At 42.8% G+C, this 72,089-nt stretch overlaps 1 protein-coding gene across 1 annotated transcript; it reads left to right on the forward strand.

The window, feature by feature from the left end:
- The first annotated feature begins 3,445 nt into the window (after window positions 1-3,445).
- PAH (phenylalanine hydroxylase) lies at window positions 3,446-50,738 on the forward strand. The gene is given in 14 exon segments (XM_037515178.2): window positions 3,446-3,463; window positions 3,713-3,784; window positions 3,786-3,821; window positions 11,851-12,034; window positions 27,753-27,841; window positions 34,138-34,205; window positions 38,753-38,949; window positions 40,909-41,044; window positions 41,962-42,031; window positions 43,225-43,281; window positions 44,972-45,067; window positions 45,874-46,007; window positions 47,677-47,792; window positions 49,946-50,738. Coding segments are annotated over 14 exon segments (1,317 nt in total). The 3' UTR covers window positions 49,990-50,738.
- The last annotated feature ends 21,351 nt before the right edge of the window (window positions 50,739-72,089 follow it).

A 72,089-nucleotide genomic window follows, 5' to 3' on the forward strand; every position in this document is an offset into this window, starting at 1 on the left:
AGCAGTGCCAACATCAGAAGCCACTGAAGGCTACATCATTTCACAAATGTCCATGAGCTTCCTTTCATTTAAAGACCCTCACTAAAAAATAAAAATAAAAATAAAAGATTAAAAAAATGGAGTGTCAGACTTTGAAAGGTGAAACTATTGTCCTTGCTTTGGGTTTGTCACTCAGAGACAGAATAGGACTTTGGATCACGGTTCAGTTCTAGGTTCTTGTGCTCACTGCTTCAGTGTCCTTGGAGAAGCTACTTATTTTGCTGAGTCCATTTTCTCGCTTGCAAAACAGTAGCCCCCACCTCAAGGGACGTTAGTGAGGACTACATGAGCTTAGAACAATACTAATTACTGCCAATGATGATGTCTACTAACTGTTAAAAGTCACAAGTGTGACTCCTGGTACCTATGGGTACTCGATCAATGGCAGGCCTTATTATTAATAGTAATAACAATAAAGAGTAGTGACACATGTGGTAGATATGAATTTGCAGATACATTTGTGAAAAGTCATTATTAAAAATTATTCTGTGTTTTTATCAGTGGTTTTAAACTGTCCATGGTTAAGAATTATCTGGGATGCTTTGGAAAATACAGATTCTAAAATAAAGATTTCTGGGCCTCCCTGGTGGCGCAGCAGTTGAGCGCTGGGCTGCGGAGCTGCCCTCAGCCTCTGCAGTGCCGGTTCAATTCCTGGCCACTGGCGAGGGTCCCACATGGCAGGCAGACCTCTCCTGCAGCACCCGCTGCTCCCCTTAGCAGTGTATTTCATCAGTCTGTCTATTCTGCTCCCTGCTCTGGCTCTGGTGTGAATTCTCTCACCCTCCTGCATTTCTGACTGTACCCAGTGCTTGTATAAATAAATAATGAATCTTTTAAAAAAATAAAATAAATATTTTATTTTTATTCATATTTCTAAGAATATCTGAAAAATATCAGGGACTCTGATTTTATAGGTTTGGGTGGGTCCAGGAATCTCCAGATAATTTTGGAGTGGAGATCCAAGGAACACTTATTGAGAAACCCTGATTTAGAAAGTGTATGAGGGAATGCAGAGAGTGAAATGAGCCAGGCATGGTCCCTTAAGATGAAGGCTTTTAGGAGTGGTAATGAGTATGGTGATTGGACAGGAATGCAGCCCCTGGTGTGCAAGAAAGAGACATCTTAGTCTTAATATGGACATGATATGCATAGTGGAGAGAATCATATTGAATGTTTGATCTGTAGGAGTTGGGGTTCTTGACCTTCCACTCACCTGTGTCATCTCAGGTGCGTCACACTTTCTCTCTTTGGTCCATAGTTTTTCCATTTGCAACATGAGGGGGTTGAGCTAGATGAATTCTGAAGACAACTCTAGCTCTGCATCAACTGTTATCAACCCCATGAATCCAAATGGAATGCACAGATGGAGGAGGGGGATTGCTCACCTTGGCAGAGGATGGGTTGCTCACCTTGGCTGAGGAGTACAGAGTTTTTCTGCGCTGAGACCCAAGAGGGCTTTTAATGTAGGATGAGATATTTGGAAGTGGGGAAAGCAAAGCATTTACCCTAATGAAGAAAGGACAAGGAGAAAACTAGTTTGCTGGAGGGGAGGTTCCTGTGGGTGGAAGTACCACCGAGACTCTTGATGTAAGAAAGCTATTTTATCCTACTGGTCAAGTGAACCTCTGAAAAATTTTGAGTAGAAGGAAACTAGCAGCAATCTCTCCAGGTTAGAACAATGCAGATCACTAAGAACAATTTTAGCAAGCTGGCAGTGGGAGCAAAGAAGGCCTAACTCCACAAGTCAGATTGATTTCGTGATCAACTGGAGGTCAGATTGGTTTTGTGATCAACTGGACAGGCACAGAAGTGGGAAGGAGATGACATGGAGGGTGTCAAGTCTAAATTTCCCTGGCCTTTGGAGACATTGGTTCAGGCAGATCGAGGATATTTTTCTTGGAGGCCAGCAGAAAGGAAGCTTGCCAAGTGTATTAGAAATGGGAATCTTGTGTCATTTTAAGGAAACCAAAAAGGACTAAGAGTTCAGTTTTCTCTGGTAGAAAGAAGACTGACATCTCTAACAGGGTTTAGAAGAGGGACACAGTTGGGTAGAATCTCTGGACGTTGTGATCCATAAACAGTATGCTTGGACCCAACAGCATGGCTGATGCTGACCACAGTGCTCACTGTGGAATTTATGGCATCTTACTATGCTAAGTCTTAGTTTTGTTATCAATAATAGGGGGCACTTGGAATAAAAAAAGAAATAAAAACCTACCTTCCTGATTGTTATAAAAATTAAGTGGAATAATCCAAATAAAATGCTTTTTAGAATGCATGGGACATTACAGGTTGTTAATAAATGGTAGATGGAAATTTTTAGAAAGATAACATCATGGTCCTTAGATGTGGCTACATCAGTTCAAAAGGATTAAGATCCCTCTTAGTCATACATGCTGATAATTTTGCTTCTGCTCCAACACCGTTGTTTCCAGTGAGGTTCTGAGCAAACCTGGATTCTCTGAATTAAAAGAATTTTATCTTTAGGGTCATAGTATTTTGCAGAGCTTATTATGTTGAGTCTCTAGGAAAGTCTGCCCAACATGACCTAACTCAGATGATGTAATGTCCATTCCACTGATTTCATTAACTTGCTTACAAAAGAGAAATAGCTCTGCATATTTGTTCTGTCTCAGTCTTAGGTACATTCTGTTTACTTATGGGCAATGGAACTTTGTATTTTTTTTCATAGAAGTTAATTTAAAATTTTATTTACAAATTTATGTGTTTTGGCAAACATTTTTCTGGAATGCCCACCCTCATCCCACTTCGGTTTGCTCTCATACGCATGTAGAAAATACTAGATCCTTGACATTCTTTGCTGATTTGTTTAAGACATCCACCTTCCCATAGGTTATTTGTATACTTTTAAGTATTTTGTAATTCTTTTTCAACAATTGAGTATCTCAGATTCCAGCATGTGTGCATAAATTAATCCTTCCCTGAGGTCTTTGCCTGAGGCCAAGAAGTTATTCTTGTGTATTTTTATTTATAAAATTCCCACCATTTGTATAGACTCTCTTAATATTCTATTTAAACTATTTTATCCTTTTTGCTTTTATTGTCTGAATACTGTTTGCCAGGGCTTGATCTTACAGATGAGGAAACTAAGTAGGCTAAAGGATTTGCACAAAGTGCTTCCTGTTAAATCGAAAAGAATATTCCAGCCCTGGTTTTTGGAAACCAAGACCTGTGTGTGTTCTATTCTTAGCACTTTCCTGTATTTCTCAGTGTTTTGACACTTTTGAATCAAATTAGAAGACTTCTAAGGACCTTTCTTTTCGTTATTTGGCTTGTTGCGTATGTATTTAGTAAGGCAGATTTTGAAGAACTGAAGGGTGGGACATTAGAATGCATGGGACAAATGCATGCATTTGTATCTCTCAGAGACTTAATTGTACCTGGCATGGTAGGTACTGAAAAGGTATTGAAAAGGTATTGAATTTATACAGTGGCTGGTGACATCAGTGAATAATCAAAGCTTCCCAAACTGAAATTCGACCTAGGAGCATCATTGAAAGTATCACTGTCCTTGACTTATCTGCAGAATAGCTCATTGTATTCCAAGACTTAACTGAAAGAGAGTTTATGCCTGCCTCTTCCTTAGAGGTTTCACCATAATAAGTTACTCAACGGTGGAAAACATTTTAACTGAGTACATTTAATCCTCTAGGAGACAAGCTACATCGAAGACAACTCCAATCAAAATGGTGCTGTATCCTTGATCTTTTCTCTCAAAGAAGAAAGTTGGTGCCCTGGCCAAAGTCTTGCGCTTATTTGAGGTAAATGTTTTATTCATTTCTGAGTTGAATAATGGCATAGTGGACTACTGTGCATTTTCTAGTTGGCTACAGTAAAAAAACAGGACCAGGATCTGGAATTGGGAAGAATTGATTTTAGCTCAGCTTCGCAGGAGAATTCCAAATAATCTATCAAGCAGGAGAATTCCAAATAATGTAAGTAGAGACTTTGCATTTGAAGAGGGAGAGTGTAACTAATTGCCTGCTCTTTGAGTAAAGTCCATGCAGTGACTTTTTTCCAAATAGGACTTTTTTCCAAATGGAGGGAGACTAACTTTTCAGTGGAGAAACCAATAAATGGTAGTTCAGCCAAGGGATCAAACCCCAGTGTAACTATAAGAAAAATATCCAATCTCAATGAAGGGGCATTGTACAAAATACCTGATCTGTACTTCTCAAAACTGTCAAGGTATTAAAAAGAAGGAATATGTGAGAAATTGGGATACCAGTATAGAAATAAGACATTAAGTGTAAACTAAAAAAAATTCAACTAAAGTGTGATCGTTAGTTTATGATAACATGCCAAGCTGACTCAATTATTCTAACACATATTCCACACTAATATGTTAATAACAGGGAAGACTGGTGGTGACTCTATGGGGACTCACTATCTTATCCTCTTAATTTTTCTATAAATCTAAAATTGATGGGAAAAAAGTATATTAAAAAAATTAACCTTGGCTATCCAAAGTGGGAAGGGATGCTGAGTAGAGCAAGTAATGTAGAGAAGAGAGGTAGAGTAGAGTACTTCTGAATGATAAACTGTTTGCGAGAAAGAATATATCCATAAAATTCTCCTGTGTAATATTTTAGCCTGGTATGATATAGTTAATCATTTCCCCCCTGACAGGTCAGGCTTTAGTCAGAGTTAATAAATTAAATAGTAGTTAATTAACAGTGTGTTTTCAACCTAATAAATGAACCACAAGTAACTAAATTACCAGAACTGGATGAAATGTACCCAAGATGTGTGTGTATGTTTGTGCACATGTATGTATCTGGATTTACTTTAAAAGGCATTATCCAAAATATCAATTTTCCTGATCAATCAGTGGTGCTATTATAACCATCGTTTTCAGAGAAGGAAACTTATCATTTACTGGGTGATTGATGAAGTGTGTTGTCTGTGCAGCAGTGAACACTCAATTTCTACACCATATAAAATAAATCTAAGGTTAAAAATGGAAAAACAAAGGAAAGAATCTCAACTATAATTTAGGGCGTGTTTGACTAAACAATACTCTACCAAATTCAACATGTTAGTTGGGGTTTTATTAGACAACGTTTCCTAGCATAAATATGTCTGGGATTTAGATTTTAGAAAGTCATATTAAAGACTGTGATATGTGTGGAATATATACACAATGGAAAAAACATGAAATCTTCCTGTTTGCAACATCATGAATGGAACTTGAGGTGATTATGCTGGGCAAATAAGTTAAAAAAAGAGAAAAATACCATATTATTTCATTAATATATGAAATATGAAGTAATGAAGCTCATGATGAAACAAAACAATGAAAGCACCCTTAGATGCTGACAATAAAATGGGGGCCACCAGAGGGGGGTGGGGAGGGGTGGAGGGTTGGAGAGAGAGGGGGCTGGATGTTGCCAGGTAGAGCATATTAGAAATCTGGTGTCAGGTGTGGTGTGTTATCGCACATTTGAAAAGGTAAGAAGTTGCACTGTAGCTTATATGATATTGCAAACCAGTGCTACCTCAATAAAATTAAATTAAAAGACATAAAGACTATAGGGTGTCTGGAGAGAGGAAGCAAATACAGTGTTTCCTCCCTTACCATTTTGTAGACATATTTGCATCGTCCAATCAAGACCCATTAATATATATTTTTTAAAGATTTATTTATTTATGCATACAAGAGCTGGGGTACAGGCCAGAGGTGTGTGGGGGGTGAGAGGATACACCAGAGACAGAGTGGGGAGCAGAACAGGCAGATTGACCAAAGTACACTGCTAAGGGGAGCAGTGGGCGAGTCAGGAGAAGTCTTGTGGGTTGCTTCCTGGCTGCCGGGGATTGAACTCGTGCTGCAGTGGCTGTGGACAGCTTCATATGTTGCGTCTTAACCCCTTGCACCAACAGGGAGCCCCCAAGACCCATTAATATCTTACAGATGCTAATATCCCACTAAACTTAGGCTGTTTTGCAGTTATGCGCGCTAGACTCTTGGTCATAATCTAGGTTTGGAGTTTTAAGGAGTAAAACAGCACTGGCCATACTGTCTAGAGCTAAACTCTTTGGGATAACCTGGGTGACCTTAAGAAAGTGCTTTAAGTTTTTGGTGGCTTGGTTTCCTCATTTTTAAAATGAAAGTAATAATAAACTTGTATTATTTAGAATGTTATGAAAATGAAGTGAATTAAAACATGTAAAGTACACAGGAACATTTGGCACATAGTAAGAATCCAATAAATGTTTGCTCTCAATATGGAAAGTACACAGGAACATCTGGTGCATAGTAAGAATTCAATAAATGTTTGCTCTCAATATATCTAGGCAGTGTATTTTCAGAGGGCCATGGAGAATCAGGGATCTTTAAGTTATTCTTGGCTGCATGATAAAGTTAAAGGATTAGGATTATCTGACTGGAAGAGAGATGGAGCGAGGAAGCAATGGTCTTATTCAAATATTTGAAGGTCATTGTGGATGAGGAGTACTACTCTCTATTACTTCGGGGACAAAAGGACACTGTAGACATCATAGGAATATATTTCAAACCACGTAAAGGCAGCATCTTTACTACAGAAGGTGCTAGAAGGCATTAATTTCAAGCATTACTACTGTTAAAAAACAGTTTACAAAAGGCAGGGGAAAATCAAAGCCAAAATGATGGTATAAATAAACTTATCTTTCCTTGACAGAGACACAAGATAAAATCTATCCAGTTCCTCTAACACTGACAACAGAGGGAGAAACACTTCCCACACTTACACACTATGAATCTGTTGCTAAATGCTGCTACAGTCAATTCCTTGCTTCGTGAACAGGACACCCCTCAGTGCTCCCGAACATTGCAGAGCTACACCCGGGATATTTAACAAACCTCAGTAAATGCTCAGAGTAGTAAATAGAGACATACAGTTTTGTGAGCCTAGACTACCTGACTTTTCTGGCATGACTCTACCTGACGAAGCTTTCTTAGCCCCTGACTACCAGGAACACCTATAGGCATCCTTGCTCCTCAAAGGAAAACCAGGGTCTACAACAGGAGAGCAGATTTCTCCCAGCTTGGTCAAGTTTGCTTTCTTACATGAGGTTCCAGCTTTCCCACCAAACTCACCATTCCATTAAGGGATGACATTGCCTGCCAATGGGCTTGCAGTTTTGCAGACCTCAGCTAGTCACATCAGAATGCAATGATGCTGATAAAAGTGATGCAGATGTACTGTGTTTGTTTGTGGGTTGGGTGGTAGGACCAACAAAGCAGATGTTTTAGTGAACTGGAGCCAAACTATTAGTAATATACCAAGGCCCCTATACGCTAGCCTGAAAATGTCCCACTGTCTCAGTAGAAAGCCCCAACTCTCAATTAAGAACTTTGGTTTAGGGCCTCCCCAGTGGTGCAGCGGTTGAGCACTGGGTTGCGAAGCTGCCCATAGCCTCTGCAGCACAGGTTCGATCCCCGGCCACTGGGCGAGGGTCCCACATGGCACGCAGACCTCTCCTGCCACCCACTGCTCCCCTCAGCAGTGTACCTCGTCTGTCAATTCCAGAATGAAGACAAGTGACTTAAGGTGAGGGAATAAACAAGGTTAAGGAATCCTCCAATTCTTTACCACCTGCCAGCCTCAGCGTTCCTGGGGACAGCAGCTGGGTTGAAGAGGGGACATTTGGGCAGATACATGGTGTTTATTACTCCAAAGGTTGGACTTTAAGTCCCTTTAAGTGACCCCTGGACCTGGTGAACAGAACTGGACCAAGAGTCAATCACGAGGGTTGATTTTACTTTTCTGGCCTTGGGTCCAGAACAGCCATCAGCAGTAAAATGTTTACATGGAACTTTTCTTCATCAATCAAAATAAGAAGAAGCTTGAGTTCCACTGGAGGCAAAAGAGGGCTTATAACCCAAATGACATACTTACTTTTTAAACTAAAATATAGGTAATAATATAACAAATACCTATGTAGCTCATAGATGTGAGTCCCTGCTTAAGAAATAAAACATTGGGGGCCTCCCTGGTGGTGCAGCGGGTTGAGCGCTGTGCTGTGAAGATGTCCACAGCCTCTGCAGCACAGGTTCAATTCCTGGCCAGCCAGGGAGATTCCCACATGGCGTGGCAGACCTCTGCTGTCTTGCCCGCTGCTCCCCTCAACAGTGTCTTCAGTCCTGCTGCCTGTTCTTCTCCCCACTCTGTCTCTGGTGAATTCTCTCACCCTCCCGTGCCTCTGACCTGCACCCCGGTTCTTGTATAAATAAATAAACATTAAAAAAAATAAAACATTGTAGAAACTTCCCATGCACCTCTCTCCTCAGAGGTAACTTAATTGGAACTTGAGCTATATTACTTCCTTGCATCTTTTCCTACTTTGTTTCACATCTTCCTCAGTATTATATGGCAACTTCTGCAAGTTTTTCATCTTCGTAGACCTCAGATCATATTGTAACTCTCCTTCTGGGGAGCATTGCTTTTGATATTATATATATATAATTACAGACAAATCATGCATTATATATTGTATATAATTTCAAATTATATATAAAATTCTATATATAAAATTCTATATTATATATAAAAATCAAATTTTATATTATATATATAATTCTTGCTCATTTATCTCCTTTCTATATTCTGCCAGGAGACTGTTTCCATTTTTGGTCCATTCAAATGGCACTGTGCCAAATATTTTGTGTGGGTCTCTTGACTTACTTAGTGAGAAGATCGTCAAATGGAAAAATGTTCTTAACTTCAAAACGGTTCAGAGCCGTATATGTTTGACAACTACTATCACAGAGCTTACTTATTTTTTTAATCATTGTATTAACATTGGTTTATGATACTGTATATGATTCAGAGGTATAGGATCACGCCCCTTCATATATGTTACCACACCACACCCAACGCGGCACCATAATCCTTTACCATAGTCCATTGGCCCCCTTCACACCCTCTCTCTTCCCGCTCACTCCAGTAGTCTCAATTCTGTAGTCAGACTTCTAGGGTTTGTTATTGGTTTGGCTCTGTATCACCCTTTGTTTTCTTTCTCTACATTACACATACAGGTGAACCCATCTAGTATTTATTTTTCTCCTTCTGACTTATTTCACTTAGCTTTATCTCCTGCAGTTCCATCCATGTTGCTGCAAATGGCAAGCGTTCATTCTTCTTCATAGCTGAGTAGACTTCCACTGTTTTAAACTTCACTATAAAATGAGAACTCACTTTGTTCCCAGTTCGACTGTGGTGTAGCCCATTAGTGCCACAGGAGTTGTGTCTGCTCCTTGGTAGCTTGAAATGAAATATGCCCCATTTCATTATAATCACTCATCATTCTGGTGGCAAGAAACAATGTAGAACACAGGAAAAGAAAGTTCTTTAGCCTGGAAAAGCACGGGGATAAAGCTGTCACCCCTAATCTCACCTAGTAATTAACGAATTAATTCAACTGGGAAAGAAATAAAGAATTTGACTGGGATTCTTAGCCAGAAGCTTCACTCACATTTAAAAGATAGATTTTTCTTTTCATTATATGGGTATATTACAAGACCTTTGGCAAATAAATAGAAGTTACATATACTCTCATTGTAACCCAGTCAGATGCATTTAATTCTAGATATTATTTTGAGGCGGAGGCCTGGCCTTAATTTTTTAATACATGTTTTAATGTTTAAAAAGTATGATAAATATTTTCCCAGGTGGATGTCATTATAACCACAAAATTAATATTTTATTATGAAAGTAATAAATATTTTTATTTTTTAAAAATAAATTAAAAAATAAAATAAATTTATTTTTAAAAATAAATATTTTATTTTTTAAACACAAATATTTTTATTTTTAGAAAAGCTGGAGCATGATAAATAAAAACAGAAAGAAGGAAACCCTCTCACCCTGAGCCCCATTATCTGGAGACCACCACTATTTACATATCTTGGAAGGAGAATGACACATTTTATGCATGTTGTTGCAGCTAATTATTTTCTAATGATTGCATAACCCTGAGGGATGGCACTGCAGCTGACCCAACCTTTCTCTTATTATAGGAATTTAGTTTAATTCCTATAATTTAATTCGGTGAAAATTTTCCCACAGGTCTCCAATTGGTAAAAATCGCAGAGTCATGGGTCATAAATTGTTTTTTGTCTATTCCCAAAGTAAGACCAGCTCTCTGGCAGGGCAGCTGTGAGGGGAGGGGGTGGGTGGGGAACACAGCAGCTTATAACCTGCCTTCCAACCCTTCCTCTCCCATCCACCCCCTCCAGCCCCCTATAGCTCCACCTTCCCAAACCCTTCCTCAAATAAGCATGCCAGGGGTGTGCTGGCTCTTGGTTCTTGGCTCTGCTGCTGTGTTCTCTGTTCTCCACCAGGCAGGGCTGGTGACTTCTTCTTTTTTTTTTTTTAAATCTTTTTTTTTTTTAAAGATTTATTTATTTTTATACAAGAATTGGGGTACAGACCAGAGATGCATGGGGTGGTGAGAGGATTCACTCGAGACAGAGTGGGGAATAGAACAGGCAGATGGACCGAAGTACACTGCTGAGGGGAGCAGCGGGTGAGACAGGAGAGATCTGTCCCACCATGTGGGTTTCTCCCTGGTCGGCCAGGAATCGAACTTGTGCTGCAGTGGCTGCAGATTTCTCATGGGTTGCGTCTTAACCTCTGCGCCACCAGGGAGGCCCCTGGTGACTTCTTCTTTTGAAGTTTCCACTTAGGTAAATAGCAGGTGGAGCTTGCCCCTTCTTCCTGAGCCAAGAAGGATGACGTAACTCTCTGCTTTGTTTAGGAAGTTACTTCCATGTGCTTAGAAAGCTTCAGAGGAGCCGCCATTGCCCCAGCCTTCCCTCCTCATGTCCTCCCCCGAAGTGGTGGCCCTCTTGCTGGGTGACCTGGCCAGATGTCAGGGTGTGTTCTCTGCAGCTGGTGCTCATGTGTAATGGCTCCACCATTCACCCTTGGGGGTCATGAGGAAGAAAGCACAGGAAGTGTGTCTACCTGTTCTGCTCTCCGCTCTGGCTCTGGTGAATTCTCTCACCCTCCTGCACTTCTGACTGTACCCCAGTGCTTGTATAAATAAATAAATAAATCTTAGGGGGAAAAAAAAGAACTTTGGTTTAAGCCCAATAGGCCTGACTCCCATGGAATCAACTCAAGAAAAATAATGTGGTTTTTATATTACTTATTTATTGAGATCTTATTATTATGATTCCATGGGATTTCATTTGTGAAAGGAGAGTTTCCTATGTAAATAGTTTTGACAACCATTGTCTTAGACATTTGAATTAAACCAAATTCTTTTGGTTGTAATTCTAGCCCTTTAGCAGATTTCCATGTGATAAATTCTGTGGCATCACAACTATTTCTCCCACCTCTTGCCATTTGTTACTTGACTTTGCAGAAGAGAAAGTAAGCAACATTTGCAATTTTAACATTTTCCCTCTGCTCTTATTTATTTTTTATTTATATTTATTTATTTGTTTATTTATTTAAAGATTTGTTTATGCTTACAAGAACTGGCATATAGGCCAGAGGTGTAGGGGTGAGAGGATTCACCAGAGACAGAGTGGGGAGCAGAACAGGTACATGTACTGAAATACACTGCTGAGGGGAGCAGGTCTGCTGCGCCATGTGGGTCAGGGGATTGAACGTGTGCTGCAGAGGCTACAGATAGCTTCATAGTGCCCCTCCTGTCACGAGGGAGGCCCACCTCTACTCTTATTTTTTAAAAAATGTTACTCTTCATCCTTCCTTGTTGTGTGTTTTGCTCTAGTTTTGTGTGTTGGTCTGTGTTGATTCCATCGTCTGCCCCCTTCACACTCCCAATTGTCTATTCTAGGAGAATGATATCAACCTGACCCATATTGAATCCAGACCTTCCCGCTTAAAGAAAGATGAATATGAATTTTTCACCTACCTGGATAAACGCAGCTTGCCCACCCTGACAAACATCATCAAGATCTTGAGGCATGAAATTGGTGCCACGGTCCATGAGCTTTCCCGAGATAAGCAAAAAGACACAGGTAAGAAATAGCAGCATTTGGCAACACCAGCAACTCTATATTCTCTTTATTAAAAAATGGCAAAAATAATATCAACCCCGAAGACCTTTGGGGGCATAAGTAGGAGGATGTAGGTCAGCGACTTGGATGATGCATATTTTAGACATGTAAAAATTCTTTTTCTCCTTCCTCCTTGTAGCTCTTATTTTAGTCATTTTCTTTCTGTTGCTACTAATTTTATACATTATTTCCTTCCGGAATTATTATTCTCTCATTCCATCTGTTTTCAGAGATGGAATAGTTAGAGCCTCTGGGTTGTTTTCTATGTAACTACAACTTTAAGAGAAATTCCTTTGTGATCTTCATTCCTACCTGAGGGTTCTGCCCATGCCAATGCTAAAGCAGGGAACTACCTGGACCCCTCTTCCAGCGGCTTTCATTGCCATTGTCCATCTCTTAATCTGCCTCTTCCACTCGATTTTGAGTTCCTAGCAAGTAGGAACTTACTTGCACTGATATACTCAGAGGCATTGTAGATACTTTCTTGGCTCCTTATCTCCTTCCTGCGATGCTGACCATTGGTGGTCCTGCAGGGAGCAGGGTCTAAGAATGCAGGAGTTACCAGTAAGAGCTTAGGCTGGGCAAACTTGGGTTCAAGGCCTGCTTCCTCCCCTTATTGGCTGGAGATTCCTGAAAAGTCCCTTGAACTGCTCTGAACTCAAATTTCCAGAGTTCTGGAAATTTCCAAAGTTTATAATCCCTTTTGTAGGGATTAGAGGAGATCTGGAATGAACAGCATTTCAGTGGAGAAAAGAGACTATGTGGTTATTGTGATGATTATGTTTCGCTTAAAGAAATACAGAGAAATATGGTGACTGCATGACAGTGTCTAAATCATATTCAGATGGACTATTCTTATGACTTTATTTTTATTCTCATTTCTATTTATTTATTGTTAATTGAGGTAATATTTGGGTACCCCCATCAATTGACACCACCATTGTGTACCCGCCATGCACTCACCCGTATTCCACCCCCACAGACCACTGTGCTTCTTTGCCTCTCTGTTTTTAGCCCACTCCAGTCTCCTGGTTGGTGCTTCAGCCCTGTAGTCAGCTATAAAGGATTAGTTTAAGCTTGTCTTTAAATGACTCTTAGTTTAGTTATTTTATATTCTATATATTAGTTTTTTTTTAAAGATTTATTTATTTATATAAGAGCTGGGATACAGGCTAGAGGCACGGGAGGGTGAGAGGATTCACCAGAGACAGAGTGGGGAGCAGAACAGGCAGATCTACTGAAACACACTGCTGAGGGGAGCAGCGGGCGAGACAGGAGAGGTCTGCCGCGCCATGTGGATTTCTCCCTGGCCGGGCGGGAATCAAACCAGTGCTGCAGAGGCTGCAGACAACTTCACAGCACTGCGCTCAACCCGCTGCGCCACTGTGGAGGCCCCTACATATTAGTTTTTTAAAGCAACTTTATTTATAGAAAAATTGCACAGAAAGTATGACGAGTTCCCCTCTCCTCTGCCACCCTCCCTTCCCAATTTCCCCGTGATGAACATCTTGCAATTAGTGGAGCATTGACAAATGCATCGTGCTGTGTGTCCACCACCCCAGCTCCTACAGGATGGTTTCACTGCTCTAAAAATGCAACTCTGGTGCCCTCCTTCTTCCATACCTGCTCCCTCCTGCAACCCCTGATTGTTTTACTGTCTCCATCGTTTTAACTTCTTCAGATATGTCATTTAGTTGGGCTCTTTGAGTGTGTAGCGTTTCAGGCTTCCTTCACTTAGCAACATGCACTTAAAGTTCTCCCAAGTCTTGTGGTGATGTAATAGCTTATTTCTTTTATCACAGAATAATGTCCTGTTATGTGGACTCCACAGTTTGTTTATCCATTCATCTACTGAAAGGCATCTTGGTTGCTTCTAAATTTTGTCAATCGTGAATGAAACTGTTATAAACATCCATGTGCAGGTTATTTTGGTGGACATAAGTTTTCAGCTCATTTGGGAAAGTGCTTACAAGTGTGATTGCTGAGATGAACTGCTTTTTTTCCCCCTAAATGATCAAAAAAAGATTTTCCATTATAAAATGAGAAATTTCCCCCCCCAAACACTGAAGACTTAAAAGCAAGTTTATTTTGGCCTCTAGAGCTGCAAGTGACATTTTAATAGGCAGAGATGCGGTAGCAGGTGACAGACCCACCTCTTAGCACAAGTGCCTCTGAGACCTTCCCAGGAGAACTCGCTTCCTGCCTTGTCCTGTAGTTGCAACAGAGACAAGGAAGTCACCCCAGGTTTCCGTTCTTGCCAAGAGTGGACAGTCATGTTCATGGGCTCAGGTGGCGGGAGGGTGGGCATTTGGAATTCCTCCTCAGATCAGCCCTCTCTGCCTTCCTTCCTCTTCACCTCCCGAGCTGCTCCCCAGGACTGTCTTATCTTGCTTTTCCGGCCACCTGCTCCCCAGACCCTCAGGACAAAGGGCCTGCTGGATCCTGGGGCCAGTGCGCCTCTGCTTAGAGCAGGTGGAGGCCAGACCAGCTGGGGCCCTGGGGTCAGAAATCAAAGCAATTGACAGGCAGGCAGGCGGCCCCTTGAGGAGGCAGGGAAGATGTATGTAGATCAGTTAAACAACTGGCAGCCTGAACTGAAGACTCAGCAAGCAGGTTCTTAATGGGGAGTTGGGAGAATAGTTCAGAGCTCAGACTCCGGAAGCAGGGTGCACCGCACTTGGGGTGACTTTGGGTAAATTGCTGACCTTCACAATCCCCCTCTGTATCAGTCACAAGAGTCTCTGCTTCGTGGGGTTAATGAAATAATTTGAATGGCTCATTGAGAACAGCTCAGAACATGTTTTAGGGCTTAATAGATATTCTCTAGTCTTACATTATTATCATGATTATAAATAATGGCTTGGATACAGGATCCGTGAAAACCAGCCCACATACTACTTTGTCAGAGAGGCTGAGAACTGGAAAATGACCTCAGGGGTCACGCAGCCCACAGTCTCCTGAATTTGGCATTGTAAAGCAGGAGAGGCCGTGACTTGCCTCTAGGCACAGAGTGGAGGCTGACAGCGGTGGGTGAGCCAGGCAGACTGCTGCCCTGTGCCAGGACAGCGGAGGAGCTGCAGGGTTTCAAGACTCACAGGCTGGTAAAGGTGATGGGACACAGGTGAATGGGTGGCAGGACAGGGCTGCAGTGGATTTAGGCTGTTGGGATTGGGCAGGACTTGATATTGAAGTTGGGTTGATATTTCACGCAGTGAAGAAAAAGCTGCTGAGAGAAACTCTTTAAAAACAACACGAATTTCCTGACCAACCACACCCCCACTTTTTTTTTTTTTTTTTTTTTTGATGCTTGGCTGCTGCATCCCAGAACCACTGCCAGGGGGCCAGGAGGCTGCAACAGCACAGCCCCGCACCTGCTGGGAGACAACAGCCCCTTGGGTCTCTGGGGGTCTCGCCAGTTTTTGTGAACTGGTGTCTGGGCCCAGAAACAGATCTCCTTTTAGGGGAAATAACCTTCCCTCTGAAGAGTTGTTCTTTCCATAAAACTCAGTGGGAGAATGATTAGAGAAAGAAAAGAATCATCATAGATCCAAACCTTTGATTCTTTCACTCAACAAAATGCCCTTTCTATTGAGGGGCTCAGATCCCAGGGGCAAGTCTGACAGCAGGTTGAATTGGGAGATCTGAACCCCTCAAATTAATTACACTCAACTACTTTCAGCTCTAGTTTTTAAATCGTTCAAAAGGCCATGTGGGCGACTGAAAATGAAAGTTTTCAGTTTCTTAATTGCTAAAGTTCCCCACCCAAAACAGCTTAAGGGAAGGTTAATTATGGTGACATGTTAAAGAAACCCCAACCTTCTAAAATGCCTCCTGGAGAAGCTGATGTGAGTTTAATAGGATTTTAATCCAGAGAGTCTTTTGAATACTTGAGGTCTATTCTGCTACCCTCTCTCCTGATGACCTCAAATCCTTCTTCAACCCAACATGAAAGAGCATTAATATCTTCCATCGATCAATCTACTAATCCTTTTACCTTTCCCTTTGAGTTGTCTGCATAACATTACATTTAGCGGGGGATGGAAAATTCCTACTTGGAGACAGATTGTAGCCAGGAGAAGCAGACGGACACAGCCTCTTGGATAGACAGAGGTATCAGATCATTACCTTTTGAGAAATGTATCTGCTTGGAGTTATTTTCCAAGACCAAGTGGGTATTTAGTGGCTTTTGTCCAAGTTGTGGTGATAAGGATCCTGGGGTTCAAGCAAAGGGAGTCTAGACTTGCCAGCACAACTGAACTTTCTGTAGAAGCAGAAAGGCCATCCACCCATCCATCCATCCATCCACCCACCCACCTACCTGTCTAACTATGTACCTACATTCATTTTTAGCCTGGAGGCACTTACTGATTTTATGTCTTTTTTATTTGGATCAGTTCCAAAAGCAATGATTGAAGGGCAAAATATTGTGAGAAGACTAAAGTAACATCATTCGACTTCCCCCCTTGATCATGTGTGACCCTCCCTGCCAGCCCTCTTGCATTTTCTCTTTTCTGCTTCAGTATTGCTCCCCTGAAAAGCTAGGCTGTGATAAAACTGAAACTGCAGATCCATACTGGGGAAAGGAATGGTAGGGAAGCTCGGAGTAGCCAGAAAAGCCTCTAGGGGTGTGGGCAAAGTGGCATACGTGTGCGAGCATACATAGTTTTTAAGAGAGAAGATTTTCAAAGTGTGTCAGATTTCCCGGAGTTGACGACCTTTGGGGAGCAGCTGCTAAGAACTGGAGTTGAGTTCAGATGACGGGGGATTTTCCTCATTCCCATCACCTGTGTCTGTCTTTCCTCTTTCCTTTCCTTTTGTGCATCTGGTCTGTGGTTCCCTCTTCTCTTTGCCCTCTCCTCAATTCCAGATGTCCCAAGTACATTACACTTGGGTCCACACATGCCTGTCAAGACTATAGATGCCCATGACCTTGGGTCTACAGGAGACCAAGAATCTGCATGTTTGTAAAAACACAAGGCTGACTGCCTCTGTTGCTCTTGGGTGCTTGCTGGATGTATGCTTGCTGGATGCGTTGATGTTGCCAGAGTCCTGCCTGCTGAAGATGGGACTCTCATTTCAGCAGATGGACCCCTTGAGACCTTTGAAACCAGCAGACCTGCAGCTGAGAGGACAAGCTCACCCAGGCAGGGGGAGGTGGTACCAACTCAGAACTGGAAGAAGCTTCTACGGGTGGTGGAAGCTTGGCTCTCTTGCAGTGTGTCAGAGGCAACTCTACTTGCCGGCCAGGGAAGAACCTGAGCAACCGCTATTACTCGAGCCTGTCCCCTTGCCAGGTCACAAAACTTCAATCTAAAGGAGATCATAAAATTATAAACAGGTTCTCTCCATTCCAAGAGGAATGCTTCATTTGCAAATCGTAGTGCTTCATTTGCAAACCTTAGTGTTTTCAAAATTCTTCCCCGTTAGGTTGTGTCTTTAAAGCTTTGCAAGTTCCCACTTGGATAACTAGAGCCAGCAGGTAGTGTTAGCCTCATCTTCAGTGTTAGACAATGAGACAGAGGTGAACTTTTATGGCAGGCAGCATGGATTTTGAATTCACTGTCCTAGTTCAATCCTGGGCTATCACTGTCTGGGCATTTCTTGCCTTCTGCAAGCCTTGCTTTGCCCAGCTACAGAGTGAGGACAGCTCAGATATTCTATGACCTTGCTTGCATAAGCTGTTGGTGTGAAGGAGCCATGTAAAATGGTCAGTAAACTCATCCCTGAGGCCTTCCTAAGGTTATCCAGTGAATCCTATGGTTGAGGCAAGGCCACAAAGAAAAACTCATGATTTTTGAAAAAGAAAGGCCCCACGGCCTGTTATTTGAGTCAATCCAAAAGACCGTGAAAGTGACAGGAGTTAGAGTGAGCACGCCCTTTCTCTGTGGGACAAGTGTGTTCCCTCAATCAAAGGAGGTAAAAGAGGCTATGAAATGATTATAGCTGCATCTCAATTTGCTATCCATGTTGGACTGAGGAAGAAGCATCACAGGGACTCAAAAAGAACAATGAGTTTAGAATCAAGAACCACTGTACACTGCCAACTGGACTTGAGTCCCAGCCAACTGGACCACCCTTCCAGCTGGTGACCAAATTGTGTCTTTCTTATCAGTGAATAGAGCTAAGACACTCCCTGCCACTTTTTTGGACTCAAGGCAAGCAGCTAGGACTCAAAGCAAGATACTCTGCAGTTTAGGGCAGTTGATGGATTGAGTTGAACTTGCTAGAGTCAGATGGAGCTTAGACATGCCCAAGCGTCAGGAAGAAGGGAATTCGATGATCTGAAACCACAGCTTAACAATAGGTTTTTAGGGTTTATTTTGCCACTACCATCTCCGTGGGTATGGACCCCACCAGGCTAGGAATAGACTGGGAGTTGCTGGCAGCTGCCCCCTCACCTAGCAGCCAGGGAGTGGAGACAATTCATAATGATGTGAAGGGCCCTGGGAATAAGCTCTCATTTCTGCCTATTACTTCCTGTCAACGTGGTTTACATGTTGTGCCTGGCTGACAGCTATACTGGAGATGGCAGTGGTCTGAGAGGTGGAAGGTCAGCTTCTAAGGTTTCCTTCCTTCCTCCTTCCTTTTATTTCTTCCAGACCATTCTGACAGCATCCAATCCCCAATCACCACTTTCCTGGTTTGCTTTCATGCTTGTTACAGTTGCTTTGGCATATGACACCATTCTTTCTCCGAAATTCTCTCTTTTCCTTAATATTTTATAAATGATATCGCCCTTACTGGTTCAAATCCTGACTCTTGGGGATTTCTTCCTTACTCACTATCGTCAGTCAGTGTGCCACTGTCTTCACTTTCAGGCACCTTTGTGGCTTAATTCAGATGACCATTGACTCACTCATTGCTATTGATTGAGTATTGAGTGAATCAATGACACATGACAGGGATACAGGAGAGAAAAAGATAGTGATGGTGCTGAGACACGTGTGCCTTATAATCTAGTGATTATATGGGCTGATTCATGCAGGGGCGGGGAGCTAAGTTGATGCCAATCTTGGGGGGGTTGGGGCAGGAGGAACAGGACCTCAAAAAGACTCTGGAGAGAGGTGGACATAAAGTGGAAGAGGGTTTGCATGCATTTGTTTTTCCCTGATGTAGATTGACCCTACCCTAGCTGTCAGTGGCAGGTGAGGTGCAACAGAGGCCTGCTCTGAAGCCAGAGGGGCCTGTGTGGGAGAGATGATCATTAATAAATATTGATTTGGCTCTAGGGGAAGCAGCCTGAGGCAGAATTTTGTGTGCTACATTTGGTATCTGAGGAAGAAATTGGTATCAGTGCAGAATTTGGTATTCAAGGATCTTGAGATACATGACATCTTAAAGGGAGCATCAGGGAGATACCCCAGTTTAGTCTGGTGGTTGGAGTAGGAGGTCCTGCAGGTCATGCTCTGATGTCTTCATCATTTCAATCAGACCATTTACTGACTTCATTCGTTCATTCATTTCAATAGATTTTCATTCTTTCAATTCAGCTGCGTTCTTTTTATCCACCTGGTTCTCATTCTCATTTGACCATGTGGATGGAGAGAGCAAATACTTAGCCATCCCGTCAGTGATCGCAGCAGACCCTCAACCCACCCATCCCAGCCTCTGCTTTCCCTGGGAGGAAGGGAGCTCAGCACCCTCAGTCAGCATTGGCTCACCCATCCCCGCAGGGCTTTCTTCTTTCTCCAGAAAGAAAGTAGAAGTTCAGGAAAGGAGAAAAATAAAACCCCAACGTCTTGATCCCACAGGATGTTGGCAGATCAATTCGCCCTCGGGGAGAGTTGTGGGACCAGCATGCTGACCGTTTTTGGGGGGCTGGAGGCCATGACCTTGGAGGAGACATCCAGGAGCCTGAAAGGAGAGGATGAAAGCATCCTTCTATTTTGGGCCAAGGACATGAAGGATTTATGGTCCTCCCTGAGACAGACTGGGCAGAAGTCTGGGGCAAGCTTGGGTGCCTGGTTGGCTAAGCCCTGGGGCTGGTGAATGTCTGTGGAGGCAGGAGGGGGTTCGATAGGACTCAGCTTGCACCTTGAACTGCTATAAATTTAATAGGACTGCTCTGACCCGCTGGCCAGGAAGCAGCTCCAGCTAGGCCCGTGGGGGCCTCTGGCTCAGGAGCCCTCCCTGTCCAGCCTCTGCTTGGCATCCAAGCTGAGCATTTGACCCCAACTTAATGAGACCACTACGTGGGTGTCCAGAGCCAGCTCAGCCTCGGGCTGCTTCCCTTGGAGCCAAATCAATATTTATTAATGATCGCCCCCCCCACCCGGATGCCTCTGGCTTCACAGAGGGCCTCTGTTGCACCATCCTGCCCAAGTCATTCATTAACTGCCCAGCCCAGCCACCCGTGAGGCCATGGGGCAGCTCGCAGAGGCCAGCCCACCGCAGAGGTATTTGCCGAGGTCATTAATGAGCTAATCTGATTTAACTTTTCAAAACAGAGGCCTGGGTCGCTGGGGTCAGCCTCCAGCTCCAGCCCTGAGAGTGAGATTGCATAGGGGAGAGTCCTGCCACCTTCATGGAGGAAGAGAAAGGAAACGTGGAGGTCTCTTTGAAGAGCCAAGAATTAAGAGTTAAAAAGTTCTGCCCCTAAATCCAGGGAGGCTTGGGATGCAAGGGGAGAGGACCCCAAGTTGACCCAAGGATTTTCTCCAAGGACTTTTAGATTCCTGCTCTAGTATGTCACCTCCCTTCCCTCCCAAAGTGGGGGTGGGGGGAAGGAATCTAAAAATAAAGGCCCACAATTACTACCTATTCTAAGCCAACCCAGTGGGTTCACTGCGCCAGCTGCGAGGTTCTCATGAGGCTCTGTGAGCTCAGTGACCTTGAGAAAGTCACTTCATCTCTTTGAGACTCAGTTTACTCATCGGTAAAGCAGAAAGCATAACGTCTACCCCCTAGATTTCCTTTGAGAATTAAAAGAGAGGAGGGAAGTGGGGTAGGATATTGACATGGAGGGAGGTTTGGTGGAGGGCAGTGCTGGGAGACACAGGCACACGTGGAGGTGTGAGGATGTACCTCCAAATTATGTACTGTGTAAATGAATGACAGATTCATACAGTTTGAGGCAAAATTGCTTAGCATGTTATGTGGTGCATAGTAAGCTCTCAAAAAATGCAACTTTCTAGGACACGCTGGGGCTGGGAAAATGGGAAGAATCCAACTGCAGAGGGTGGGGGTGCAGGGGTGAGCTCCAGCCCTGCCTCCAGCCACCTGTGCGACCCTACTCACTTTTCTACAATCTCTGGATTGTCTTTTCAAATGAGGCCCAGAACCATCTACTGTGGGTCCAGTTCTTCTTAGTCCAACCAAGCAGGCAGCCAGACCCATTTCACAGATAAGAAGCCAGAGGCCAGGAATCACATAACTTGCTCTGAGTCCCCCTCAGTGGCTGGGGAAAACAGAACTTGAACCCAGACCTGCTGCTTCCAGTCCAGGCTGCGCAAGCCCTTTGCACAGTGTGAGGTGTGGGTGCAGATGTAAAGGCTGGGTTGTGATTTTGTCTGGGGGTCCTTGGCAGCCTCCCCACCTTTAGTACCCGGTGTCTTGCTTAGTCTCCCCCAGGATCTGAGCCACATCAGGAACTTGATCCTCACCTCTGTGCTTCCCAGCCCTGGAACTTTTCCTTCCCCTGGTCTCACTTCCTAAGGCTTGTCTGGACCTTCCTGAACACTCTGTCCCAAACAATGGGCCTCTCTGGTGGCCTAGGGCTTAAGTCTCAGCTCTATCACCTCTAAGGCCTGAGTTCAATCCCCGGCCAGGGAGCTACCCACATGGCACAGCAGACCTCTCCTGTCTTGCCCACTGCTCCCCTCAGCAGTGTATTTAAGTAGATGCGCCTGTTCTGCTCCCCACTCTGGTGACTCCTCTCACTCCCCCACCCCCACACCTCTGGCCTACACTCCAGTTCTTCTACAAACATAAATATTTTTTTAAAACCCACATTAGTCCAAACCTGACTCCTCCTTCTGCCCCCAGATGACACATAAGCTGTACCCAGGGGCCACAGAGGGCATAATATGCCAACCTGTAGGGAGGCCTGGAAGGTTCAGCAGCAGATGCAAAGGCTGGGCTGGGTGCCTGGAGAAAGTGCACCAGCCGCACCCAGAGTCCCTCTGCCTTCTACAGGGATGATAATAATACGCTGAATAAGGCAAGCCGGTGCTGTGTGCCAAGCGCTTTCCCATGCTCTGCTCATGCACGAGCTTGTCTAGTTCTCGCATCAATCCTCTGAAGTCCATGCAGTTATCATCACCATCTACAGATAGGAGGCTGGGCAGCAAGCAGTTAAGGCATCTGCATCGAGGACCAGTCTCAAAGAAGCTGAGTGCGATTTGGAATTTGGACCCAGGCATGCGCCACGAAATTTTGCCACTTCTCCAGCCTGGCTGTGCCCTGGGCCTTTTATGGATGATGACCAGCAGCCACCAGAAGCCCCGGGACTTGGGTGGGCGCCCCACGGCTTCACAGGGCTTCCTGGGTGTCCCTCCCAGACTCTGGACAGGGGCAGACCTCTGAGGCCCGGGGCTGGGCGGGCTGCCTTGACTTAGTTTCCTCTGTCGAGACTTGACTCCTTGGGTTTCTGCAGCCCTCTCAAGTTCTCCAACCTCCACCCCAACCCGGTGGCTCTGCCGGCAAGAGGTCTGGCCTTCGCCACTGGCCTAGCCACCAACTACGGAGGCAAAGTTGGTCAGGGCTGAAATATGAAAAATATGCTGGTTCTGCTGCCCTCTGGTGGTGGCTGGGCCCAAGCTGGACAGCTTGGCGGGGAGGGTGGAGACCTGTTTCCATGGTGAGAGAACAGAAGGGAAGGCCTCCTGCATTGGGGGCGCTGGGCAGGTGTCCTCGTTACCCGCGCAGAAACAAGCGAGACAGACACATTGAACTGCAAGTGTGTTTTTTATTTTCTTTCATTTTTAAAAAACATTTTTATTTTTTGAATTTTTTCAAGCAAGTGGAGCGAGGAACTATGGCCACAGGTCTCCAACCGATGCTTTAGGAGTTTCTGTCCATATTTCTAGACAGCATGCGGATGTACACTTTCTAGATTTTTCTCCATCTTAGCATTACCTAATGCCTCCCTCTCTTTCCCTGCCTTCCCCACCACACACGGGGACAAGGATACGTTTCCTCCTGCCCAGTACCATCCCACCTTAATATCAGCAGGCCCGACGGCAGGCGGCCCGACGGCAGGCGGCAGTGCTGGTAACATGGGTGAGCTGAGAAACAGCATCGAGATTCTCTTTCTTCTTCTACCCCTTTGCTTTCATGGGAGCGCATCTTCTAGTAGTTTTTTTGTTTTTGTTTTTGTTTTTTTGTTTTTTTTTTTTTTTGAGGTAAGATGAGCAGCAGCACAGTTTGGAGGATGCCGTATGTCTGCAAATGTCCTCATCCTAGGCTCTCACACACTCCGGATGTAGAATTTCAGTTTGGAAAGCCTTCTGTTATGCAGAAACTGCCCCACCATTGCGGGCAGGAAGCCCACAGTGTCCTGAGTTCCTGTGATGTAGATCTTGGGTGTCGCTGGTTCCTCTCTGAAAAGTTGCAAGGTCCCGTCCTGTCCCTGTTGTTCAGAAGCTACACGAAGCTGAGCTTCACGGAGGGTCTCTTGTCGTTGTCCCGGGTGCTCAGTCACCAGCTGGCAGCTTGGGGCTTCTTCCAGAATTTGGAAGTGTATTTTCAAGTGTCTTCAGGCCTTCCCAGGTCCCAGAATATGAACCCCCAAAGGGATTGCAGCAACAAGTGAGTCTGACAGCCCATGTTTTATAGAGGGGGAACCGAGGCCCAAGATTTGATGTGCTAGTATCAGAACTAGCTTCAGTCTCCCTGTTTCTTCCTGTTCCCCCTCCTCTTTCTCCTCCTCTTTTTGTGTCATTGTCATTAAAATCTGTCATCTGTTTTTTAAAAAAAGACTTATTTATTCATGCACACAAGAGCTGGGGTACAGGCGAGAGGGGTGAGAGGATTCACTAGAGACAGAGCGGCGAACAGAACAGGCAGACTGACTGAAGTACACTGCTGAGGGGAGCAGCGGGGAGACAGGAGAGGTCTGCTGCGCCATGTGGGTACTTCCCTGGCCGGGGATCGAACTCGTGCTGCAATGGCTGCGGACAGCTTCATAGGCTGCATCTTAACCCCTTGTGCCACCAGGGAGGCCCCAAAATCTCTGTCCTCTTACTGGTTAACACCAGTAAGCATTTACTATGGACCCGTCAGTGTGCTCAGATGTCTTGCATTGACTCCAGCATTTCATGCGTGCAATACGATAGGAAGATGGCTTGATCCATTCTGCGGATAAAGCACTAAGGCTCTGAGAGAGAAAATGCTTGCACATATCAAAATAAGTGGCAGGTTTCCTAGACTTGCCGGAAGACTTCCCGCTCTGCTCCCTGCGCTATGTTGAGCTAAGGGCAGAGCAAAAAATCATACTAACTCCCCTGGGCTTGCAGCTGAACAATACAGGTTTTATTATGTGTTGGGTACTAGTCTTAGAAAATCACATGTATCAGTTCATTTAACCTCATAGTTTTCCTATGAAGTAGTGCATTATAGTATTGTCCCCATCTTACAGATAGGAAGGCCAAGGCACAAAGAGGATTACTACTTCGTCCTGGGTGCCACAGAGCCAGAGCAGAGACAGGAGTCCAGCCCAGGCTGCCTGGCTCGGTGGCCCAGGTCCGTGCCCGTTGCTAGACTGGCTGTCCCTGAAACAAACAGATGCCAGTTCTGGTCTCCCGATGGACCCTGGCCCTCCCAGATCCCCTGGAGCTATAACAAGCCAGTGTCAAGCTGCCAAGAAGCCCACTTTGGGGTCTGGTGCCGAGGGGTGTCGTGAAAATACTATTCTTGTCACTCTCCACCTCCTCAAGCTGTTTCCTTTTCACAGTCTTCCTGGCATATGTTAAATGTATTTATTGTTTATTTCCTGGGGTCCCCACTAGAATATCAGCACCATGGGGGTGAAGATTCCATGTACCTACCCCTCAGTGCCTGTGTCTGGTAATAGTGGGTGCCCAGCACATACTTGTGGCGTCATCTCTAGCCCACGTCAGAGGGCTCTGCTGGGATTATGGGTGATCCCCAAACCAGAAAGGAGATGCGCCAGTGGGGCAGGTGGTAGGGGGAACGGAGTGGTCTCTGGGGACACCCTGAGCCCTGGCTAAGTACAGTGGGGTGTCCTTCCTCAAGCCCTTCCTGACCTGGCAGCAGAGGTCCATTGTGCAAGGCAGAGCCCTGGGCTCGAGGGGAGAGGACACTTGGGAGGCGTTCAGGTGACTGGGAGAGCCAGGTTTGTGCCAGGGGAGTGGAGCGAGGATTCCAGCCCCTGTCCCAGCTCCCTCCTCCGTAAAGTGGACAGGGTATTAACAGCAGCTCAGGGGCTGTGCTGAGGATTGAGGGACTAGTCTCTACAAAGTGTCAGGACAGTGCCTGGCACACAGCAAGGGCCGCACGAGCCTCAGCTGGGATTACCAGGAAACCTCAGCCACTGTTCTATGATCCTGGGGAGAACTAGGCTGGGCTGTTGGGGCACCGAACCTCCAATGGGAAAATGATTGAAAGCAAACCTTCAATCAGCGGATCCCAGCCAGCATTCCCAACCAGTGTGCCCCACCTCGTCCCACAAGTGACAGAGGGTGGGGCTGTGGTCAAGGTCCATGAATCTGAATCCTGGCTCTGCTATGTCCTAGCAGCATGTACATTGGGTTTGCTGCTTAACCTCTCTGTCCTCAGTTTCCTTGTTTGTAACATGCTATTCTCCACATAAGATGAAGAGGGCTGGCATCTCAGATGTGTGGAAACAAGGCTGTCAGTGGGCCTTGATGAGATGCTGCCAAGAAGCATCTTGTGTGGGTGGAACGCCTGATTCTTGTTGGAGGGATCTGGTTCACAGGTGGCAGTTCCCCAGTCAGGCCACTAGATGGCAGGCGTGATCCTTTCTGCCCCCAGAGCCAAGCTAATTCAGGGCGAAGGAAACTGCTTTCACCTGCAGGCGCTGGGCTGTGTCCTAGGCCTGCATTTTCCTACAGGCCTCACAGCCATCCTCAGATGAAAGGAGATATTCAAATACTCCTCCAAAATTAACAACGATGTTATAAAATACATATAAAAATTAAATTAAATTAAAATAAAGGCAATATTCCATCAGAAATGCTAGTCAAGTAAGTGCCTGATATACTTTAAAGGTTCAAAAAACAAAAAAACAAACAGTTTGCTGTTCTTCCTGTTGTTGCTATTATTCCCCTTCTTCCAGAGTCGGAGCTGAGGATAAACTGTGCACACCTGGCTGACTGCAGGTTCAGCACCCTCCCCTGAACCTGCTTCCAGGGGAAGCAGTGGCGCCTGGGACTCAGCTCACAGAGCCTGTTACAGACTCTTCCCCCTTCCTTGTTTCCTGTGTGATCTTAAAGTAGCCATGAGGTTGCAGAGCCTCAGGTGCTCATCTGCGCCTCAGGGAGGCTGGTCCCTTCCCTATTTGCACGGTGTTTAAAGAACAAAGCTAGCCAGGAGCTGACACTCTGTGCTCGTGGGTCCCCTGCTCCGTGGAAGTTAGGGTCCAAAATGTCCTCGTGTGTTCCTTCCTGGGACGGCCCACACACAGGTGTCTTCTCTCCCTTAGACCACACCTGCCGTGCCCCTGGGGCCTCAGTCCTCCCCATGGCCTGGCCCTGCCTTCGCCCCAAGGTGCTGCTCCAAAGCCAAGCTGAGGCTCTGCAGGGGCAAAGCACTGTCAGATCCCAAGTGGTCTGACTCTGTTCATCCCTTGTCACCAGGGGCTTTCAAACTGGCTTTGGGATCAAAAGTTTTGTGGGGTTATCTGGGGACTTTGGAGGGAGACACAGGACAGAAAGATGGAGTCCGAGATGGGGTCTTCTGGATTTCAGTAAACAGCTCTGGTTTTAGCTGGTTTATATTCTGGGATTGCATGTCATATATTCTGCTGGTAAAGAACCCAAAACATCAAAAGCCACTCTGCTATACCTTGCTAAGTGGGCTGGACGGGACATTGAGATCTATCAGAGGAAATCTCCAGGGAAGAGAGTATGTTTGGGACTGAGTTTCATAAAATTAATTTGCAAAGTGATAAAAAAGACCAACAAAGACAAATACTCCACAGTACCATTTATATGGAAAATTTTTTTTTTTTAAATCAAACTCATAGTTACAAAGAGTAGATAAGCAGAGGCTGAAGGTGGGGGATAGGGAGAGGTTGATAAGAGAGAACAGACTTTCAACTCCAAGGTGAATACGGTCTGAGATCTAATGTAAAAAATGATGATGTAACTGTGAACACTGTACTGAACAATTAAAATTTGCTGAGGCAGAAAAACTTAATGTTCTCTCTGCCCCCCCCAAAAGATAAATATGTGAGATAAGCTTCATTGACTACCTGGAGGATTCCTTTTGTATCTGTATCTCAAACCACCCTGATATACACTTCCAATATCTTCCCATTTTATTTGCCAGTGATATCTCCATTAAGCTGAAATAAATATATAAACAAGCAAATCATTTCTAGGAAAAATAAGGTTTTACTTTTGTATTATAATAATTTGGGGATTACCCGCAACTCCACTTGCCACCATCACTCACTGAGCTAACTGGGGATAACCCTGTGCTTCTGACCTCCCTGAGGCCTTTTGAACTTGAGGCCTTTGCTCTTTCTGTGTTGCAGTGCCCTGGTTCCCGAGATCCATCCAAGAACTGGACAGATTTGCCAATCAGATCCTCAGCTATGGAGCAGAACTGGATGCTGACCACCCTGTGAGTCCATGGTGCTTTGGGGGGCATTCTTCCAGTCCCTGCCCTCCTCTGCCTTCTCCTACCCTCCCCTCCCCTGCTCCCCCCTGCCCCCCACTTCCTCCCCTTTGGAGCACATGTCTTTGTTGGCTTGTACAACAGCCGTTAATGAAGTGCCTGCTTCTACTTTATCACCATCGACACGTGCTTGTGTTCAGCACATCTGAATCATCACCCAGATATTATTTATATCTATTAGATATTATTTATATCTATTATATGACGTAGGTTTGCACATGCACATACATGCAAATCATCTTTATTTCTGACTTGGTACAACTGCTGAGTTCTAAAGCAAGTACTGGGGAAACAGCAGTCAACGCCACCCGTGCAGTTGGGCAGCAGGGAGTGGTGACACTGGAGCTGGATCTGAAAAACTGGGTGGGTAGAAGATGCAAATCAGTTGAGGCATTTAGGCATGTGAGGGGCTGGCCGTAGCTTAGTGGTTACTTCGTCGCACTGCATTTAGGCATGTGAGAGGCTTTGCTCCCAAAAGTATCAGGAATATTCTGGGGACTGACTGGCTGCTGTGTTAGGTCTCTCTCTCTGATTGACGTGCATGTTCTCTATGTGTGCGTTCTCTACGTACCTAGAATGTATTATGTACACACACATGCACATATGCACAGTATGTATTTGTATTGTGTGTGTATTTGTACCCACATGTCTATTTGCACACAGTGCCATGACATGTGGTCCCCGCGGCGAGCTTGTGGAGGCTTCTGGCTTCCAATGGCATCATAATTGAGCATTGTTAGGTGAAGTCCCCACCGCTTCCTTGGCTCTTGTGAAATGACTTAGTCGGGGAATAGAAATTGCATGGAAAGCTCCCCTCCGAGAATATAGTACTTAAATACCCTCTCCAGCAAGAAGATTAAGTTGCCGGGGGTTGATCCTCATGCCTTTTTTTTTTCCTGGATGCAATGTGGCCTGCACCTGCTTGCAGGAGCCTGAGGGGTGAGGGCGCTGCGCGTCCCCTCTGCCAGGTCTCTGGGCTCGTAGCTGTGGGTCCTGCGAGCACTGCATCCCCAGAGCTATGGTTTCTCAGCAAAGCCGTCTGCTGCCCTTGATCCAGTCCCTGAGCTTGGCCCTTTGGTGTTTTCTCCTCTCCCACCTGCACCCTCTTGTCCTTCCTTTGGCCGCATCCCTTGCTCATTTGTACCAAAGGGAGACGAGGCCAGTCCAGAGTCACTGCCGTTTCTCTCCCTTCATCCACTTGCTCCCTCAGAGGCGGTCAGATCTAGCCTGAAAGCTCCCTGCAATTCATTTTTCTCCACAGGCCCAGTCCACATCGTCGGCTCCCTGGCCTCGCATGAATTTTACCATAAAAATACTATTTAGCAGGTCCATGGTCCCCTGATGAGGACGCCGGGTTCACTCTGTCTCTTTCCTGTGGCTTCTCTTCAGTTCCCGGGAGCCCAAGGACAGAGCAAACCTCCAGAGAGACGCCCCACAGCCCCAGGCCCCCCGCCCCCCCCCCCCCCCCCCCCCCCGGGCCTCAGCGGAGCCTTGTCTTCCCGGGCCGAGAGGGGCTGTGATCCAGCTGTCAACTTGGTTGGGTCTGCTTAAAATTTTCCCCTCACCACCATCCTTTTCTCCTGCCTCTCTCTTCCCTCAAAGCCCTTGTGGTGTTTGTTTGTTTATTATCTATTTATTTGTTTATTATTTATTTATTTTTAAAGATTTGTTTATTTATTTATACAAGCACTGGGTACAGTCAGAAGCGCAGGAGGGTGAGAGAATTCACCAGAGTCAGAGCAGGGAACAGAACAGGCAGACTAACGAAGTACACTGCTGAGGGGAGCAGCGGGCAGCAGGAGAGGTCTATTGCGCCATATGGGACCCTCGCGCCGGCGGCCAGGGATGAACCAGCGCTGCAGAGGCTGCGGGCAGCCTCGCAACCCAGCGCTCAACCGCTGCGCCACTGGGGAGGCCCTTTTTATTTATTTTTTTAAGATTTATTTATTTATGCATACAAGAACTGGGGTGCAGGCCAGAGGTGCAGGAAGTGAGAGGATTCACCAGAGACAGAGTGGGGAGCAGAACAGGCAGATCTAATGACATACACTCCTCCCGTGTCTTTGCTGTGGTGCTGCAGCTACTCCCTTAGTGTTCTTCTCAACTTTTGGATTTCCTGCCACTTTGCCCAAACATGTCATTTTTGGAGGATTTTTGTACTTAGGGCTTTACTTGATGATCTGCCTTCATGGCCCGCTATCCCCCCCACAGCACTGTCAGGCAGTCCCCATTAAATCTCATTTTACAGATGAAGAAACTCAGGCTCTGAGAGGTGCTCTGACCAACCTCAAGCCATGCTTGAGTGAACCAGTGGGCTGGTATTTCAACCCACCTTGTGCAACCTTCAACCCCCGGTTCCCACTAATCTAAAAATGATATTTCTGAGTTTCAACCTCAGTCCTGATATCAAGAAATGATAAAGTAAATGTTTCAGTCTAGAAGAATATTCCATACACTGACCCTCCCTCCAAAATCCCCACAAAACAAAATCCCACCCCTCGACACCCCAAGTAATGAAAATTCTGAGATAAGTCATGACATGTAGACTGCCAGTGGTGTTCTAACTTCACATGCTGTAGTGTTCTCTTCACTATCTCCCCTCCCTGCTGCCCCTCCTCCCTCTCCCCTCACCACCCCTTCACCAACAATATATTTTCCTGTCAAAACATACTTGGTTACATGCCGTGCAACCAAAATTGCTGCTATTAGCTTAATTGAGACAGGGTGATTATAAATAAATTACATGCAGTGCTACTGAAATTGCTGCTATTAGTCTAAATTGAGACAGGGTGATTAGTCATCACCAACTGTAGCTTCATTCAGCGTGTGGCCCACACTGCTGCTGGAGGGGCCTGTGGTCACCTGGCAGCCCAGCTCCCTGGAGACAAGACCCAGCTCCCAGGAGACTGGAAGTCAAGGTCACTGCTGTCCTTCACTGGCAATGGAGAAAGCAAAAGTCTGTGGCCCACGGTTAATAGGGCTCCTTACAGACTGGTGATGGGCTTCGTAGAGAATGAGATGAAAAGACATGGCCTGAAACCTTCCCGTATGAAATATCTGTGTAACAGATTGTGTGTGTGTGTGTGTGTGTGTATGTATCTAACATGTGTATCTTCTGCTACTTCCTCACAGTGATTTGAGATGATGTTTTAATATTCTTTTCTAATTATTAAAGAAATCCAGAGTCACAGTAGAAATTTTCAAAAACCTAATAGCTTGGAAGTTTTCCATTTTCATAACATCTGTTAGATGTTGGCATATTTTTTCCATCATTTCATTTATATATTTAGACATTCCTCTGACATACAGGATACTACGGAATATGCAATTTTAGAGTAAGCTTTTCTTTTCTACTCTTGCAAAAATCTTTAAATTACCCAAAGTACATTAAAGATGAAAGAGAAGGAGCCAAATGGGGAGGAGAAATTGTGATGGGATTTCATTCCCAGAGGCAGCACAATGAAGTCCAAATCCACAGGTTAAGAGTATTCTCTTATCTCTCTGCTTTTCTGCCTCAACCTTCAAACCTCAACTGACCAGTCTTGATGGGACCAGAAAACCCCAGTGAAGGTGCTGGTCCTGTAGGTAAGGTTCTTGGGCTTCCCTTTCGTCATATTTATATCAAAGTATAGACATTCTCCAAGTTGCCTTACAAGTGCGAAAATCTACATTTAGGGGTTGGAGAAAGCCATTTACTGCTGGCTATTAAATAAGACCAATGGTGAGGATGACTATAGTAATTGAGCCTTCATGATTAACACAAGTAAAATTTATATATTAAAATTTATATTTTGTACCCTAATTATTGAAATGTGCTCATTTAATTCGGCAGACAGCTTCCTGAAAGGGTGTTACTTGGAAATCAAATCACACCATCCAATTTTCTTACTGCATTATCCCAAATCAACTTATCTTCACCCCCCCCCCGAAGTGTTTTCAATGGCAGTTTTAATTTTTCAGATTTCTAAGCTTTCCTTAATGATTCAAAACAACCCAGTGGCTGACAGAAAACAATAGAATATGTTTTGTAAAAACCATGGGATCTTTTCTAAATTGAATAATCATGAAATCTGTCATGAACCTAGGTTTGGAATTAAAAAATGCAAGGTAATTATATTTCACTTGGATTTCTTTTGCTGTACCTTTTGATCATCTGTATGTCTTCTCTTAAAAATTGTCTATTCTGGTCATGTGTCTATTTTTAAATCAGATCATTTGGTTTCTAAGTGAGATCATTACTGTTTGTCTTTCATATTTCACTGGGTCCATCTATGTTGTCAGAAGATTTTGCTTCTTTTTTATGGCTGAATAATATTCTATTGTATATTCCAGTATGTACATTTTCCAGTATGTACATATTCCAGTATGTACATTCATTCATCCATTAGTGAACACCTTAAGTTGTGTCCATGTCTTGGTTAATGTGAATAATGCTGCAACTCACATGAGGATACATGTGTCTCCTCAATATAGTGATTTCATTTTCTTTGGCTATATACCCACAAATGAAATTGCTGGTTCAAATGGAAGTTCTATTTTTGATGTTTTTGGAATCTCCATACTCTTTTCCATAGTGGTTCTACTAACTTATGTTCCCAACAACAGTGCAAAAGAGTTCACTTTCTTCACATTCTTGCCTACACTGATCTTTTGTCTATTTGATACTAGCGATTCTAGCAGATATAGGATGATGTTTTCTATTTCTTTGTGGCTTTGATTTGCAGTTCCTTGATGATTAGTGATGTTGAGCCTCTTTTCATGTACCTTTTGATCATCTGTATGTCTTCTCTTAAAAACTGTCTATTCTGGTCATGTGTCCATTTTTAAATCAGATCATTTGGTTTTTGGCTTTTGAGTTGTATGAGCTTCTTATATATTTTGAATATTAAGCCTAACTCAGACATGTCATTGCCAAATATTTTCTCCCATTCCATAAACTGCCTTTTCATTGTATTGATTGCTTCATTTGCTGTGCAGAAACTTTTCTGTTTGATGTAGTCCCACTTGTTTATTTTTGCTTTTGTTGCTTGTGCTTTTGGTGTCATATCCAAAACATTGGACCAACGCCAAGAAGTAATCCTGACAAAGAACAAAGTCCCATTCCTGACTTCAAACTGTATTACAAAACTATAATAATCAAAGCAGTTTGGCGTTGACATGACAACTGACTCATAGACAAATGGAACAGAATCAGAGACCAGAAATAAATCCATGCATATACAGTCACCAAACATTTGGCCAGAGAGTCAAGAATATTTAATGAAGAAATGACAGTCTTTTCCACAAATGATGGTGAGAAAATAGGACATTCACATCCAAAAGAATCAATTTGAGCCCTTACCTTATACCCTTTACAAAAAATAACTGGAATGGATTAAGGAGTTAAATCCATAACTGGATTAAGGAGTTATTTGAAATCATAAAACTAGAAGAAAACCTAGGAAAAAACACTATTTTAATCAGCTGAGATCATCTCTGATTCATGCTCTGCCCTCAAGCACTCAGTGGTCTCTTTTTCTAAGAATGTGCTTCTTATGGATTGTGAAGAAAGGTTGCATATAAATCAGTCTCAAAGTACCCATTATCATCATTTTTATGTACTAAAATAGATTTCTCAGTTGAGCCCCTGACAAGTTGTAAAGGTTGACAATTACTGAAATGTAGTGAAAAAAGCATGGAATAGGGCCATTCAAATCCAAGCTTCACCTTGGCTTCATACCACTTCTCCAAACACTGTCTATTCTGGAAAGAAGGGTACTAGTGACCTGACAAGTTTTTCGTGAGACTTATAAATAAAATAACTGACTAGCACATACTGACTAGCTCATAGTAGGTACTCAGTAAGTGGTCTTTTTAAAAACTGAAATAGCAATAAGCATCTATATATCTGTTTGTCTATCAAGAACTTAGGGGGCAGAGAGCTATGTTCTCATAGTTTGGGGTGGAAATTCATCCTTTAATTTAGCAAATTTATAAGCTATGTAAAAAGCCTGTATATAGTTTGTACTTTAGAATCCAATGACAGAGTGACTCACACTGAATTGAAGGTGGTGCTAATAACGTGTCACCCATAGTATCTGGTGGGATAGCTTACCCTTCGTTTAACTGAAACTTTATTTTTAGGGTATAATCAGGGGAAGCAGAAATGCAATCAGAGCTCAACAGCCCCCTTTCATGCTTGCATAGATATGCCAGGCCTTCCCTGGAAAGCCTTGAGAAATCAAGTGTCTTCTTTCTCGTAGGGTTTTACAGATCCTGTATACCGTGCCAGACGGAAGCAGTTTGCTGACATTGCCTACAACTACCGACAGTAAGTCTGCTTTGCTTATTAGGGTGAGAGAAGACCACATCCCTGGCCTACCTCTCCCTTGCCCAAGGTTAAAAAATACCAGCGTAGAGACTCCTGTCTTGTGTGTGTGTGAGTGTGAGTGTGCATGTGTGCCTGCATGTGTTTGAACCCTCCCTTTAATAACACGTGTTCAAAAAAATTGCCGCCAGACAAAACAAATTTACCCACTGTGCAGGGCCCAGCTCTCTCCCAAGCTTTGTTGTGTAATTACGCAGTGATGTCTGAAGTAATTATAAAAGGCCTCCGTCCTGAATAAAACAGCCTCTGGTATTCTCCACATTAAATGGGGAAGAAGGAAAAAGACAATCATTTACATTCAAGATGGAGTTGGCCGCTTTGCTGAAATAATGAATCCTTTGGGGTTTCAGACGAGCCAAGTCTCGTGTTCTACTTTTATCTCATCTGACCCAGCTGTGAAGGGCAATTTTAGCATGAGTTTATTTTGCCAGGGATTTTATACTCCTCCTCTACCCTGTCTTAGCCAAAGGAAAATGCAAATACCAAATATATCATTTAGGGAGAGAATTGTTTTGCTATTTTGAGTTCTCAGGAACTAGAGAAAAGCCCTCATGGGGAACTGAGGTCCATTCCAAAATGAGCTTGGGAAAGATGTGCAGGACGAAGAAACTTAAAGGTTGACCAGGATGCAGAGGTAATGGCCCTCAAACAACTCGGATAGACTATGAAGGAGGTGAGGAAGGTGACAGGGCCCTGTCTATAACACCAAAGTCACCTTCCAAATGGAAGCGAGAAATTCTTTTCCCTGCATGACTCTTGGTGGAAGAATAGAGAGCTCTGCTGACCTTAGTCTAGCAAATCTGAGCCTTCACTCAGGGCAAGCAGAAATCATAGACCAGGGTAAACTTTCTCTTGTCTCTACTTTTACCCCAGGAGGGGATCAGGTGGACACCACAGATCAACTACAGATGAGACTCCTTCAAATAACGACTAATAAAAGACCATGTTCATTATTTCCTTGTGATGTCCGGGACTTTGCTAAAGGCTTTGTTTACATTATTTCTCTTAGTGTCAATAATAACTCCACATTCTTCAGATGGGAAAACTAAAGCTCAAAATAGCTAAGTAACTTGCCATGGTCCTATAACTAATTAGTAGGTAGCATCTTTCAGTTTTAAACTTAGTTTTTTTGTAACTTTGAAGTCCTTTTTCCCAATTCAATTTTTTTTGAGATAACATCAGTTTACAATAATGTATATGAGCCAGTGGTATAGATTCACATCTCTGCAGATATATATTACATACCACATCCATCACCAAAGCACCCATAATCCTCAACCATAGTCCATATGGTGAGTCCCACACTCCTTCATTGGGGTTGACACTTTTATGGAAAGGAGATTGAAGAGGATTGGTTTCTCCCCTCAAATCCCAACAACCAAGAAGTGAGTAAACATATCCCCTAAGCAGCTCTTGGATTATATGGAGAAGTTTCCCCAAACACTCAGAGGAATGGTTAAGAAAGACTCCTCCTGCTGGAATCTCACCGACTGAGATGGGAAGAGGCTGCTTTTACTTGAAGAATAGAGAAAAGATGTGAGCTCCTGGAATAGCAAATGTTAACCCGTGGACATGTCAGGATGCTACTAGCTCTTGAAAAATTTTGCATAGACAACAGATACTTTCTTTCAACTTAAGAGCTAGTTATAATGATAATTAGCTGTTACCAATGATATTTGTCAGCACCAGTGTTAGGGATTTTATATACAGTATTTCACTTAATTCTCCTCCACACTCTCTAAATATCTACTTATAATAGTCCACATAGCATCTGCAAAGGTTAGGTTTGTTCCATTGTCTGAGGTCATTCACCTAGGAGATAGCACAGCCAAATTTCGAACTCATCTGTTTCCACAGCCTGTTCTGTTCCTCCCTCAGCACTTAGCCCTGAAATATCGGTGCGTCCTTAGGCCAGAGGCTTCTCTGACATTCTTTTCACAATCCTCACTGGTCATTGCAGGACCTTTTAAGCTTGTCTTGCTTTCAATTCTTAAGCAAAAAAAAATCTGTCTTTCTCCCTTTAATCCCTGTCCGCCTCTCTGGGGAACATAACAGCCACCTCGCTTTCATGTCCTTGGATGAGCCACAGTCTAAAGGGCACATTTGGAGTTTGGAGTTTGAACGATGATCCCTTATTCCAAGGTAAACAGTTCTGCCTTGTCCCAGACACCCTGTGCCTGTTAGGAAACAGGCCTGCGGCCCAGAAACAGCCCCTGTCTTTGAAGTCAGGTTTTGTTTGTTTTTCATTTGTTTTTGCTGCTCAGAACACAGCTCATTTTTAGGTGGTTTTCAAAAGGACCTTTTGGACTAATGACTCTCCAACTGTACCATATAATCTGGGAGAATATTGGATTCTAGAGGCCTGGGCTCTCTCTTCCTCACAGATTTGGGGTTCCTGGGCAGGAGCCAACATAATTTCTTTCTTTTTAACTAAAATTATTCCCCATTGTTTGTTGAGGTAATGTTGGTTTCCATCATTGTATTTGTTTTAGAGATTCTCGGTCCAACCCTCTGCAAATGTATTTTTTTTCACACCATGCCCCCCACCGGCCCCCAATAATCCTCCACCATGTTTCATTGGACCCCTGCTGCCGCCCCATCACCCTCCCCTTCCGGTTGTCTCGGTTTTGCAGTCAGATGTCAAGGGTTTGTTATGTTGTCTCACCTACTTTGTGTCTCTGTATTCCACATGTAAGGACACCAGCTGGCATTGTCTTTCTCCTTCTGACTTTCTTCCCTTAACATACGCGCTTTCAGAAGTTCCATGTAGTTCTCTCATGTCATGGCAGAGAAACTGGGCATGCATATCCTACACTGAGCGTGCATTTGAACACTTTTATCTTTCCCAAGGGCAGGGATATGAAATCCAGCTAGCACATGCTCACCACACAAGGCATTTCAGACTCGGGGTGCACAGTAAATACACCTTGATCCCCAGATGCAATTCTCTAGGGGACATCATACGACGAGTTACTTTAACTGAACCCAGATGCTTTGCTTAGAAAGAGAATGTCTTCTTTAGTTGTCTCAGCACATTGATGTTACTCTTCTGGCCCCCAAAGGTAAGTGGGTTTCTATACTGGGTAAACAATTAAAGAACAGAAAGGCCAAATGATTCCCCAAAGTAAGAGCAAATCCTCAGTGCAGTTGATGAGGTGAGAGCTGATGTCGATTTACCAAGCCAGGGAAATGTTCCCTATCTCAAAAGTAATAGAATGTTCCTCTTTTATTTATTTTTTTAATTTTTTTTTTAATTTAAATAATAAATTTTATTTTTATATTCCCCCATACAATTGCAAACGCCCCATTCTGACCCCAATCCCTCCCCTCCCGCCCCCCACCCCCCAAAAAGTGTCTCTGGTTCATAGTTTTTTGTTGATTTTGATTTTCACTTTCTTATATTCATTTTCCTGGTCCCTTATTTAAGTTTTCTAGATTCCTGCTATGAGTGAGACCATCCGGTATTTTTCTTTTTCTTTTTGGCTTATTTCGCTGAGCATGATCCCTTCCAGCGCCATCCATGTTGCTGCAAATTGCATGTGTTTATCTTTTTTGAATGCTAAGTAATATTCCATGGTGTATATGTACCACATCTTCTTGATCCAGTCATCTATTTTTGGGCATTTGGGTTGTTTCCAAAGCTTAGCTATTGTAAACAGTGCTGCTATAAACATAGGGGTGCAGGTGTTCTTTGGAATTGATGTTTCTGTGTCCTTTGGGTAAATACCTAGTTGTGGAATTGCTGGATCATATGGAAGCTCTATGTTTAGTAGGTCCAGAAATCTCCACACAGCTCTCCATAGCAGTTGGACCAGTTTGCACTCGCACCAACAGTGCAGGAGAGTTCCTTTTTCTCCACACCCTCGCCAACATTTGTTGTTGCTAGATTTTTTAATATGTGCCATTCTCACTGGTGTGAGATGGTATCTCATGGTAGTTTTGATTTGCATTTCCCTGATGACAAGTGATGTTGAACATTTTTTCATATGCCTGTTGGCCATTTGCATTTCCTCTTCAGAGAAGTTTCTTTTTAGCTCTTCTGCCCATTTTTTGACTGGATTATTTTCTTTGTTGTTGCCGAGTCTCATCAGCTCTTTGCAGATTTTTGTGATCAGTCCTTTATCATTAGTGTTGGGTGCAAAAATGTTCTCCCAGTTGGTGGGGTTTCTCTTTGTTTTTGTTATTGTCTCATTTGCTGTGCAGAAGCTCTTTAATTTGATGTAGTCCCAGCTGTTTATCTTTGCCTTCACTATCACTGCTTTGGGTGATGTGTCTGTAAAGATGTCTTTGATGTGCAAATCCCGTAGTGTTTCGCCTATATTTCCTTCTATGTATTTTATGGTTTCAGGTCTTATGTCTAGTTCTTTAATCCAGAATGTTCCTCTTTTAAATAATTTATGAATCTACCGCAGTCTGCATGGTGGCAGCCTCTGGACCTGGCTCGGCTGCTCACCCTCCTTCCTCTCCCCTCTTTCCTGCCCGTGTTCTAGTGGACAGCCCATCCCACGGGTGGAATATACGGAGGAAGAGAAGAAGACCTGGGGCACGGTGTTCAGGACCCTGAAGTCCTTGTACAAAACCCATGCTTGCTATGAACATAATCACATTTTCCCACTTCTGGAAAAGTACTGTGGCTTCCGTGAGGACAACATTCCCCAGCTGGAAGAGGTTTCCCAGTTTCTGCAGTGTAAGTCCACATCATGGTCCAGTATACGTTTGATATAAAGTAGACCCAGGTGAGTGTGTTTGTGGAAATGCCTGTAGGCGAGTCTCCCAGGAAAAATGAAATTTCACTGCTGTGTTCTGCCCCCTCTAGTTTCCAGAATCAGTCCAGTCCCACCCGAGAAAAGGCATCAGGTGTGAGTTCGGCTATATCTGTGTTCCTGCAAATTTTTAACTCAAAGCCTAGGGTGCTCAGGCAGGTTGTCCTGGCATGTTTTGAGATGACTCAGGTGCATTTATGTAGGACATGACGGTGTTACGGGCCCTGAGCTCTAATTCTGCATGTCCCAGTGTGATTCTTGCCCTGAACCACTCTCGCTGGGTGAAGCTACTTCAGTCATTGGTCCAAGGGAGATTGCGGCAGGGCAGTCTTTCTCAAAGGTAAGTTGTGAGAATGCAACAAAATGCTGCCTGCAAAAGCCCAGCCTGGAGCAGCTCAGTGAACTGGGCTGAATTAGAATTTGAGCAGCTCAGTGGGGGAATCCACACAGGGGAAGAAAGGCATTTTCCTTTCTGCCAGGAGGTGTTAACTAAAGTAAACAAGCCACTAACGCATAGTGACCAGCTATTGTGTGCCAGGTAGAATGAGGGGAAAGAAAGAGACCAACCACAGCCTTGTCAAAATAAGGACTTTTTTTGGTATCTCTGGGCTGTGCAGAAATGGGGTGGTCCATTCTGGACAAGGAGCCAGGAAAGCTACATGACAGGAAAATGGTAGCTGGGACAGATTGGGGGTGGATTAACGGTCTTTTGGAGCCCCTCCATTTAAAAAGTCTTGACTTCTCAGGTAAAGTGGAGAGTGAGAACCCAGGCAGAGGGACAGAGGCACCTTAAAGACATTCTTTAGATAATTATCCATGTTCCTATTAATAAGAATAAGACACCAGTTGGGAATTTGTAGAGTCATGAGTAAGAGAACAGACTCTGAAACCAGACCACCTCCTATAGCTGTGAACTTGGACAAGTACTTTAACCCCTCTGGGTCTCAGCTTCCCCATCTGTGAATGGGGGTGCTAAGAGTATCTGCACTGTAGGGTTATTATGAGGATTAGTGAACACATATAAAGCACTGAAGACTGTCTGATGCCTGCGAATATGTGGTGTTTCTTACCTATTATCATCATCGCTGTCATTATCATCACTATTGTTGTGATTCTCCTTCATGTTTGAAACAAATTGAGAGTTGTAGGAACCAGAAAAGTTGTGATTAAGATGTCAACTTTGTTGCTGGTAAACCCTACTTAGAGAATGTGGCATAGATGTGTAGTCCAGATGCACTTCCTAATAGTTTGCCCCTAGATGAGGCGGGCACAACTGCTAGTCTCCTGGCCAAGAGCAGACCAACAAGTGCTCCTCTGTGGACTGAGACAGTCAAGAAGGAATGGATTGGAGGGGTCGAACATGAGAATATCCTTTCCCTCTTCCCACATGATGCAGTGGGGAAGTCACTGCTCCTCATGGGGTGACTGAAGTTCAATGCAAAAGCTAGAAGTGCTCCTTCTATACTCTTCTTTTTTGGGGGAGAGGAGTGAAAACCCCCTCTGTACTCTGGACTCATGAGAGGTAGGGGTGAGTTTTCCACCCTAAAGAACAGTAAGGGAAGCTGAGTGCATTGGATGTTTCCAACACACTGGACTCTGTGCTAAGAACTTTATATTTATTAGCTCTTTGGAGTCTTGAATAACCCTAAGAAATATCAATCCACACTTTTGCAGATGAGGAAACTGAGCCTCACAGAAGGGAAGTTACGTGACCCATTACCCAACTAGAAAGTATCGAGGCAAAGACAGAAGACCAAGTGTGCTTGTTGGGGTCAGTGTTCACGCCCCTCTGCAGTGTGTGCTCTGCTTCTCTCCTGAGGTCTTCAGACATAGCTGGCTCTGCCGTGATGGATTTTGAGTTGTCTTTCTTTTCGCTTTCCCAGCTTGCACTGGTTTCCGCCTCCGACCTGTCGCTGGGCTTCTTTCCTCTCGGGACTTCTTGGGTGGCCTGGCCTTCCGAGTCTTCCACAGCACCCAGTACATCAGACATGGGTCCAAGCCCATGTATACACCCGAACCGTGAGTATTGTCCTGCTCCCAGTCGCCAGCCCAGGGAACATCATCTTCCCTGCCCCAGAAACAAGGTTCATGGCAACCTGAGCCACACAACTCACTGCCTGCGTTGCTTGACGGTAGTAGTGCTAAGAGAAACTTCTGGAGAGTTTCTCTGTCCAGATAGACCCTCCTGATTGGAGATATGGACATCTCATAAACCAAGTGGTCAGATGTCCCCTGGCTGTAGGAAAGTGAAGTCACATTCAAGTTATAAAAGGATTGACATTACAAATGGGAACAGGAATAAGTGGTGGCAAGCTACCTCAGGGTCCTCTAAATACACACCTAAATGAGTCTGGCATTTCTTTGCCTGGATTATACTTTGGCTGGAGGTACAGATGCCCCTTACTTTTTTCTTTTTTGTTTCTTTTTTTTGTTTTGCACTTAGCCATTCTCAGTCAGATAGAGCTTATGCAACTGATACCAAAGAGTCAGTACAATGCCCAAAATGGGTTTTCCCTGCTCACAAAATTCATTACTATAAATCAGAAAAGGTCTATTCCCAATGGACCTGGCACATAAAATTTTAAATGAAAATAGTTTTTTTTTTTTTTTTCCTATGGCTGGCTTCTGCCCCCTGCTCCAGGAGAGGAGCAGTACCATTTTAAAATTTGTTTTCAGTCCTGTGGGGAACAACCGATCATATTCTATCTTCCCAAGAATGTTCATACCAAGGAGAAGACTTAGATTAGGATGTTTCATGACTCACAGCTCACTTTGGTGTATGGGATGATTCCCATAAAAATATTTGCTCTTCTCTTCCCTACCCTAGTGAGCCTAAATGAGTTACTTCCTTCTGTAGGAATCTAAAAGATGAGAAGAAAGGCCAGTTTGACAAAGGACCTTCTTCCCATCCAAAAGCTGTGCTTTCTGTCTTTCAGTGACATCTGCCACGAGCTGTTGGGACACGTGCCCTTGTTTTCAGATCGCAGCTTTGCCCAGTTTTCCCAGGTAAGGAATGCATCTTTTTAGCCTTCTGGCTCTAGGATTGTGAGCTTGGTTGCTCAAATTCATTAAAGCCGGAGGAGCACTTGTGCCCTCTGCAAGGATGGAAACCCTGCAAGGATGTGTGTTCCCAAGGAGCTCACTAAAGGGTCTGTTCTCCCACAGCAGCTACAGCAAACTTTTGAGGACCTAAACCAGACCTTCACACTTCTCTGCTCCTGAACTTGCAATGGCTCCCCATTTCACCAGGAGGAAAATAGCCCTAACATAGCTAAAATGGTGCTACATGATCTGGCTCCAGATCCCTCTTTGATATCATCTGCCACACCCCCGTTACTTTGCTTTGTCACTGTGGTTCATCCCTGTTACTTGAACCAATTGATATTTCCCCTCCTTAGACATCTTTGTCACCAGTTATATGCTTAATCTCCACAATGCCTTGCTCTCAGATATTAAGAAGCAGAGCTGCCAATATCAAATCCATCTCTTTGCTCAAGTATCACCTCCATGGTGTGTACCCTGGAATCCTATTGAAATCTCAGCCTCCCCTGTCCTTGTCCCCTCTGCCTGTATTTGCAATACCTTTGCTGTTTTTTTCCTTTTGTTTCTTTTCCCCAAAGAACACATCACATTCTAACATACCCTTGTATATGCTTGTTGTTTATTGTCTGTTTCCACCCACTCAGAGGATCTTTATCAATTTTGTACAGTACACAGAACACATTCAATATTTTTTGAAATGAATATGTATATTAGGGAAGACAAATATATAAATTTTGCCTGTACAAGGCCAGGAGGAGCAGATACCATAAAAAACACAAAGTGTCCACTAGAGGAATTCTGCAGTTGAAACTGTCATGAGAAAGTGGTCCTAGACTTTTCAGACTCTTTCAGAAATGCCAGAAATTGGCAGGTCACCTCCTTTTTCTGTTCCTTAATTTTTCCTTTTGTAAAGTTAAAACAAAGGGCCATGTGCTGGAGAAATGCTTCCTCCTCTCTAGAGATCTGTGATTCTGAGATATGTGGTCAAGGCAGGCTTGAAGGACAGTCAGAGTTCCCTTGCATTTACCATCTGAGGCAATGGTTTATTTGGTCAACCATTGCCTTCCTGTGGTCAACTGCCAGGCTGGGATGGTGGGAAAGGTTGATGATGGGCACATGCCAGCCACACCAGCAACTCTGTTTCTCCCAAATTACAGGAAATTGGCCTCGCCTCGCTCGGTGCACCTGATGATTATGTTGAGAAACTCGCCACAGTAAGTCCCCTTTTCCTGGTGGATAGTGGGATGCCTTAACCCTCTGCTATTTGAAGCTTTGCTCCTTCCCCTGAAAGTCAGATCAGAATGGGTTGGATTATACTTGCACACATGAAATTTCACATTTTGATTTCTTCTTAGTTTGCTGTTGAAATCAACTGCACGCACATGTAATTTTGACCAGTGTCTTGAAAACGCGAACAGACTGTCATGATATCCCTTGAGAGTTCCTAGGCATAAAGTGTATGTGAGAAATAGTCTGGATTCAAGGCTTTGTAGAGAGAATATTCGTTTTCTACCTTTATGCTGCAAACTCATTGAGATATTTCCTTAAGACACAAGGTAGAAATGGGTCCAGGGCTTCCCCTTCTTGCCAGAAACTTCTCTCTTTCAAGTGAATGTGGTGACTGCCCTCCAAGGAAGCAGAACTCCACACAGTAGGGTTTCTTGTAGCATCCCTCCCCAGCTTCTAAGCCACATTTTCAACTTCAGCTTGAAAATTGAAAAATGAAACTTATTATGAAATCAGGGACCACAAATGACTGAAAATCTATCATTCAGATGTCAGGTTCAGAGTTTATGAATTCAGTTTATCAGGAAGGTGAAAAACTCCCAGAAGGTGCTTTTCCACTGACCAAGTGCTCTAAGATCGAGCATGTGACTTTTGCTTCCTTATCTATGAACATGGACACACTGGTGTAGATCCTGCCCATCTCAAAAGTGTAGGTCCAAGGAGTTCAATGTTTGTGTGCATGAATTTTTGAATAGCAGATGCTACAGAGATTCAAGAGGCCTCTATCACAGAAGCTGAGGAGCTTAGTAGAACTTCTCATTTGTGAGAAAATAAGCTTGGACCCCAGAGCATCATGTTCCCTGCTGTAACAATGAGAAGCAGCATGTATCAACAACCTAACTTCTCAAAGAAAAATCTTATTGTTGATATATTGGTCTGGGAACAGTCCTGGGTTCTTGTTGGTCCTCGATTTGCTGTGTGACTGCATGCCTATGCTTGACCTCTCTGAGCTGAAGACTTCTCATCTGTATGTGAGGAGGTCAGGCTGAACTCTCACAATCTCTAATGCATTGAACATCTAACTTACCCCTAATTCTCCATGACCATGACTTGAGCTTCTTGTGACTTTAGTCAGTAGGGTTATGCCAGAATTCCAGGACCAGCTTTCCCAGGCCAGGCATCTAGAACATGTCAGGCTGGGAACTCTTGAAAGAAAAGAACTTGGTTATTGGAGGAAGATAGTGTAGCACCCCATTTTAGCACAATTTGTGGCATGTCTCTCACTGATTTTATTACTACCCAACCCCCTAGGTCCCACTTCTGAATCTGATGGGATTACCGGTTAAACCTGACCAATTTAGGGGAACATCTCACTCCAGTGAGGAAGCAGAAGAAAACAGAAGGGGTGCAGGGCTTCCTGTCACAGAAAGTATTATTGGTTGGGTCTGTCCTTTGGGGCTTTCTTTAATACTCTCTTGCTGTTTACCATCACTTTTTGCATTCAGTCAATTCCTGCATCAGTGGGGTGAGAGGTAGGACATAGAGAAGTGACCCAGAGCATAGTGATTGAGAGAACAGGCCTAGACAACCCCCCACCTGGCAGTCCTGTCCTTGGTCCTGGGACATCTGCTGCTTCCCTCCATTAGGGCATTCTCTCAACTTGACTTTCTGTTCTAGATTTACTGGTTTACTGTGGAGTTTGGGCTCTGCAAACAAGGAGACTCCATAAAGGCATATGGTGCTGGGCTCCTGTCATCCTTTGGTGAATTACAGGTATGACCCTAATTTGAACCAAGGACAGGTTGGAAGGTGGGGGGTACAAGAGATCATTTTGTCCTCTTGGTACTTGTTAAACCTCATTTCCATCCATTATGAGATTCAACCTGGGGACTTATCAAGTGACTGACATCTAAACAGCTATTATTTTCTCATGCCCGTGGGTGTTAAAGGTAGAAACTGCCCTGCAAGCACACAGGTGTGCAGTGCAGAGAGGCCTCCTGAGTCCAGGGCTGCTCTGTGCATACAGATGTTTGCAAACATGGGACAGAAAATAAGGTTGGCTCCTGCATCATCTAGTGACCACCTTACCTGAAAATGATTGGAATGAATTATTTCTCTCTTGACTGTAGGTTTTAGATGGGCTCTGAAGGGTAGGCTCTAGTGCCATCAGCCTTCCATATCTACATTTTCTCCATCTTCAGCTTCAACCAACTGATAATCAAAAATACATACTATATACATAGTTAAACCATAATGGTTGTGTCTGTACTGCTGAACACGTGCAGACTTTTTTCCTTGTCATTGTAAGTAATCTAGAGAGAATATGAAGTATACTGGAGGATGAGTATACGCAGCCATATGCAGTTACTATGCCATTTTATGTGAAAGACTGACGTATGCACAGATTTTGGTATCCTGGAACCAGTCCCTAGCAGACACCCAGGAGTGACCATATATGTAAAATAGTTGAGTTTACTGCATTTGGACTGAGGTGTAGAAGGGATCAGGATGAGCTGGGGATGCAGCAGGGACCACTCACCCTGATCTATCCATGAGAACTTTCTGCTTGGGGCTTGCAGTACTGCTTGTCTGACAAACCGAAGCTCCTGCCCCTGGACCTGGAGAAGACCGCTGTCCAGGATTATACCGTCACAGAGTTCCAGCCTCTGTACTATGTGGCTGAGAGTTTCAATGATGCCAAGGAGAAAGTGAGGTGAGGTGGTGACGGAGGGGGGGCAGTAGCCCTTGGCATTCCCTTCTGGTCTGGTGCCACTGGATCTGTGGGTGGTTGTCCAAGAGAGTGGGCGCCAGGGCTTATAGCAACCGTGGGGAGCAGACAGAGCCAACTCTGTGTTTTTGCTCATGGCTGAGGGTACAATTACAGGATTGAGGCAGGATCTGAGCCCAGGTGGTTTGAGTCTGGAACACAGTGTCAGCCACTGTTGCCAAACTTGGAGAGCTCTACTGGTTTTAACATTACGTTCTCAGTCTGGCAGAAGCCAACCTAGAAACATCATTTGCGATGTCATTGCATTTGTAGGCCATTTGGAATAGCTGCTTAGTGAGAGTGCTTGATGTTCCTCATCAGGCCTCATGGTGCTGTCCTTCCTGAGCGAAGAGTAACCTGCAGGGAAGACAGGGCTGTGGAGAGCACAAACTTAAGTCCTTTCTAGTGTCACAACTTTTTTGACAGTATGACCTTGGTGGTCCCTTAGCTTTCTCAAACCTCAGTTTCCTCCATCAGTAAAATGGGGTTAATAATGCCTTCCTCCTAGAGCTGTGTGGAGATTTCTGGACCTACTAAACATAGAGCTTCCATAGGATCCAGCAATTCCACTCCTAGGTATTTACCCAAAGGACACAGAAACATTAATTCCAAAGGGCACCTGCACCCCTATGTTTATAGCAGCACTGTTTACAATAGCTAAGCTTTGGAAACAACCCAAATGCCCAAAAATAGATGACTGGATCAAGAAGATGTGGTACATATATACCATGGAATATTACTCAGCATTCAAAAAAGATAAACACATGCAATTTGCAGCAACATGGATGGAGCTGGAAGGGATCATGCTCAGTGAAATAAGCCAGAAAGAAAAAGAAAAATACCGGATGGTCTCACTCATAGCAGGAATCTAGAAAACTTAAATAAGGGACCAGGAAAATGAATAAGTATAAGAAAGTGAAAATCAAAATCAACAAAAAACTATGAACCAGAGACACTTTTAGGGGGGCAGGGGCGGGAGGGGAGGGATTGGGGTCAGAATGGGAGGGCTGCAATTGTATGGGGAATATAAAAATAAAATTTATTATTTAAAAAAAAAATAATGCCTTCTCCTAAAGTGTTGATGAAGATTACATTAGGAATGATAGCTGTAAAGAGTATAGAACAGTTAGGACTTAACATAGTTTTTGGCATATAGGAGGCTACAATCTGTGTTAAGTTTTATTATTAGCATAGTGTTTTCAGTTCTTGCAGCTGTGTTTGCTGCCTTGCATGGATTGTCAAGGATCTCGGAGTTTATTTTTTTCTATACCTCTCTCTGGCTAAGTCTTACTTACTCTTGATCTGATTTAATAAAAATCATGGCCTAATTGGATCCTGTGGTTTTATTGCAAGCTAGCTCTGTCTCATTGAAGGTAGGTAACTAAATGAAAATGTGTGTGATTATGTGTGCATATACACATATGCACTCCCAGCACACACACAAAGGCTTCCCAAGGGAAACTCACTGAAACTCCCTTTCAGTTCTAGGCCGGCTTCTGAAGTCCCTGCTCTAGTGAGACATGGGTGCTATTAGTGGCCAAGTGGAATGCCACCGAGAAGCCTCTTAGAATTATTCTCCCCCACATGACACCCTTCACTCTGGCTTTGGTTTCAGAAACTTTGCTGCTACGATCCCACGGCCCTTCTCTGTGCGTTATGATCCGTACACCCAGCGGATTGAGGTCCTGGACAACACCCAGCAGCTGAAGATTCTGGCTGACTCCATCAACAGTAAGCAACTTCCTTTCCCCTCTGAGGCCATTCTCTTTCCCCAATATAGAGGGTTATGCTTTATATATTCACTATAAGAATAGTAAGGAAGTAGTTAAAATTGATTTAAGGAGAAAAGCACCTCCTTAGGCGCTGCTTTATTGGGAGAGAAAACTTGGCAAATAGAGCACAATTGCCTTGAGTGTCTTTTTTCCTTTGACCTTCCTAGATTTCTCCCCCCCCTTGCCCAGCCCTCCTATCACCCCACCTTCCCATTTAATTGTCACTGCCGTATTCCTGTCTCCTTTGCCTCTCCACCCATTTCCTCCTGTCCCATGGATATTGTTTTGCCTGGAATCATCCAAGAGACAGCTTATATGTTCTTTGTCAGCCATCTAGTAGCTCAGCTACTGGCTCTCCACACTCTCTGCATTGCGAGGATCTTGTAACAGTTGCTCTTAGACACAAATCGCAGTTTTATTTTGTTCACTGTCTAATTCTCTCTCTAGTCTTTCAAAAAGCGAGAAAATAACTATGGTGTGACCGCCCTCTCATGTCTTATATCCTAGTCTCAGAGCCCTTGCTGGACTATTTTCTCTCTTTTGATTTTCTCTCTTTCTGGAAAATAGTTTTCTTGCTCTCTTCTGACCCCTGCCCCATGCAGTTCTTCATGTTTAAAATACTCTCCTTCCCATTCAATTTAGAGGTCTCCAAGTCTAGTTCATTTTTTTAAGCTTTCCATAGATGTCTCTTCCTGTAGGGAGACTGATGGGATATCTTTCCCATGTCCTGGTATCCCTGCCCATTATAACACTGCAACTAACTCAGAGCATGCACCATTATATAATATTGCTTGCTTGACTATCTCCCTGCCAAGACCCGAGCAGAAAGCCATGTCAGATTCACTGCCAAAATCCTAGCACCTACTCTCATTCCTAAAATTATCTCAGGTTCCCAAGATCCAGAGAATGAATGAACCAAACCAGCAAAAGGGTGAACCTAAAGGGAGGAACTCCAGGCCATGTGGGGTTCCTACCTCATGTAATCTTAACAAGGCCAAAAAGGCAGGTGGTCTTGAAATACCCTCTAATGCTTTTCCAACATTGTCTGAGGCCATGCCCATTATATAGAGCTGGCCCTGGCTGCTGGAGGCATTCCCCATTAGGCAGACTTACCTGCCACCTGCCATTCTGCAAACCCCCAAGGCTGATTCACCCCTATAGATCCCACTTTGGACCTCAGCTGGAATAGAATTGTCTAAAAAGTCCAGCAAGCACTCTGAGACTAGGATATAAGGCATGGGGCAACACCACAATTATTTTCTCTCTTATTAAATTTTCTCTGAAAGGCAAAAATTGAATCCACATGTTATTCTTATAAGAGATTTTTTTTTAGATTATAGACTAATACATTTAGAAACTAAAGGGTCTTCGGAGCAATGAGACCTGACTGAAACTCTGTTACCTTTCCATACTTCAGTTTCCTCTGGGTTTAGGAGGCAGGGAGGCTTGTCCATCTGCAGGGCTCCTTCCACTTTGATGAAAAGCCTGTGTTCCTCTGGCCCTTTGACACCTGTGAACATGGCATAAATGGGGGCATCACCATCATACGTTAGTCTAGCAGCCTAGGCTAAGTGACATACGTAGGCAATGAATTTCGAACCTAGCATGTATCAGAATCACCTGGAGAACAAGTTAAATGAACATTCCTGAGGCATCCCGCCAGACTAAATTTACTAAACTTGGGGTACAAAAACTTAGAAGTTTGTATTTGTAATAGTGCCCTAAGTGATGCTGATGGAGGACATTTGTGTGAGTTACACTATAGGTGTGATGACTTAGCCCTTGACAAGCATCTGCAGATGACCATGTAAAGAAGAAACAGTATTTCAGTGATTTCCCTGAGGAAAAAGGCTGTTAAGTCCTTCCCTGAGAAATCGCCTATAGAAAAAGAAAGGCAATGACATTAACATTAACAGCACTCACACTTCCTAAAATTTTTAAGTATCTATGTCCTAAGTGCCCAAATTCTATCATCAAAACTAAGCTATAAGTAAGCTTCTTGCAAGACTGGGTTGGTCTTTGGAAGAACTGGCATCCATCTGACCCTCTAGTTCTTTACATAGGAAGCATGTTTGTTCCCATTGTGAGTGGCTTATTTGTTTTTCTTTGTAGGTGAAGTTGAAATCCTTTGCAGTGCCCTCCAGAAAATAAAGTAAAGTCATGGAAAACCAACTACTTTCATCTGAGAAAGTCTGAAAGACAACCTTAATTGGAAACGACAGTCTTAAATCCTTTCTGGAACTAGATGGAGGATCAGCAAATAAAAGAACCTGAAATGACATCTTAATAATAAATACCCAAAACCAAAATGTTGGATTTTTGGGGGTCATATTTGATTTTGAGGTGATAATCTCCTATTTTCAATTGACTTAAATGCAACAATCTATCACACTTCATCTCGGTTAATTAAAATCTGGGATCTGCTTCATTCAAGCTTCAAAATGCTTTTGTTATTTACGATAGAGAATTACTGTAGGAGTGAGTATATATCACTCAATGCAAAACAATCTTGTTATTACAATTAAATTTTGGGGTTTCATATGGATCTTAACCTACAAAGGCCATTTTCTATTTCTGCTAACTGTAATTCTGTTCTTTTGTCTATGTAGATTTCTTTAATTCAGGAGCCTGTTAAAATTTCTATAAACATTAAAGTTCATGGTATAATACTGAAACATTTTTGTATGTTTTATTATAATCATAAATGCTGCTGTGGAGACCAATAAATTCTCCACCTGAGTTGTCCAACTTCCAGTGTCATTTATCAATTAATTTGTTAGATCTGTTTTGGGACATGTTATAAAGACACTTAGGGTGAAATAGATATTAACCAAAGGCCTGATTGAGAGATATCCAGTAAATAGTCATTGAATTAAGGACTACATTATTACTGAGAAAATCCTCAACAAAAGTGAGATTTTAATCATGTCAAAAAACTTAAAAATTTTATAGTTTCAAATGTTTATTTTAATAAAATATTGCCTTGGAAACACACTGACTAGACCATTTTGTGACATGAAAGAATGAGCAGTAGCTCAGATTCCAGCAATGGCAGGAGCCTGATGGGATCAAGTAGTCGGGCCTAGATAGCCAGACTTTGGCTTTAGCTGGTTGTGCATTTGATATGAATAGCTGAGAATAATGGAGAGAACAGCAATGTCTTAAAGCTTTGCTTTGAATTCTTATGCTACTTTGACATTTTATACCAGAAATAATTGAATCCCCATGATCTCATAGAGCTGTATCTCAGCAGTAAAACATGAGCACCATCCTAGCTCTGACCAATGTTGGGAGTAGGGCACAGAGACTGGGATTTTCAAATCCCTCTGATGACTTTTTTTTAATGGCCAGTCAAATCTACCGGGTACATAAAGTTTGAGAAAATCCAATACTGGTGGCCCGTTCTACCACCTGCCAGTTGTATTACCTTGCATAACTCACTTCTTTGGGCCTTGGTTTTATCTTAACAATAAGGGAGCTAAACTGGATGGATCAAGTTCCCTTTCAGTCTAGAAATAAAATTGAAATGCTAACATGTGTTTTGAAATAGCTGTCTCTAATCCATTAATTGGATATAATAGTTCCCGCCTAAGTATGCCAAATGAGTGGCAAAAAAGATTTGGCTTGAATGTAGCTGAGGTTTCATTGCTTTGAAGTTGGAAGATACATGCTTGTATCTATTTTCTCATGCCTCTCTAGAATGGACTGACAAGCACTAATTCTAAAAGTGAGGGTGAACTTTTTTTCTCTGGTGTTCCTCAAGACCCCATTCTGCAAAGGGACTATTTTGATAAATGTTTCTTTTCTTCATGTTAAATGTAAATTAGAGAGGGCCTCCCTGGTGGTGCAGAGGTTGAGCGCTGGGTTGCGAAGCTGCCCGCAGCCTCTGCAGCACCAGTTCAATCCCCGGCCACAGGCGGCGAGGGTCTCACATGGCGCGCAGACCTCTCCTGCTGCCTGCTGCTCCCCTCAGCAGTGTACTTCATCAGTCTGCCTGTTCTGTTCTCTGCTCTGGCTCTGGTGAATTCTCTCACCCTCCTGCACTTCTGACTGTACCCAGTGCGTGTACAAACAAATAAATAAATAAATCTTAAAAAAAAATGTAAATTAGAGAATCTCTTGACTTTGAAAATGAAATATTACATAGTATTTTAGACTGTATATTTTAGTCCTATTGAAGATAATTTACTGTACTTGAAGTCAAAGTTTAGGTTTAGAGCCTTAGACCATAGTTTTCAGAAAAAGAAACTGTATCCTGATTGAAAGACTATCTTTGAACTGTTAGCATTGTGTTACTCAGACTTAGCTCTAAAGCAATGAGATTCAATATATTTCTACATTAGTTTTATTATATTTAATGTCTAATAAATAAGCAGTTGTTTAGACACAATAATAATCCTGCTGTGTCCAAATGAAATAAATACTTGTAGGAGCATTACAAATATTTAGTAATATATTTAATATGCTTCTGCAAGGAAGGATCTACATTTTAATTCTACATTATATAATTTAGCTATTTTTTTCCAAAGAAACTACTACTAAAATTCCAGCTCCGTAAAAACAGGAACCTGGGTTAACTTCTATACCTCTGAAAACCTTAGCGCTAAACCTAGTACATAGCATGTGCCCCATAATTTAAAAAAAAATACCCAGTTGAATCACAGAGAATGTAGTGAAGGTTGTCTTTCACAAATGATTTTGCAAGAAAAAGTTGAGAAACAACTAAATTTGCAATTTCCCTTCTAAAAGCTATTGAAAAATTTGTATTTAGTCCAAGTTGTGAATTTTTAATGGAAGATATTACCCCTTCACACTCAGTATAGACCAGCTTATGGCTAACTGGTTCATATTTATAACACTTCAACAGTAACTGACATATAAAGTGCTTAGTATATATTTGTTAATAAAGTAAACCAAATTGCATCCTAAACTAAAGAAACTTCTCATTATTAATCATGGGGTTGAAATAGTCAGAAATCAATGACTGGTCTATTGGAAAAAAATACAAAAAACACCAAATATGAAAACAGACTTTGCAAAGGAAAAGGAAAAAATGTGAACAAAACTTGTTCTTTCTAGTGGAGTTTGCACCTACACAAACACACACACACACACACACACACACACACACACAGCTTTTCTGGGCAGTTTCAAATGCTGTATCAATGATAGATTTGATATCCTGTAGAAATGACTAATAGTTTCTATACTGTGAGTCTTCTCATTTATAACCTTACTTTCAATTCTGCTAGCTCCAAGACACACTTTACCTGTCTATCATAAACACAATTCCTCTGAAGAATCAGCTCAGAATGATATGTAATTGCAAAGAAGATTGATTTTATCTCTGTAGTATATATACAACTCTCCTCTAAACATTATTCATAATTATTCAGGGATATTCTATAACATTATTTATTTTATATGCTTCTTATAAATTTTTTTTGTGTGTGGGTGTGACAACAATCTTACATAATAGAATAGAATATTAATTTAAAAAGACAGGAATTTGTCTCTAAGATATGGGCTTCTTAATTCCCCAAGAAGGAGGAAATGTTACTGCAGGGATTACAACATGCCTGCTTATTTTCTGGTTTGCCTAAATGGAAAGAAGATGAATGGCAATTCATTTGAACTGAAATACCTCTTTTCCCCCAGATCATTCTTAGGAGTTAGGAGATGCTTATAGAGAGCAGTAGGACCAGTATCTTTCACCGAAGTTATTGAAATCAGTGCACATTTTGGGTATTTGTTGTTCACTCTTCCTAGATGGTAATTGGGATCTATCTGTTAAAGAAATAAACTCAGGGCCTCCCTGGTGGCACAGGTGTTTGAGCGCAGCGCTGTGAAGCTGTCCACAGCCTCTGCAGCACAGGTTCGATCCCAGCCAGCCATGGAGGTACCCACATGGCGTGGCAGACCTCTCCTGTGTCGCCCGCTGCTCTCCTCAGCAGTGTATTTCAGTCAGTCTGCCTATTATATTTCCCACTGTCTCTGGTGAGTCCTCTCACCATCCCGTGCATCTGGCCTGTACCCCAGTTCTTGTATTAATAAATAAATCTTTTAAAAAATAAAGAAACTCAGTCCTTTCTATCATTCCTATTCTGAAAGGTTCTCAAAGAAGTGCTAGTTGCATTCTGCATTCTGTCCTTTTCTTCAATCCCTTTGCAAACCAGGGTGGTGGCAAAGGGTTGATTTCCATGATCTTTTAAGAGTGGTCAGTGGAGAGAGGAGTTTGGACTTAGAATGGAGCCATCAGAAACACACCTTTCTATTATTAGTTTCTCCCTTGACTTTTTTCTTTTCCAAAGTATGGCCCTTGAGGATTTTTTGAGAATCAATTATCTCCTCTCTCCCACAACCCACTCTCACACACAGCATTTATTTGACTTCCAAGAGGCCACAAGACGTGTTGGGCCTGAGTTGAGGACTATAACAGGGAAGGCCCCGAGCAGGTGTCCCTTGCCAGAGGCCTTAGATATTTGGAGAAGAACATATTTTAAACCTATTTAAAGGACCTCCAACCATCAACACTCTCCAGAAATAGAGAATCAAACTGGCACAGCAGCATTAATTTCAAAGGGTAAATGTTGACCTAGGAAGACTTTTGAGCTCCTTCAGCATCCATATTATTCTCAAGGTCATCAGTTCTCAAACTGTGGAGTTGGATGAGCTCCTTTCCTTGAACAAACAAAACAATCAAATTTCAGAGTGAGGGAAGAAGAAGCAGAACCTTTCCCAAACTTTCCATTCCCAGAATGTCCTTGGGAAAGTCAGGGAGACTCCCTACAGAATCACTCTTGGAAAAACATTGTTCTCCAGCACACAGAACAGCCTGGGATTACAAAACAGCAGTTTGATGACAGAGAAATCCCTGAGGTTAGAATGGATGGAGAGAGAACCTGAGTAACCGCTCCTCACAGAGCAGAGCAACTCAGCACCGTGGACAGCACCCTTGCCCTGGGTGACCCACCTGTGCCCCTTTCATCCTTTCAGCTTAGTGCAGAAAGGCTGACGTCCAACAGCTAGTCCCTGCATTTCTTTTCCTGAAAGTTTTGTCTGTGTTCTAAGGCACTTTGCCTGTCCTGATGGTATAATAATGGTGCCTTGGAATTAATACTCCCCCCAACAGTCCTCTCTTCTGCAAATAAAAGGTGAGAGTTGGTAGAGGCTTTTCTTTTCTATTCACTGATTCCCAATTTCCTCAGTGGGATTAATTTCAGTTGTCCTTAAAAGTAGCTGATTAAGGGGACTCCCTGATGGTGCAAGGGTTAAGACGCAACCTATGAAGCAATCCGCAGCCTCTGCAGCACGAGTTTGATTCCTGGCCAGCCAGGGAGCAACCCACATGGTGCAGCAGACCTCTCCTGACTCGCCCGCTGCTCCCCTCAGCAGTGTATTTTGGTCAAACTGCCTGTTCTGTTCCCCACTCTGTCTCTGGTGAATCCTCACCCCCCATACCTTTGGCCTATATCCCAGCTCTTGTATGCATAAATAAATAAATCTTTTTAAAAAGTAGTAGCTGATTGATTAAAATTGCCTTTAATTATCGATTGTCCTTCCTCTCTCTCTCTTATTCATTTGTACTCAGTTCTTAACAAAAATATTTCCTCTAGAATCCCTTTCTAAATGTCTGCTTCTGGGAGAACCCAAACCAAGACAGAGGTAGATAGTGGTGACTATGTTGGCATATGTGGCACATAGAAACTTCTGCATTTTTCCTCCAAAGATTGCCATTCAGAAGCCTGGGTTATATGAAATTATTAACTTTAATGTTTTTTGGTTCTTTTTTAACTCAGAGATCTCCAATCCATTTCTTACAGTTGCTTAGGTTCTAAGGAGAACATATGATCTTGACAACTGCCACCATGTGGTAAGGTCCCAATTTTAACCAACACCACACCATAAGCAAATTGTCACAATTGTCTGAACTCCATGACCTGCTCTTTATACTATCCCATCTTCCAAAAGAGGGTTCTAGGCAGGCTTTGCATCCACATTGAAAACAAATACCAGCATTGTCACTGGCAGGCAAGAATCCGACAGGCAGACCCTTATCTTTCCCATGAATATAGCTGGAAATTTGATTATGGGTTTAAGCCAGTGTTAATGCCATACTGGAAAAACTCTCAGCCCAGATATACACACAATGGCACCTTGAACTCTCTAGCTCATGTGTAGCTTGGAAGGAACAGAGAGCTGGGGTCAGACAGGGTGTGTTGTCATCTTTTTTTTTCTCTACTACTAACTGTTAGATCTTAAGAAATGCATTTAATATTGCTAAACTTTGGTTTTATCATATGAAAATTGGGGATAATAATAATCATACGTATATACATATGCATATGCATACATGCATACCTCATAGGGTTTGTACTAGGGATTAAATGTGTTGATATATATTAAGTACTTAACCCAATGGCATTTCATAAGTTTCCAAGACAGGTTAGCCTTCAGTGACAGCAGTATTTTGTAGAGGAAACATAAGGGATCACACCGTATACACTGAATTTATACACTCTGAATCTGGAGAGAAACCACAAAAATCACATAGCAGATCAATCCCCTGACTTAGGAAAAGTGAGATAACATCCTATAAAATACACTATTTCATCAAGCAAATCTAATAATTATTAGCACATGATGGATATGATTGTTGGCATTAAAGTTGCTGTTGGACAAAGGGGAGAATTGATTGTTGGAAAGCTATAGGGTAGTGCAGAGTCTATTCACTGTTACCTAAAAGCTGGCCACAGGTAATACCGATACCTGCTGAAAAGAAAAACAAAAAATTTCTCTTCTTCAAACCAAGAATATGGATAGGGACCTACCTACCTCAGAAGAGGAAATGGAATTTCTGAGGTTCAGTTTTCCAGAAGAAAATATAGGTTTAATTAATGGCACTGAGATGAAAGTACATAGAAATAGACAAGGGACCACAGACGCTGTCTTGACACTCTTGGTGGGTTATTACCTTGGCCAGGATGCAATGGGTATCCACAGCATGGATGTCACTTTGCCACAGGAGAGCACATGGTGGCATCTTCCCTAGAAAATTTTGCTCCAAATCTCCAAGTCTCTTCACTGTAAGCCATACCATGAGCAAACTATAGGAATTCTTTAAGAAATTTTAACCCAAATAAAGCTGAACTTCCTTGTGGCCTATTATAGCCCAGTATTGCCTTCTAAATAAATATTATTTTGGCAAAGAAGCATCATTGAGCAATTTAATTATTTGTTGAAAGCCTGGAAAGGGCATCTAGGGGAAATTCCATTTCTTTTCTTATAATAAAATGCCCTCGTTCTCCACAAATCTTACTCTCTCATCTGTACTTTCTGTCTCTCAAAGCTTCTGCCTTTAGGTTTCCCTATCTCCTGATTTTCTGACTCATAAGATAACACAGTGTTCTGGCTCATAATGTGGTGTCTGCAATCAGATTGACTAGCTTCGAACCCTAGAACTGCCACTGTTTGCTTGCAGCCTTGAAAAAGTTGCTTAATAATATTACTTAGCAAATAGTGACTTTTACCTTCTGCCAAGTAGGTATTAAGTAACTTGCCCAAGGTGACCTAGCTGGTCAGATAGAGCTAGAACTCCAGCTCAGGAAGTGTGACTCCAAAGCTCACATGCTTGGAGACTTTACTGTTCTGCTATGCTATACCTCAGTTTTCTCATCTTTAAAATGGAGATGATAAGATTGCCTCTCCATGGCAGATAAGCCAATGTATTATTGAGTGGTAATGCTGAAAATACATTAATTCCCCCCGACATCAAATGTTCTTAATGGCTCCATTTTACTGAGTTGAGTGAAATTCACACTTTCCTATAGTCACATGAGTAAATGCTTAAGCAGGCTGGATTTGAATTTAAATCTATACTACTTTTAGATTAGACATTTAAACCATACTCAGCTAATAATATTAGGGGTGTTTTTCTACCTCCCTGGTCCCCTGTTTTCTCATCTTTAAATTAAAGGCTGGTAATACCTGCCCTGCCTACATCAAAAAGGTGAAAATGCAATCTAGACACCTCCATGAAGTACAGAAATATAATTAAGCTACCATTGGCATCTTCTAGAAGAGTTTCCCTAAATGGCACAAAGCTGGGGAAAGAATTTCATAGACCAGACACACTAAAATCACCTAAGGACACCAAGGCTGCCATTCAGCCTATTGGAGGGGTCTATTAGGAGAACTTACTAAAGAGGGCACAGGCATCTAGCTGCCAAACTATCTGAGACCAGAGGTCTAGGAGAATTGGGGAGTTGTCCCTTCTGTGCATTTGGGGAGGGGAGAATTTTGTTCTAGTGAAATAACAGAGCACTTCAGAGAGCCTATTCGTGGGGAAAAAGGAAATTTCAACAGTTGAGTTCATAGAGAATAATCAACAGTACATCCAAGCTCCCTTTATTACCTGTGCTAACAGAATCATTTGCCCAGAAAGTATTTTTAGGCATTTATTATGTGCCAGACACTCTTCCATAGAATACAAACAAGCTTCCTATTTTTGTGTAGTCTGCATCCTTATAGGACAGAAAGGGAGACAAAAAATAAGAAGAAAAGAATATAATTATTTTGTGATAAGAACTGTGAAGAAAGTGAACATCTGGACATTCATTAAAAGAATTTTCTCCTGATACATCATTATATGCTTTTGGCAAATGATTTGAATAAAACTTATATTCTCACTTACCTATTTATGTCAATAAACTTTCTGAGCATATGCAACTAAAGTAGTTTTAAACAAACTCATAAGTCAATACTGTTTCCTCTCTCATTCCATCAATAATTCTGTGTATATGAACAGAGATAAAAAAAAAAAGCCCACATATTCCAGTTAATAAATTCATTTCTAATTGAGGTGCATTTTTGTGGTCAATAACTATTTATAAATTATGTACTAGAAATATTTCCAAAATTTGCTCAGTCCAAAAGGAATATTTTAACTGCTAGGATATTAAGATCTCATGGATACAGGGATTTTTTAAGACATGTACTTTTGTCTTGTATTTATATTTTTATTGTGAAGTAAAATGATTTTTAAAATACAATATATATCTTTGGGATACATTTCTTTGTACATATAGGATAGAAGTAGGATTTAAGAAAAAGGAAAGATATAAAACTTATGACTATTAAAAATATATATTCACATGTTTTGAGTAGATTATGATGAATATCAAATTGCATTGGAATTCAGATTTCATTGGTAACTTATAGGAGAGTGATCTAGAATTGTATGTTGTCAATAATTTACTACAGTGAGAGTTATATTCTTTGAAACTTATGATATAATTTTTCATATAATAACTTAAAATATGTAGGGGTGCATAGTTTTGTAAAATTCTTTTAAGGAATGTATGAAATAAAAGCTTGAATGCTGTGTGTAATATGTAGGCTGCATTATATTTAATGGCCCCTAGAGGGAGTCCCTTTTCACACAGTGCCCTAGTTTCACTTCAAAGACTACTTTGAGGGTGAATTTTCATTTGCCTTGATTGCTCCAAAAATTATTAGAAAGACCTGGATAGACAGTTCACTAGGATAGTGGGGAGTGTGAGCTAGTCCTGAGGCTTCTAACTCTTTGATTCTTTGAACCATAGTTTTCCCACTTAGCATATGAGCAAGAAATCCTGCTAATTCACAACAGGATAAAACAGTCATTAAAGAACACAGACCCTGGGATTTGACTGCTTGGGCCCAAGCTGGTCAGCCTCTGCCATTGGGTGACTTGAACCTTTTTCTTATTTTTCTGTGTCTTCTGATCGTCATCTAATTATAACCACAGGAATAATAACAACACCTATTGAATAGAGTTGTGATGATTAACTAAATTAAATTTATAGATCAAGTGCCTGGCACATTGCTGTTACTATTACACATCACCTTAGCTATGATCACTATTATCATCATTCACTAAACTGTTCAGAAAATCAAATAGAACTATTTGTGGGAAATGCTGTAAACTTTATGGCTGCCACCCAAATAAAAGCAGTACTGATAAAATGATATTGGTTATGATGCTTTTATAGCAAATTACAAAGCAGAACATCAAAGCGCTAAACTAGCTTACCTATATGGAGATTTATTATTTCCTGTAACAGGAATCCACAGATGTGGCATCAGAACTCTGGTCTCACTTTTCTGGGTTCTGCTGCCTTGTCTTCACAAGCACTCCCCTGTGCTCACAGGACAGCTTCTGCAGAAGCTGAGGTCAGATGCTCCCCTTCTATTATGGTCTGAATGTTTGGGTTCCCTCCCTCCATACGTTGAAACCCTCACCCCCAATAGTATTAAGAGGTGGGGTCTTTGAGAGGCGCTTGGGTCATAAAGTTAGAGGCCCCATGAGTAGTTTCAGTGTCCTGAACTCCTCTCTCCTGCCACAGGAGTACACAACTAGCAAATGCCAGCAATGAACCAGGATGAGGACCTCACTTGAATTTGCTGGAGCTTAGACTTCTCAGTATGAGAAATGTGAGAAATAAATTGCTGTTGTTTGTAAGCTACCCAATTGATGGCATATTTTTTAGAACAGCCTCAGCTAAGTCCTTCCTTCTAAATGGCCAATCTCAATTAGGTATACCGTTCTGAATCAAACACATTTCTAAGGGAATAGTATGCACTGATTATTTTAACCCTCAGTGTCTGAACTCATTACTGGCAAATAGGACTCTGTGGCTATAGGACCCAGACCCTGAATCTGGGGAAATGTGCTGTATGATATCCTCTTCAGGTGCCTGCAGGAGGCCGATGGTATATTAAAGCTCGTCAGTGAGGAGAATTGAATAAAGGGACTATTATTTACAAAGTCATAGGCAAAGTGTAGGGATGGTGCAGTCCAGGAATTAGCAACAAGAGAACATTATTCCTCTTCCACCTGCAGAGGAAGGGAGAGCTGAGGGGAGAGGGCTGCTGGAGAGGGTCTTTGTCCATTCGTAGAGCGAGGCTGGTACCTGCAGCTGCTTAGCAACAGAGGAAGCCAGCATAATAATTAGCCCAGGCTGGTTCCTCTACAACATGCTGAAAGCCACAGCGTGAGGGAGCCATTAATGCCGTCAAAGCACACTCATCACCAGGTCAGGCACCCAAGTCCGAGGCCAGAGTGGAGAAAGATCAAGAGGCAATGGGGGTGCCAATGCAAGAAACAGCACACATGAATTCTGAGCACGTGTGGGCTGCAGAGAGGAGAGAGAATGATAACTAAACACAACCCTGCCTTGCTAGGAAGAGGAAGAGAAGGCTGGGTTGACACTTAACAGTATTTACTCTAAATGTTCTTGCTCAAAATAAATTGTTCTGTTTCTTCTTCAAATATAAATTTTCTAAAATTGCAGGCATGTTTTATTTGCAAGTAAAATTCATCCTCAAGGGAACTGCCCACGAAGATAACAGAGACACGGAGCTGCCATTACTTGAGGGATTCAAGGAAAGGGGGTTGTTCTGCTTTTTCAGCGAAAAGTGAAGAAATCCATTCCCAGGAGGAATTGCAAAAGGAAGTGGCTGTTCCCTTGATAAAGCCAGAGAGGGCAAGCCTAATGAGGCCTAGGCCAGCTACATGGTGTAATTTACTGAACGATGCTGGCTGCCTCGCAATGTTTCAAGAAAAATTTTCTGCAATACATGATTAGTAAGAAAAGATTTGGGTACTGTTGTTTTCCAAAAGAAACTTGACTACCCCGGTAATAGAGAAAAATGTTCTTGCAAAGTCTCGAATTTCTATGCAAAGTGGTGTCCTAAGTCAGATTTACACAATGTATTATTGCCTTGTGGAGGAGGATCAGCTAATTAGTTCTGAACTAAATGTCAAAATAAACAAATGCAATCCCTAAGGGATGCCAAGAAGCTCTAAGACTGAGTGGCAATATCAAGTACCCTTCAGGGTCAGGACTTGTCAACAATGGCTGCACCTTAGAACAATTTGGAAAGATTTAAAAAAATCCTACATTCAGATTCCACCCCATAGCAATTAAATAAGGGTCTCTTTCAGTGAGGTCTAGGCATTGGTCATTTTTGAAAAGCTCCCTAAGTGATTCCAATATTCTACCAGGGTTGAGAATCTCTGGTCTATTGGATATTTATTTCTCTGGTGTTGCTTGTAATCCAAAATTCCCTGACTACACAATGCCCAAGTTGTTTCTGTCATCCTAGACTTCTCCAGGATTAGTATTTCGATCACCACATTCAAGACTATATCCCTAATTGTATTCAACCAAAGAACTCTATTGAATATCTAGGATAAGGAGAAAGAAGGAGTAAGGGAAGAAAGGAAAACTAGAATGATTTAAAAGATGTGCAAAGTAGGAATTTCTCTGATGTTACCCTGTTGAAAACCACTGGTTCCACCCTCTACTTTCTCATGCTGCTATTTCAGAGAAGAGGTTAATTACAGGGCTGTAATTTTTATAGAGTTGGCTATTTTGGTTAATTGGATTTGCTAGTGAACTCTTCAGCAACCTCAGATTTTTATTCTAGTGGGCACCTTTGTTTAAATGTTATTAGCTTCCTTTCCTTCGTTAATGAGAATAGAATCATCCCAAAGCAAAGGTCCTGAGCCATATTACTGGAATTTAATGTAGGTTTGTGCTAATTCCTTGAGTTCCCCAAATAGAGAACGGGAAAGACACCATTCACTTGTCTGAATGTTCTGTCACCAGAACAGTTGAATGTCCTGCCCCTCCTTAGAGTGATACCAACCAGCCAGTCATTGACACTGTGACAATTTGTTCATCATATACATGTGCCTACCTGGGCAATGTCCTGGCCAGGGCAGATAGAAGGGAAAAGATGGTGCATTTCCATAGGGGCAACTTAGCGTCTTAGGTCATGGCATTCCCTCTGCCAGGCAATATCTAGTTTTATAGTTAGCATAAAAAACTCAGCTTCAAATTATTTTAAAACGTATCTTAGCAGAAAAATCATTTGTTTATTTCACACTTAGCTGCACCTATGGAAAAATTGGCTCTCTAGAATCCAAGTTTCTGACCAAGACTTTCTGTCCACCTGGGGGCAGCATATCCTCACAAAGAAAAGCATCTAGAAGACTTGCTTTTGCTGTATTTTGCCAGTATATGGTTTTTTGTTGTTGTTGTTTTATTTATATTCCATAGATAAGTGAAACCATCTGATAGTTGCCTTCACTTTTGACTTATTTCACTTAACATAATCACTCCAAGGTCCATCCATGTTGTCCCAAAAGACCCTATTCATCCTTTTTAATGGTTGAATAGTATTCTATTGAGTATCTAGTGCACAAATCATAGACTTAGTGAAAAATTTACTTGCTACCAGGGGAATAGGGGGCAGCGAGGAGAGGAGAGGGGAAAGAAAGGGCTAGGCCAGTGGCACTGAGGTTTGGTGGAAGGTCAGTGAAGCATATGAACCTACAGAGGAGTGAAAATGTATCCACAGAGTTTACAAAGGCATGTGAATAACTGAAAAATTCAATAATAATCATAAAAAGAAAAGCACCTGTAGGGAAACAATGGACTTTCTGAACTCCTGATTTTCAAACATGATGCTTCAAAGTCATGTTCCCAAAGAACTCACTCCATCAATATTAATTCCGAAGAAGGAAACCAGAAGAAATGGACCTATACATTTACTCTGTGAAAATGCTTTTATAACGTGGTGAATAAGTCATCCCTCTTTAAAATTTAACTGAAAATGTAAGTCCACAGGTCCCTTATGTAACTGAACCATTAGCATTCAGTGGAATTCTGATCGGATGGGAAGGCTGCTTTCTTGTTAATCTCTCTTCTCAAAGCTAATACCATTGAGGCCAGACTAGTCACTGCATTTAAAGGATGTTAGTTACTAGTCAGAAGTGGTCTGCTCAGGAAGAAAAGAAAGGTTTGTAGTAAGACTAGAAAGCCACAGGCTGCAGCATGGAAGGTAAACATGGTATGGAATGTTCTGGAACAATGAGGAAATGCTCACTGAGATTCCAAGTAATGGAGAATTAGAACTGGAACAAGAGTGGCACATCTGACCAACAGAAGGTGTATTTAGAATAAAGTTAAAACAGCTGTGGTATAGTCTTCCAAGAGACTGGATACCAGATTAGCCTCATGATTACTTTAAACAGTCTTTTCCAAACTTTTATCACTTATACACTAACTTCATAAATCATTTTTACTAAGAGGATACCAGTTACTTATCTTGTATTTCCTATAAATTGTTGTATAACTTTGTTTTAATTTTTAAAATAAGGAAATAAATAATGTTCCATCTAAGTTGGTATGTGAACCATATTTTGGAAATACTTTTCTAAAGGATGACCTCTCAGCAATGTTATAAACAAAGAAAAACGCAGACTTGAGACTGAGGTAAAAAAGGTAGAGCAAATGTCAACCTGATTTGGTAAGAATTACATACCTGGATTTCTTATGAATACTATTTTTAGATTTTTTTAGTAGGCTTAAATTCTATTTATTTTATTTCTTAATGATTGCCACTTGAAATAGTATAAAAATACAAAAGCAACTTGATTTCAATCTTCCAATAAATATTTCATGGTGAGCCTGTTCTTGCTAAAATTCTGGACTTGTAGTACTAAACAAGACAGATATAGTTCCTGTCTTCATGGAACTTGGACTCCAGCAGGGTGAGGCTTCTGGTATCAAAAGCTTTATTATTGAGACCGTAGCCTCATGAGAACATTGCCCGAATTTCCAGAATCTAAGGTTCATAGAACTCCTGAGACATGATTTCTTAACACTGCTATCCATGTGGGAGGAAATGAAGCTAAACTAGAAAGTGAGAATCTATTTTTCAAAAGGTGTTTTTTCTACTTTCAATGTGAATACCCCCTTCCAAGAGTGGATTATACACCCTAAAATTTCACCTTGGTCAACATACACCATTTCCTTCCCTTCCCCTTCTACACCCACTTCCCCTAGTTGTTTTTAATACACTTGATAGAATTGAGAGAACTCTAAGAGTAAGCATGCCTAGAGCTCTGGGGGAAAAAATGGCAATGCTAAGCTTTTCTGGATGTCATATTTAGTCACCATTCTGTCAGTTTGCAAGTGCTGAAATGTGTGCTCATATTCTACATGAGAAAGTCACATCAGGAAGGTCATGTTCCCATAACACAGAGAAGCATGTTCTTGGCTAGAAATTAATCTTTTGATTCCTGCATGAAGGTTTTTGTGTCCAAAGTCATCTGATGCTTATTAAGTGCATATTCATTGACCATCTCTCAAATCTACTGAATTTGAACCTTGGAGTTCAATCCCTGGGCTCTGCATTTCCCCCCCCACACACAATGCCACCTCTTTCCAGTGACAAATATAGGTACTTAGCTAGTCAATTCTAGTTAGTTCATTAAACCAGCTTGTTTCCAGTGAATTGATGAATTAGATTCCATTGACTTATATATAATGTAGATATGATAAGTCTAAAAGGAATTTCCTAAATAGAGAAAAACTAATGCTTAGATTCTTCCCCTGACTATACCATTCGATCAAGCATGTCAAAGCCCTTGGAAGAAAAATCTTGGACTTTTGGTCAAGATGCCAGCAAACCACAGTGATAGGAGGGGGACTGAGAACAGAATTGGAAATTCTGACTCAGAAAATGATTAGGGATCATTGCACTACCCAACCTTTGGCTTATACTTTCTGATATCTTTTTTTTTTTAAAGATTTATTTTTATTTATTTATGCAAGCACTGGGTACAGTCAGAAGTGCAGGAGGGTGAGAGAATTCACCAGAGCCAGAGCAGGGAGCAGAGCAGGCAGAAGGACCAAAGTACACTGCTGAGGGGAGCAGCGGGCGGCAGGAGAGGTCTGCGCGCCATGTGGGACCCTCCTCCGGTGGCCGGGGAGCAGCCAGGGATCAAACCGGCGCTGAAGAGACTGCGGGCAGCTTTGCAACCCAGCGCTCAACCGCTGCACCACCAGGGAGGCCCCTCTGATATCTTTTTTATAAATACATTAGTTAAAATGCTGGATGACTGATATAGGGAATGTTCCAAATACCTAAGTGCCAGGCACTGTCCTAGGTGCTGAGGAGTCTATGATGAGCAATTTAGACTCTGCTCTTGTCTTAAATATACTTAATAGTCAAAACAGACTGAACAAGGGTTCAATCCCAACTGTGTCACAAGTGACAAGTCATTCCATTTCTCTGAATTTCTACTTTCTTATTTTAATTCCTAGTTTAGCATGAGTCCTATAGATCACCGATGGCCTCAGAGTGGGCAGGGGACTTTCTCCATTAATATTTTATTGAGTGTGTCTCTGTCTTCCTACCAGTCAATTCTTGTTTAATATGGAGCTAGAACATGCTGGACCAGTGAAAAGTCCATCTTCTCTGCATGACCCCACCCAGGGACCCCTGGGGCCAATTGCATCAACCTTTTCTTGAAATTTGCTCTCCAAATTAGCTCTCATGTGCTCTGGTCATGTGAGAGGGTCACATATATTACCTCATGGGTGTGGCAGCATTAGCAAAGCCCCAGGGATCTGTGAAACCCACTGGAGTCTCCTGCAAAGGCTTGCAGTGAAGCAGCAGCAGCCACTCATTCATAAAAAGAAAAGAAATTGATCTGCTCCACATTAAACAAGTATTGACTGGAAGGAAGACAGAGACACACACATCAATAAAGTATTAATGGAGAGGGTACTCCTGCCCACTCTGAGGCCATTGTGACTCATGCAGAAAGAAGTCGCTACCAAAGTGGCTTTAGGGTTAAGAGATGACCATGGTGGAGAGCTGGTAGGTAGAAGGGGCAGAATAGACACCCGTGGAAAAAAGAGGGCCCCTAAGGTGACATCTGTGAATATCAAGGGAAAATGCAAGTTCTTGTACTCACAAGCTTAACCAAGTTCACCAAATGTGAATAGCCAAGTAGTAGAGTGTTTGACTGCAGATCAGGGAATTTTTATGAACACTTAGCTTCAACTTGGGGTCCAATTACTAAATTAGTCCATAGTATATTCTTTGGTTTACATATAGGGAGTAATAATACAATATCACTGTTGATTAAACTAATACATATTGAGCAACTTTTATGTGCTTGACCTCATTGTGGGCCCTGGAGATATAATGATGAACCAAATAGTCTTTGCCTTTATGGCACATACCTTCCAGTTTAGGGCAGACAGAAAATAAAAACAAACCAATTAAATGAAAAAAATAGAAATGACCTAATTGCAGACAATGATAAGTGCTATGAATAAAAGGGAAGTGGGAAGAGAGTAAGTGAAAGGTTCTTTAAAACATGGGACAGGTTGTCTCCCGGGGTTAAAGACAGCACTATTAAGCTACTGCCAGACACTAGAGCACAAGTTCGATTCCTGGCCTACCCAGGGAGCAAACCCACATGGCTCAGCAGACCTCTCCTGTCTTGCCCGCTGCTCCCCTCAGCAGCCTGTTCTGATCCCCACTCTCTCTGGTGAATCCTCTCACCCCCACACCTCTGGCTTACACCTCAGTTCTTACATGTATAAATAAATAAATCTTTAAAAATGTGGGACAGGGAAGATTTCTTGATTGAGGTAAAATTTCAGCTGAATCTTAAATGAAGGGTGGGGGTAGATATTTGAGGAAAGAAGATTCCTCACAAAGGAAAGAGAGTATCCATGTAGGAGGGGTGATTGCTATGTATTTTACAAATTATATGTATTTGCTGAATGAATTCATGAAATATAAGACAGGTATTGTTACTGGTATTTGAAGAAACTGAGGTTCAGAGAGGCTAAGCAATATCTGTAGAGTCACACAGGAAGGTAAGTAGGAGAGCTGGCAGGTGATTCCACTTCAAGGCCCTTTGTTTCTATGATGAATTGTTCCTGGGGATAGTCAATCCTAAAATTCACTTGAATCTGATTCTCTGCTCCACCACCCAAGGCATCCTTACCCACCATCTTAAACGTCTCTCAGCTCTGAATTCTGGAATTCGATGCAAATCTTTAGAGACAGAGCTTGGTCTTAATCTGATTAAAAAAAAAATCTTCGAGGAAGAACCCTTGAGAAACCAGCTGAGGCAGGTGCCCAAACATGCCTGGGCTTGAAAACACCTGGAGGCATCGAAGGGATTTGTCCTCAGGAAGCCCTTTGGAGATCAGCCTCTCCTGGGCACTCAATAGGCTGCAGTCTCCATTTCCCACTTTCTGGGGAGAACTGGGTATGAGGGGGTGTCAGTTACAACCACCCTGACTAAAGAAATGTGCAGGATGGAAAGACAGCCATTACCCCAGGCTGGCCATCACCTCCTTAGCAACAATAGCCGCGGACACATTCACACACAAACAGTGGACCAAAACAAGCAAAGGTCACTCTCTCTGAGCACTTCCAAGAATGATCTCAATTTTTCATAAAACAATGTTTATAAATTAGATGGAACCCGGAGCAGTCAGGGAATAGAAATAGCCATTTTATGAGGCTTCCTGCCATTACATTATTGCTTGTTTGCTTTGAATTTTAAAATACAGTGTGCAGCCCACCCTTTCCAGAGCCAAGCAACGACCTCTTGACAAAGCCTCTGGCCAAGGAAGCCTGAATGGGGAGGGTGTCCTTGTTACTAGTAGGGGCTCCTATGCAGGGCTTTTTGACTAGAAACATCTAAAAGGCAGAGGGTGTGCCCAGTCTACATTTCCACCCTAGCCAATTACCAGCAGGTCAAGCAAATTTGAAATGATTTTGATTGTTGAATGAGTAAACAGGTGACTGAATCAATAAATGAAAGAATGTACAAATAATTGGATCCCCAGGGCAGGCAGTAAGGGACAGACACCCACGGGGTTACCTGCAGTTGTGAGCCTTTATTAGATCTCAGAGCTTTGTACGGAGTTCTCCTGTTCTTAAGCTTGCTCTCTGCTCCTACTGGCTTTTCCTCAGTCCCTTGGGGTCTCCGTGCTCCTAACACAAGCTGCTTTTCAACCCTAACTCCAGAATCTACTTTTCCTTTTTCACTATAATTTCCCACTATCTTCTCTCCCTGGATGTAACAGGCTGACATGAAGAAAAGCATTTGATAAATTAAGTGTCTTAGTTGACTTCCCTCAGAAGCAGAGCCTGAGGGAGGGATTCATATGTACATCGTTTATCTGGGAGGAGAGGCTTGAAGGGAAGACAGTCTAATGAAGGGTGTATTATTAATCCAGTTGCCACTCTGAGACTTCAGACCCATGTGAACACTATCAGAAATGGTGCAGGAAATATGTCACTTTACTGCCACCCAGTTGTCCCACCAAGAGACAACTTGTGTGGAAAGAGCCAAGTATTTACATACCAGCGTGTAAATCACCGGGTATAGGGTCTTATTCCCTGGCTCTTTCAGACATCTTGCACATGAGAGATTTGGCTTGCTTGGCTTTGGGGGAAAGCTCTCAGCAAAATCCATGGCTGGAAATAGCCAGAGCATATTGAAGGGAAAAAACTGAAAGAATATGGATATAGCACTGACAGCAGGGTCACCCCACCTTTTAGAGATTGAAAAGGCTAGTCACATGTGTTGCAAATACCTTCCTAGAGGGATCTGACTTTCTAAAGAAGAGCTAGGATGGGATAATGTCTGAATTCCAATGGAAGTCTCTTGTTCAGGTTGAAAGACAAGACAGGAAGTGGTGGGGGGTTTGTGTTGAAAGAGACAGGTGACACTCCAGGTGGATATGCAGATGCATGAACTTTTCTTGGGGTTCTGGGTGAGGACAATTTCATTCCTTTCATTTCTCATTTATTCATAATTCGTTCATTCATGCTCCATACATTCATTTAAAAACTAGACTTTAGGGGCCTCCCTGGTGGTGCAAGGGGTTAAGGTGCAGCCTGTGAAGCTATCTGCAGCCACTGCAGCACGAGTTAGATATCCAGCCAGTCAGGGAGCAACGTACAGGGCACAGCAGACCTCTCCTGACTCGCCTGCTGCTCCCCTCAGCAGTGTACTTTGGTCGATATGCCTATTCTGTTCCCCACTCTGTCTCTGGTGAATCCTCTCACCCCCCGTATCTCTGGCCTGTGCCCCAGCTCTTGTATGCAAAAATAAATAAATCTTTAAAGAAAAAACTAGACTTCAGGAGATAGTTGATGCTAAACATTGTGCCTGACATTGGGATGCCTGAGAGCAAGTTCCTGCTCTCAATGAACTTAGTCTTTTGGGAGAATCATACAAGTAGAAAAGTTCCATGATAGTAATACATGGTTTTATAGATGCAGGTAATGTAACCCATTCTTGCATAAGAACAACAGACAGGATAAAAATCAACTAAAGTCATTTTCCTACCTGGGCGGCATGATGGCTTCCCAGGCTGAAGGAGTAACAACCTTGAGGTGCAAAACCCGGAAGTTAAAATAGGTTGTGAACCTCGTGACAGCCTTATCAGGTGGGTACTATTGTTACTCCCATTTTATGGAGGGAGATCAGGCAATTTGCTCAAGGTAACACAGCTGATAAAGAACAAACCTAGCTTTTGAGCCCAGAGAATCCATGACTGAGTTTGCACTATTTCCTCTGCTTCTCCAGAGAGAGAGAGCATGGGGGCTTTAAGAGAACCCCCTCTGGGTCAGTGGGTATGCGTGAGGGGGAGCCCCCGCGCCTGGGGGTGGTCAGGGCTAGTGGTAAGAACACGAGCCTCATCACTTCTTGAGTTCCAGCTGGTGACTCCACCTTTTCCTCTGCCTGCTTCCCGGAATCCACTGCCCAGTCCCCCAAGGGGCATATACCTAACAAACTGTGGGGACCCCAGAAAATTACTCATCTGTCTTGACTCCAGAGACATTTTCCAGAAGTTGCTTTGTCAAATTTTAAAGTAAATTTCCACCCACTAGTTTTGTTGCTACGAGGCTCTTTTCCCTAAATGCTGAGCGGTGGGAAGGGTGAAAACTGAATTTCAATTATGAGGGCTCTGGTTTGGATTGATTCCAGTTAATTGTGCATTTACTGTATGATGTCAATATATTCTTAAAGTTTCCAAAAAGCTGAAAGGAATGCCTTGATTTAAAAAAAAATGTGTTACTTTGGGAGTAACTCTCCCAAGAACTTCTGGTCTAGTTGGTCAGAGTCAAAATTTATCCACGAGAGGCCATTAGAAAAAAATTAAATTAAAATTGAGCTTACAATCACTTATTCTGTACATGTAAGTGTCATAACCCACTAAAATCACTACACAGGATTTTGCCCTGTTCTTAAGGTTTGACTGAATGAGCAGAGAGCACCATTTTTGGGGCTCTACACTGGGTTCAACCATTAGATACATATACTCAACATCATTGCACACACAAGTTACAAGACATGTTTAAACAAATACAAGAGTATTTCCATGCCAAACATAGCAAAAAGATAAAATATACCTTTTTTTATAAAATATACCTTTAATAAAATACACCTTTCTGGAAACTGGCTCTGTGTAGGTATTTTGCTATTGATCTTGGAGAACAAAGATATGTCCATTGCTTTTGCTCCTTTGCTCTGTGGATTAGTTCCCTTGTTGGAGAGGCAGCCCAAATGATGGAAAGGATGCCAGGCCAGGGCAGGGTTGCAGAGAGGGAACCCCAACTCTGCCACTGCCTCACTCAGGACGAGTCCTTTACTTTGGGAGCCACTTCTTATCTAAAATGGATTCGATTCCACGACCTCTGAAGACAGGTATTGGTTGCTCAGTTCTATAGTCAAATAAGACCAGAGCATAGACATTGGTATAGACAGGCAAGCCTGGAGCAACCTTGCGTTTTGTCTAACCAGGAATCTGCAAGCTTTCTGTGAAGGACCAGGTGGTAAATATTTTTGGCTTTGTGGGTCTTATTTTCGCTGTCACAAAGACTTAACTCTAATGTAACACACACAGCCATAGACAATACGTAAGGAAACAGGAGTTGCTGGGGCCCAGTAATACTTTATTTCCAGACACAAACAGCAGGCACCAGGGAGGATTTTTCCAGTGGGTTCCAGTTCACAGTTGCTGCCTGAGAGGATGGCTATGAGAGCAGGTCACAGCAGGGACAGAGCCCTGGCATGTCTCATGGGCCCACCCAAGGTCCACCTTGAAAGGCCACAGAGCCACTTAGCCCACTGCTGCTTCCAGGGACCAAAGAATAGGCCTAGGTGTGAGCTTCTTTCACCCGGGGGGTGAAAGAGTTAAGGAGGCAGGGACAGACACAAGACACAGTTGTTTCTTTCTAGGGAAACTATTCGGACTTGGGAACTAGACTTCAGAACAGCTGGAACTCATCATGGCTGAAGTTTTTTAAGTTAAAAAAGTTTTATTTAGGCCCCTGCAAAAGTTTCCTTAGGCCAAGTGTGAAGCCCTGTGCT

Source organism: Talpa occidentalis, unplaced genomic scaffold (genome assembly GCF_014898055.3).
Source record: "Talpa occidentalis isolate TD23 unplaced genomic scaffold, MPIMG_talOcc4v2.1 talOcc4.16, whole genome shotgun sequence".
Taxonomy (NCBI): domain Eukaryota; kingdom Metazoa; phylum Chordata; class Mammalia; order Eulipotyphla; family Talpidae; genus Talpa; species Talpa occidentalis.